Raw genomic sequence first — 72,089 nt, forward strand, 5'->3', positions numbered from 1 at the left:
TACTGAAGATGTGTCAGATGGTTATTCTCTCAGTATTGTTCTTATTACGTTCAGTGGCAGCAGGAATAAACCTGATAAATTAGATATCTTTTTTTAGTACCAACTAAAACATTAGGTGGTGCCTGTGGTTGGAAACAGCACTATAGGAAACCATCCCTCTGTCAGGCAAGGTACAGTGCTGGCTCAGAAGGCCGGTTTTATTGGCACCTCACAGTGGTGGTTTGGTGACTACATGAAAGAAACCCTTGGGTTCATTTCAGCTTGTTAAAAGGAAAAAAAATCCAGCACCACCACAGAACCTTCGTGAACAGCCTTATTATACATGTCAAGGTCTGACTGAATATGGTACCTGAAGTGACCTCTTAACAATTTTTTCATAGTTGCTTTGTGGGTACAAGTGACTGGACAATGTTCCCTTCCAGGGACTGGCAAACAGAAAGTGTTAATATTACTTGCTACACAAGTTTTTCTTGAAGTCCCTTGTGTTTTGGAAAGTGAGGGATGAAGTTCATGGTCTTGATTAACAGAAAGAATGAATAATGTATTAAATAACTATGCCTGACTACTGCAAAGGTATGTACTGTCACAAGCTGCCAGACCAGCAATGAGGGACACAGCTGTCATTGATGGCAAACCATTATGCAGATCTCTATAAAATTAAATTATTCCAGACTATCAGCCTATTACTAATATTAAATAGATATTTAAAATCAATTCGGCAAGTCAAAGGTCAGCAGCGAAGATCAATTTGATAGTTTTATCTTTTTTTGCCATGCTGCCTTCAGCAAAAAACAGTACTTCAAGTGAGACTTCCCAGCCATGTGAGAGTCAGTTGGAAGCTCATTAGGTTCAGTTTGGTCAGACTTATTTGTAATTTGTAATGTCTGCTTAAGCATCTTGGAGAATAGGAACAAGATAGGAGGGACATGACAGCACTAAGGAACACCTACAGAGAAAGGAAAATGTAGATTTTCTTGTCTTTAGTTTATTCTATTAAACCAAAAGTATTCTGGCTGTAAAATTCAGTAAAATAAAGTCACTATCTAATACATCAATATGGTTTATTTAAGGTATTCCACCCAATAGATAATTTTCATTTTTTTATGTGTGTTCCATTGTGGTGGTCAGAAGTCCCAGTAGCTATGTTGAGAAGTGGGTTCGGTAGCTGCATTCTTCATAGATGTTAAGAAATGGACATGTTCATTTTAGGAAATGGGGAAGGCTGCATAAGCTCTAACAACAAAGATTCAGGCAAATACTTCCTTTGCCTTCTGTTGTGTGATGCTACTCAGGATCTTACCTTCTTCAGTACTCAGAGACATGAGATGTTGTTTCAGCTCTTGTTTTGCATTATTCACATGTCCTAGTCATTAGAATTTCAGTTCCAGCAAGTATGACATGTATACGCAATCCCTTTATAAGGAAGAATGTTGAAACTGTAAGTTTTCCATGCTTAACTTAGCATTTACATAGCTTATTCATCATTAAAATCAATGCAAAATCATAACTGGATATATGAACAACCTGTCAGGCACAGTGACAAATCCAAGAAGGCAAGTAATTTACCTGAGTCTACATTTGGCTAAGGACTAACGGGTTATGGTGATTATCTTTCCAACTGATCATTTTCAGTTCATTTTTCAAGTGCAGATTTAAACAGAGGAAAATATCTTTGTACATCCAGTACAAGGACAAAATATAAAAATATATAACTAATCTTATCTCAGAGTGCTTAGAGGTTGATAGATACCTGATAATGTAGCTGCTTGTACCTGTAGTTTTCTTAGCTGTATTAATGTATTTGAATGTCCATACTAACATGGGATTCAGAAGTCTTTTAGCCAGCTGGGAATAAAACAGATGAATCAGTAGTCTGTCCATGGCAATAAGAAGTCTGGGTTGCAGTATGTTAGATTTATAGAACAAACACAGATCCATTTCTTAGTCTTTATCCAAGGTTTGACCTATATCCTACAGAAGTTAATCATGGCCTAATCCTGTTGCTCTCGCAGTCTCTGGTAAACTCTCAAATTCTGACCCTCTAGTGAGATTCTTTTCACAAGGTGAAAGCAAAAAGCTTCCAGGTAAGAACAGAAGCAGGATATGAATGACTGCAGTGCTACAGAAACGAGATTTCAGATGTTTCCCACAGATTTGTATGAGTAAGGCACTTAGCACCTGCTTTGCAGGTTCTTAAAAGAGCAAGTGTCTATAGAAAATTTACTTTGAGGTGAATACTCCCTTGATTTACCTATACATAAATCTCAGACACTGGAGGCCAAGTTTATTTTAGTTCTTGCTGGACATCAGCTTTCAGCTTGGAAGATTTTTGGCACAGCTAGGAAGGCACCGTAATTGGGTCAGATCAAACAGTGGGTGCCTTGCAGACTTTGTGACTTTGGTGTTATGTAATAAGCCACACACAACATGAAACTTTTTGCTTTAGATCATGCAAACCTTATTTAACTAGATCTTTGAACAGCTGTACCATGCTATCTCTGAATGACTTATTGTGGTAGGTTGACACCGGCCACCAGCTAAGCACCCCCACAGCTGCTCACTCACTCCCCCTCCTTTCAGAGGTACGGGGAAGAGAATAGGAAGACTAAAAGCAAGAAGACTCATGGGTAAAGATAAAGACAGTTTAATAAATTAATAAATGAAGGAAAGAAAGAGAAAAAAAACCAACCACAATAAACCACACGATGCAAAGGCAATTACTTGCTACCTCCCACAAGCAGACGCCCATCCATCCAAGGAACTACTACCTTGCAAAAGAACGTCCCACATACATCCCACCTCCTACTCCCATGTCTCATTTCTCGTTTTTATCACCAAGTGTGATGTTATTTGGTAGGGAATATTCCCTCGGCTGATTTGTGTCGGGGTCCTAGTAGTGTCCCCTCCCAGCTTCATACCCAACCCTTGCTACTTGCTGGCGCGCAGTGTGGGAGAAAGCCTTGGCTGCTGCGCGAGCACTGTTCTGCCATAACCAAAGCACTGGTGTCTTGTGGACACTGTTCTAGCCACAAATCCAAAGCAACCCCATATAGGCTGCTGTGAAGAAAGTTCAAAACTCCATTTGACCCAGACCCAATACACGTATTTCCTTAGCAGATACGTCACTGACCCTGACAATGGCAAAGATGAACTATTTGAAACAGGATAGCTATGATAACATAGCAACGGGGACTGAGACTGACAAGTAGACATGTGTGCTAAAAACATAGCAACAGAAAGCATTTTGCAAAAATTATGTATCTATGGAAGGACTCTGTCTGCAACCCATCTAATTTGGAGCCTAAAAGCACTTGATAAAAGGAAATAACCCATCTTTCTTAGTAATGTTTGTAAAACCAAGTGGTCAAATGGTAAATATACCTCAAAGTTTCTGCGTTTGATTGGATTTTATTGTAAAATAAGAGTTTAAATGGAGTTTACTAGACACCAAAGTGCTTATTTGAAGCTAGTTTAACCAGTCACAGGAAATGCTGGAGGCAGAGATACTAGGCAGGCCAATTTGTTGCATATTCTTTACTCCTGCCATAAGCTGTGCAATTATTGAAAACAACTATTTAGTGTTCCTACATCAAGTCTAAGCCTTTGAATTCAAACACCATAGAACTATACGTGTATTATAATTATATGTGCATAGTGGGGAAAGAGGGTGAATTACTGTTTCTGAATGATGTTAGGAAATTGATAACTATACTTGATCTGCTGGCTAAGGGGAACATCTGGAAGAGATGGAAACTAATGACATTTATACATAAAGATTACTTAATGAGTCAGTGCTTCAAGGCACGCTATCTCCTCAAGGGTATTGAATGTCCTCTTCTCTAATTTAATGAGGTTTTCAAAAGCATGGTGAAAGCAACGTAGAAGCACTTGCCTCTGTTCCCTAGCAGGAGACGAAGGGTCTCAATGCTTGTGACACCATTAAGAAGATCTTCAGCATGATTATGAAACAAATTGTGCCCAATGGTACATTGAGTGGCAAAAGCTACAGTGATGTGATCCTTCAGAAAGTCACTTTGCAGCCATGTGAATAGTTGAATTTCCTCTCTCCTTCATGTATTGTGGCTCAGGGCAGAAATAGTAAAGAGCTCTCCTTAGATTTCATAAGATTCCTAGATGTCTCTTGGAGTCAGCAGTGAGTGCCTTTATATTATGTAAATAGGTTTATTTTCAACTGGCTTTATTACAAGTCATATTTTATGGTTAATTATGTACATGAACAGCCCAGGAAGCAATTTAAAAATAAAAGTAAAATTTATTTACAAATGCCTGTCCATTAGAAGATCTGTGTGAGCATCACTGGATTCTCACTGAAGAATCTCCACACACTGGAAAATTGCATGTTGGGGTTTGGACAGTATATAAAGATGAACTGATATTATTAGCTGGTATTCTTTTCAGAAGTGGTGCTGAGCTTCATTACGTTCAGAGGAGTGAAGAGACAGTTATGACTTAGCAATCACACTTTTCCCTAGAGATTTTTGTTGCACGCAGAAAATGCACTCTTAGTATAAGATTGTACACATCTCACCAGAACTCAAACATTTCCTACTTAAAGTGTTGGTGAGACACAAGGTGAAACACTCCCTGGAATTGTCTTTATCTCTTGATTATAAGGGGAGCCCAGGTACTGCTTTTGTTTAGATTTCTTTGTTTTTCCAGTTGAATGAAGCTGGGAAAAACAAATCCAATCTCTAGCACCTTCTAGCATAGACTGAATGTGATCTTTCTTACGCTAGCTTTTTGCTTTCCAGGTGGCAGATCCTGTAGGAGGTCATTGTTCTTGAATAAAGGCATACTGAGAGGGTAGAAGTTTCTTATGTGCTCTTATAAAAACACTTACTCTGAATTTGCAAGCTCCGTGCAGTGAAGAGCTACCTGTTTCCCCCCCCCCCCCCCCACACACACACACTTTTCTTCATAAACAACTAAACTGTCTAAATGAGTTTTTTAAAGAAGTCCTAGCAAGATTAGAGAAAGACAAATTCAGATTGTGGCAGAGCCAAAGTAGTACGTAAAGATGTATCATTTGGCAGAGTGAGACATCCTGGGGGCTGAGAACTGGTTAGTGATGTAGATGGTTAAGGTTCTGCTTGATGCTGTGCTGGTCTATAACAATTAAATAAGGGTCTGAAACTGATCCTCTGTTAGCTCAGCCAAGTTTCCCAGCCAGCCAGTTGCGTACAGATACAGACCTGCTTTTCTGCATCTGGAAAGAAAATCATGTCTCAGTCTGAGAACAGATTTGCTGATACATCTATTTTTTTTGCCTCAGAACCCTTAAATGAGTGCATTTCAAAAACAAACGCTGATTCCACAACAGAACAATCATCTTAAGGAGGGTCCTTTAGATAGGTCAGAGCCTGCCTGTGTTTTCACATTACTAAGGAGTATAAGAAGGCAATTTCTCCTCTTTCCTTGAATAACTGGAGATCCTGAGAAAGTTCATAGTTCAATTTCCTCTCCTAAATCAAATAATAATGTTTTTAAATGCTGGGATTTCTTGTGGAACAGCAATTCTGTAGATGAGCAGGCTGCCAGAAATGCTGTGTTAAGAAGATTTTGCAAGACTGGGTGCAGCAATACCCAGCAGCTGCTCCAGTATGTCAGAAGGGAAGGGTGTTCACACTGTACAGATTCTTGGATCTTGCAGTAACTGCAGTAAAAATGACATGTATCAAAAATGTTTCTGAAAGAAGGAAATGGAATATATTGCATTACCCCTTTGGGAAGTAATACGCAGTTTCAGGGTAAAGCTAAGTATCAACTGTTGCACTTGAAAACCACAGTGACAGATTCAAACAAAAATAAAACCTTAAACCTATCACTATAAAGTATAATTTTAGCTATTAAATGAAATATTTTTGCTGTTCATAATTCCTATTTAAAATTTCCTCAGAAAACGGTTTACAAGGATTCAAATGTCTACTAAAATCCACATGTTCTTACTTTTGCAGCACTTGGTGGCTTCTTTGCCCTGCGGACCATATCTCGAGACATTGGCTTTGTTCTCTTTCCTCCTCTATCAAGCCACCTCTTCTCAGCTGTTTAATCCTGGATGAGCACATTTCTTCCGTGCTAGCTTTCTCTTCTGCTTCTCTTTCAGAAACATTTCTGTAGCCAATAGATGCATCATCATTTGGCATATTATGTACCAAAACCATTTTATCTGTGCACTGGGTTGTAAAGTCCTTGATACAGAGGCAAATTTTACTTACATGCAGCTGATGCATACAAAACGCAGCAGGTCTTTAAAAATGACTACTAAATTTTAAGCATTCAAACACACAATAATAGACTTAAGAAACAGAGAATGCTGAGCATCACCATTAAAATGTATTAGTCTCAAAACTACTGGTGCTAAAGTTAATGACAACAATAACTTGCTGAAGTTCTGACCATTGCTGTGCTGATTCTGCACTAAGACAGGAGGTATTTTTGTCATAAGGAAACAAATCTCCAAGGACTTGGGTTTCTGAAGGCTCAGAACCAAATCTCAGATCTCAGCAGAGCCCAGAGCTCAAACAACCTCTTTTATCCCCATTGGTGAGCCAAATATCTTTTCAGTATATTACTAGGTTTACACTTGTCTAAAAATAGGATTGACGCCATGTTCTCAGGCTTCTTACCTGTAGGTGGTTTATCTTACATTGCAGTGGCTTTGCTCTAATCTAAAGCCCAAAAAATTAAAGAGGCAAAAGTGTTCACTTTTTATGCCGGGAGTGGGCTCTGCTAACTTTTGCTTTAAGAGTCTGTGAAGAATAAGCAAAAGCAGAAGAATGTATTCCTGCAGAATGTATCAATCTTCTGGTAGTCTTTGATCTCTTTAAGGGTATTCATGGTCTAAATGACTAACACGCTTTTATAGAAATAACTGAAACCTGGATTTGAAATAATTGACACCAAAGGGAAAACATATTAAATGTAGTAATCTCTATCCACTGCTTATTTTTTTTTTCCCAATGCCAACATTAAAGGTGAGCTAATCCTTGTGTTGTTGGTTTTTTTCTTGAAAACTAGTGATTTAGCCAAAGTAAAGACATTACATTATGAAAGCAGACAGGTATACACTATTCACAAGGAAGACACCTAACAAAGGTTTAAGAAAAAATATTTTTGTCAATAAACAATGTTGTCTTAAACACTTTTTTTTACCAGTTACTTAGAAAATTTTCCTTCTTAGTTCAAAAGTCATAAGTGAAAATGAAAAAAGAAACCCACAAAACAAAACCCTGTAACACACATTTTGCTCAGTAAGGCTTCAGAAAGTCTACAATTAATATGTATTAACCTCTTACGAATCTACTTTTTGCAAAACTTGCTGAGACTTTGTAATAGCATCATTTTTTCTTTACCGACCTGGGATGAACATTTGATTAACACAGCCAGTAAGGGGAAAAAAAAAATTAAATAAAAGTGCAGAGGACAAGCCTCTACTGGTTTGTGAGAGTAGATTTTGTAACAGAAGAGGGTATGCTGGGATTTATTCTTGCAAGCTCTGCTAGATTTCATGGGCCAGATCACATCCTCCTATTAAAAAAAAAAAAAAAAAGGAAAAAAAAAAAAAAAAAGCAGTGTGATGGCCAAAGTTAATTAGAATACTATGGCATGCAGTTCTTTGCAAGACATGTAGATACTAAAGGAGGAAGATCTCCATAATTTCCCTGCCTAAGAACAATTTCTCAACAAGCTGGGGACCACAAGGCATTTCAGAGCCCCTGTGGATTAGTGGGACTGACAGAGGCACCCACACTGGGACTGAAGGTTTCCTGGCTGCTCTGTCAACCCTGGTGGTGGAACTTCTCCCTCACAGGCTCATCCTTTTCATAACAAGATCATAAAAACACTGTCTAAAAAGGAATGACACGACAAAGCATTGAGACACATCAATGGTATGTCAGAATTCCTTTCAAAATGAATATTGGTATCATCAGTGTTCATCTCCAAAGAGAATTACTTCATAGGTATGTCAGAGGGCACTGAGGTGCTGGGAAATTTTCAGCTTTTCCCCTTTTTGTGCTCATCCACACTTACTTGAAATCATGATTATTTAGGTGGCAGAGAGCTGCCATGTAAGAACAGAAATTAAAAACCTCTTACCTAAAACTAATGACAGAGAACAGAAAATGGGATAGAATGTAATTAAATCACATCCAATTTAGTAAGTAATGTGCATGCCTTTATTCACAGTCAATGCCTAAATTTCACTCCTCTAAAATAAAAGTAGTAGCCCATAACACAGTAGCTTGTAACTCAGTTGGGATCTTGTTTCCATTTTTATAGGATAGTCTTTATCCTCATTATGCCTTGGCCACTGCAGCCAAGAGCAAGAACAGTCTGTTAAAGATGCCACAAAAGAGGTTGTTGGCTCAGTCTTCTTGGAAAAGTGTTCTGGGTTAAGCCAGGTTCATATGATCAGCCATTTTACTGTTTTTTTTAATTAATATATGTCTCATTCATTGATTTAAAAATAATAATAATTTCAATAAAAAGGAGTATCAGAGGTAAAAAATGTGTATTTAGGTAACAGTTGTTGGAATGGGGGGCACCAGAAACCATTCGCTTCTGATTTCCATCGCCATATTACAAACCATTTGTTGTTCAGGAACATCCTTAGATTCACACATTGAGATTTTTTTCACTGATGTAAACAATGCTAAATCTCTCTTAGTAGTCAGACGTGGTATTTGGCTTATTGCCACTCCACTGAGAGGCTAACAGCAAAGAAGAAAAAGGAATAAAGTTCAAGTAAGTTTTGAGAGATTTCCAAAGAAAAATGTGATTATAACTTCTCCTTTTTCAAGGGGTCAGTTGTTCATTGAGGCAGTCTCTGAGGGTGACATTACATTATTATACCAATTTGTCACCTAAATTAAAGCCATTTAGCCTGTTATTTAGTGTGCAGCTGTAGAACTGATGTGTTTTATTTTATTTTTAATGTGTTTTTTTTACAGATGGGAAAAAGAAAACTCTATATGGAGGTAAAAATTGCGTCAGAACTCTCTAGACATTGCTTATGATAGAAACTGTCTGTGGCAAGAGGAACAATAATCTGAACAGATCAAAGTGCTCTCCTTTGTTATATATATCTTACTTGTTGGTTAAAAACACAGCAGTACAGAGATACATCTTTTTACAGCATCTTATTTTCTTTACCTCTGTTCTGTTTTTCTGATAATATGCTTTCCCTAAAACAGATAGCACTCCGTTTGGACATTCACAGGAGCTAGTTTATCTGTTGTGACCATGGATAGTGTCTTCTTAATTATGAAACAACTTTATTCCAGTTTTTTGTTAATATAAAATACTGGTTTATATGTTCATACATTTTGCTTCTGATGGAGAAAATCTTTGACCTATCTACCAGGAATAAGAAACAATATCAACAAGACAGATCATATGGAAAACAGCCACTGGAGAAAGGCAAGAGTTTTGTAAAATGCTGTAAGATGCAATCTGAACAGCTCTACTTGCCATTTGAACCTAACTAGAAGGTTGTTCAGAATTTCTTGAAATCCTGGTCTGATTCTTATCCCTTTCTTCCTTTATAATACAGAGTGCTTATCACCATACTGTGTTAGCCCGAGGCAGTATTTCTATCAGGATAATAAAATGGTGTTCTAGCTGATAAGCTCTCCAAAACTATAAATAGTTTTTATACATACCATATCATAGAATCATAGAATCATTTAGGTTGGAAAAGATCTCTGAGATCATCAAGTCCAACCATTAACCCAGGACTGCCAAGTCCACCACTAAACCATGTCCCTAAGCCCCACACCTATGCATTTTTTAAACACCTCCAGGGATGGTGATTCCACCACCTCCCTGGGCAGCCTGTTCCAATGCTTCAACACTGTTTTGGTGAAGAATTTTTTCCTAATATCCAATCTAAACCTCCCCTGGTGCAACTTGAGGCCATTTCTTCTTGTCCTGTTGCTTGTTACCTGGGAGAAGAGACCGACCCCCACCTGCCTACAACCCCCTTTCAGGTAGTGGTAGAGAGAAATAAGATCCCCCCCCCCGAGTGTCCTCTTCTCCAGACAAAACAACCCCAGCTCCCCTCAGCTGGTCCTCATATCCTCATCAGACTTGTGCTCCAGACCCTTCCCCAGCTCCGCTGCCCTGCTCTGGACACGCTCCAGCACCTCAGTGTCTGTCTGGTAGTGAGGGGCCCAAACCTGCACCCAGGGTTCGAGGGGCGGCCTCACCAGTGCCCAGTACAGGGGGACAGTCACTGCCCTGGTCCCGCTGGCCACACTGTGTCTGACACAAGCCAGGATGCTGTCGGCCCCCTCGGCCACCCAGGCACACTGCTGGCTCATGTTCAGCTGGCCATCAACAGGTGCTCCCAGGACCTTTCCCCCAGGCAGTTCCCAGTCACTCTGCCCCAGGCCAGCAGTGCTGTGTGGGGCTGGTGTGACCCAAGCGCATACAGCTGGCCTTGGCCCATCGATCCAGCCTGCCCAGACCCCCCTGCAGAGCCCTCCTGCCCTCCAGCAGATCAGCACTTTTACTTAACTTGGTGTTCTCTGTAAACTTACTGAGGGTGCACTCAACCCCCTCATTCAGGTCATTGATAAAGACATGAAACAGGACTGCCCCAGTGCTGAGCCCTGGGGAACGCCACTTGTGACCATTTGCTAGCTGGATGTAATTCCATTTATACCACTTCGGCCTTGGCCATCCAGCCAGCTTTTTATCCAGCATAAAGTACACACGTCCAAGCCACGAGCAGCCAGTTTCCCCAGGAGAATGCTGTGGGAAACGGTGTCAAAGGCTTTGCTAAGGTCCAGGTAGAGAAAACATCCACAGCCTTTCCCTCATCCATGAAACAGGCCACGTTGTCACAGAAGGAGATAATGTTAGTCAAGCAGGACCTGCCTTTCATAACCCCCTGCTGGCTGGGCCTGATCCCCTGGTTGTCCTGTACACGCTGCATGATGGCACTCAGGGTGACCTGCTCCGTAACATTCCCCAGCACCATAATCAGACTGACAGACCTGTAGTTCCCTGGATCGTCCTTCTGGCTCTTGGAGATGGTTGGCACACTGGCTAACCTCCAGTCTTCTGGGACCTCCCTAGTTAGCCAGGACTGTTGAAAAATTATTGAGAGTGGCTTGGTGAGCTCTCGCGCCAGCTCCCTTAGTACCCTTAGGTGGATCCCCTCCGGCTCCATGGACTTGTGTGTGTCTAAGTGGAACAGCAGGTCACTGACCGTTTCCTCCTGGCTTGTGGGGACTTCATTTTGCTCCTCCTTATCCCTGTCTTCCCTGAGTACGCCAAGGATAACTGGTCTTACTACTACAGACTGAGGCGAAGAAGGAATTAAGTACCTCAGCCTTTCCCATATCCTTTGTAGCAATGTTCCCCGCTGCATCCAATTACGATGCAGATTATCCTTTTGTTGATAATGAATTTATAAAAATATTTTTGTTACCTTTTACAGCAGTGGCCATCCTGAGTTTTAGCTGGGTTTTCACCTCTCTGTGTTCACTCAGCATAACCTTGCAACATCCTTGTAGTCCTCCTGAGTTGCCTGCCCCTTCTTTCAAAGATCAAAAGCTCTCCTTTATTTCCCTAAGCTCCAGCCAAAGCTCTCTGTTCAGCCAGGCTGGTCTTCTCCCCTGTCAGCTCATCTTTTGGTACATGGGGATGGCCTGCTCCTGCACCTTTGAGATTTTCTTCTTGAAGAACACCCAGCCTTCCTGGACTCCTTTGTCCTTCAGGGCTGCCTCCCAAGGGGTTCTTGTCAACCAGGCTCCGAAACAGGCCAAAGTCTGCCCTCTGCAAGCCCAAGGCAGCGAGAGGTTCTGCTGACTCCCCTCCTTACTTCTCCAAGTAACAAAAACTCTGTCATTTTGTGTTTGAGATATACTACAACAAATTGACTTGCCTGAAAGGGTATCTGCTCCTGAATTTTCTCCCTATTTCTATATCTAGCTTTTATTTTGAGAGTTGCTGACCTTCTAACAAGCACACTCCTTTCCTAGTTTTTTCTCCCTTTTTAGCTTTGTTTCATACCAAACTATCATTTTTCATTCCTTCTCCTTTATTTTCCTTCAGTGTCTTTGCTTTTGATTGCTTTTCTAAATTGCACTTCACTTCTTGACTGTCTCATTAAAACTATCATATTTTTTTTTTTTTATTTCCAAGAAGCATATTTATATGTCAAAGAATAATAATACTGGCTTTTTCGTACAACAATGTTCATGTCTGCTTTTATTTAACTCAAAGCAATTGCCATGTGGGTATAGCCGTATATCTGAAGGCTCTGAACAAGTCATTTGCTTCCAGTTGGACTCTGCTATCTTATTCCCAGCGTGTCAGCTCCACTTGGCATCTTCAAACCGGCACAAGAGTGAATGCCCACAAATACACAAACAGGCACATGATGGAGTCTTCTCTTCCGTGGGCAGCAGAAGTGGGATTAAATCTCAGGGTGCCAGACCGTAGGGGGCCGTCATAAGCAATAGTGTCAAGCCAAACTTTTAGTGACAGGATCATATGGAGAAAGTTTGTAGCTGGCAGTTGTCGGAGCAAGGTTGGATTAGTTATGAAGGCTCCGTTTGACATGACGGTGGGGAAATCCTGAACTGCTACACTGTGATTATGATTTGCTACACTGTGATCATGACTGAGTGTAATCTCATCTTTCTGCTGCTGAAACTGACACTGAGGAGTATGGGGAGACCTTAGACTGAAATTCAGCTCTAACTGTTCTTTGTTTAGATCTTTTCAAATACTGTTTTGGAGATGTTCTCTGAAACGATTCATGAACAATCAGCATTTCACTGGGGTGTTGTCCCCAGTCTGTTTAAGAAGTCTTTCTAGTACAGAATGATAGGAAGTAATGTAAACTTTAACAGAAGAACTCAGCAGGGAAAATCTTAGCACCCTGTCAAGGCATCTCGGCACCTTTTTATCACAGCACAAAAGGAAAATGCAGCTTTGTAATAACTCACTGATTTTGTGCAGTTCAAGTAAAAAGGGCAGCAAAAACAGTACTCACAGCAACTAGTTTCCCCATAATCCCTTGGAGTTCTTAATCTATACACAGCCTTAATTTCTTTCTTTCTCTCTCTCCCTCTTTCTCTCTCTCCCCTCTTTCTTTCTCTCTTTCTTTCTCTCTCTCTCTTTCTTTCTTTCTCTCTCTCTTTCTCTCTTTCTTTCTCTCTTTCTCTCTTTCTCTCTTTCATTTAATATAAATTTCTATTAACTTCTTAAATGCTTCTTTGACCAGATCTGGAAAGTATTGGTATATTAAAAAGTAGGCACAGAAGTCAAGTCATGCATTGGTCAAAATTAGCTGTTTTACCAAAGCTGAGCTATTTTATGAAGAGATAGCTGGATACATGGCATTTTCAGGGGAAGGTAAAACCAAGGACAACTAAGGTGCTAGAGATGCAGCTTCAGACCTTTACTGTGCCTTATTTGGAGTATTCTAGGGGAAACGGTTTTATTCTAAATGTGGAATGCCCTCTTACCATTATTTATGTCTGTACCTTAACAAATGGACTAAGAACTCTCAAAGGACACATTTCTTTAAAGTTAAATAAATAAAAAAAGCTTCTATATTTACACAATCAGAAGAACAAAATTTTATAAACTAGATGCTTGTTATAGTAATGAATTATTATTTTCTTTGCAGGTGTCTTCCAAAGGCATCTTTCTATATTGTGTACAGATATAACATTTCATATACAAGCTCCTGCTCACGATTCATTTGCTCACACATCTCCACCTGTGTTATGTCATCTGCATTGCAGCTGCTTCATTTGAAGAGCACAGATGCCCCCTAATTCCTATGCAAAACCTCCAGGTGCACATATGTGTTTTGAACATTGCAGGACCTCAAAGGAGACTTGACACCTATATTTAAGCATCCCTCAAACAGTTTAATTCTACAGCTGAATACATCTATCACATCCACTTTTAATATTCTACTGGTTTAAAGGGAAATATTCAGGTTAGCTAGTCTTTGTAGATAAAAATAGGGATTAAGGGTGCATTTCTGTGGTGGCTCCCTAGGACTGCTCAGTGTACAAATGGAGAAATCGGGATCCACCTGACCTGGAAAAGCAGATAATTTGTTTTAGTTAAGTTAGCTTAGGTATATACTAACCATGGTATTATCTAGTGAATACACATTTTTAACTAAATAAATAAACAAACACTGGTTAGTGAAGAATGATCAAACTTTTGGATGTATAAGGCTGCTCAAGATTGTTCTGTTGAAAAAGTCATTCCCCATTCTTCCCTCAGATACACTACTGAGAAGGAGACCAGAATGAATACCTGCATCCTTTCAAAGAAACATTTGTGTATATTCTGCTCATTCCTCTCCCTCCATCGTCCCCACTTTCTGTGGATTTGGGATTTAGTTTGAAGACAGGTAACTAGTTTGGGTTGCAAATATATGTAGAGTTTATTTGAATACTGCTGGAGTTGATAAGTCAAGCTTCCAATTAAGGGATGTTCCTTAAACTTGAAGCTTTCTGATTATCATTCATTCCTCTTGTTACTGTCATGAGAAGGTACACAGGGAAGAAAGATGAAAAGCAAGTGGGGACTATATATTATTTCATCCAGAGTCCCTGGAGCACACTGAAGATGGTAGGAAAGACAAATCAAATAACTTGACTGATATTAAGTCAGTAACTTTCTCCATTTTACTCCTCTTCCTTTTCTTCTACTCCCTCAGTTGGGATATGCTGACCTAGTATGCACATGGATAACAGATCTTAAACTCATGGAACATTCAGTTTGATTACACTTTATTATAGAAGTTAGATGAGAACAAAAGACAAGAATGCCAATCAGTGAAATGGAGACTCATTTTAGCTGAGATAACACAAAAAATGTTTATGAACCAACGCTCAGAGAGAAACTTTTTTCCAAATTGCAAATTTTATATGTAAAATATTTGAGGAATAATATACTGTCCTGGAATACCTACTGAGAAAAGCTTATGGAGAAAGAGTACTACTAAGTTTGCCAAAGCAAACTCTTCAACATTAAGGAAAGCTGGTTGCCTCTGCAACTTTAAATAAGATCTGTTAATTTCCTGTCACTGTAAGTAAAGTGATCATACGCTACTTTTTTTTATGGGACTCCTTCTTTATCTGATGCTCAGAGTACCCTGCATTAGTCAGTGGCCTTTGCTCAGATTTTATCTGTGGAGAGATGTGGACTTGCTATTAAGTTAATCATCAATATGCTATCTTAGGACTTCCCAGACAGCTGCAAATCCACTTTCATATGTCCTTGCAAGACTGTAGAATAGTATTATGTATGTTTCAAAATAAAAAATAATGCATTCACTGAAAAGTTTTTTTTTAAAAAAATCATTAGTCATGTATGAGATGATGGAGTAAGTGATAGTAGTGATAGGGGGACAGGCCGTCATTCTTTAGTTGCTCACATTTGGTGAAATTTGTCATATGTTGTGAACCAAAGATCTACCATGGCAAATTTCAGCGTAATGGCTTTAATTTTGGCAAAGTTATAAGAAATTGAACCCCAGAGCCTATGTTGGAAAAATACTACCCAGCTATATTTTGTTAACTGTTAATATGCCAAAGAACAACCAAGAATAATAAAGTTTTTTTGTCAGATATTGTACCATGCAAACAAGTCTAATTTTTTGAATTAGGCCTTTGGAATGTATTGTACAAAGTATGCTAATACCTTTTAGATGATAACAGGCTTAGCCAGATGAAATATACATCTAATATTTAAGGAATCTGTTATATACAGTGAGAAAAGTTTTTGAAAGCTCACATAAATGATGTTGTGCTAAAATTAATCAAGGTTTCTTAAGTTGTGTTGAACAGAAATATGGCAAAATGGGGCATAATTAAAATTTACAAATTAAATTATTCTGATTTCCAAGGGTGTAAAAAAGTAACTATGATATTTAATGTAATTTTTCTTCCTTTGCCTCCAGGACTGTTAAAAGAGCAGCAGAAAGTAAAGGCCATGACACTGAATTAGGAGTCTTGAAAATGAGTTTTGTTCGCAGCTCTACAAGTGATTTGCTTTCTGACCTCTTCACTCTTGCTTCTTTTAGAATGTGACAGTTTAGGGATTTTGGTTTGTATTTATTTATTTATTTTTTTTTTTTGGGGGGGGGGGGGGAAGGATTACACCTTGACAAATCTCTGGTCCATACCTAGGCAAAATAGGAAACTGTACAGAAAACCAGACAACAATAAGAAAATAAAAGGCAGATTTAAACCTCATCTTTTTAATAATCCATGTGACAGGAACAGGAAAGATTTGATTTAATGCATTTTTAATATTCCATTTCTAATTTCTGAAATCTCTAAGTTCTTATTTAAACTATGACTAATAGTGATAGAAACCTGTCTACCGGACTTGCAATCATTAAATGCTAGCCTTAACAAATTAAGATACTTTGGTATAAATTTCCCATGGTATTAAAAATGTGGCAGACTTCATCAAATCACACCCTAGATGGCTTTATACACCATACAGAAATTCCTTCTAGCCTCGGTCCTCAAAGCAGAAGCTGTTGCTATGGGTCATGCTAACCCTGGCTCATCATGTTCTCTCTGACCTAGACTTACAGGTAACTCATTTAGCTCTTCTGGTGTCTGCCCACAGTAGCAAATAAATCTCATCCAAAGCCTCTGAAAAGCCGAGCTCAAAACCTGGACTAGTATCATGCTGAGTGTTGAATTTAACTAAGCAGTGCCAGCAGACCTATCTCATCAGTCTCCACCAGCTAATTTTTATTTTCCTAAACCAGCTGGGGACAAACCAGCATCCTCTTCTAGGCTGAGCCCAAAGCTTAATCACAGATCCAAAATTATAGGAACATAGGACCGAATCTTAGGATCCAAATCCTGATCATAGGACACAAACTTTTTGTGAAGCTTTTTTGTGGTGGCATAGTTTAGTGGTGGACTTGGCAGTGGTATGTTAATGGTTGGTCTTAAAGATCTTTTACAACCTAAATTATTCTACGACAAATTTAAGTTTTAAACTTAGCCTGCAACCCCAGTAGGTCCTCTATGTCTAAATGATATTCCTAGTTACGGTGACATTAAATCTAATTCCTGGATGGGATGTCCTTCCAGGTGCTATCTCTTTTCAATTTTGTTAGCAAGCTCTGAAAATCATGCACCTCAGTACTAGTATTAGTTTAGTGGCTTTTCCTGGCCTGAACTTTAAACTCCAGCTGAACTCTAAACCCTGCCTGAACTCAGCAAGGTTGACTCTGCCAAGCCAAGCCTAGCCTAATGGGATCTAAACCAATAAAAAAAACCAATAACCAGTTTTCAGTCCTTGCTATATTTAGCCATTGTCCCCAAATCCCTAACTGCTCTACTTTAATCATCTGCTTTGCTCTGTCCTACCCCTAACTCTAGCTCAGACTCTTAGGAGCTTGGAGTTTACCTAGTCTATTGAGCCTTGTTAGCTAATATCCTGACATCACCTTTGAACTCAAGGTTGACCCTTAACATCTCTAGAAGTACTTTTTTCCTTGCAGTCTCCAAAGACCTTTACTATTATAGTAAAAAAGAAAACTGAATAGAATGATTATTTTTTTTCCCCCTGGAATCTGCTGCTTTTACGGAAAGATTTTTAAAATATAGACATCCATATAGATCTTCCACAAGAGAGAGGTGCTGTAAGAGAGCTTATGCGTTACAGTGTTCAGTACTGCAGCATTCAACTTTTAGACATGTATTATTCAATTCAGTTTATTGGGAGGTGAGCTATACTTGTGTGAAGCATGGCTATCAGATGGGGTACCTTAGCCAAATAAATGTTACCTACTCTGTAAATCCTGACAGACTCCAGAATTATTCAGTACATGCAGTACAATGCTAAGTTGGTACTTTAAACCTCTTTCACTGAAGTGAAGGTACCTAAGGTTACACATGCCTAAGGACATGTGTGTTAGGCAGCAACCATTGGTAGTTAAACATTGGTGATAAAGGTGTAGCTGGTTTCTTGTCACCTCTGTGATTCTGGAAAGCACTTTTTAACTGTTACAGAGGTCAAAGACCAAAGTCATGGGCTTATGGATGTCATTCTGAGCTAGGACCTCAGCACAATGCTATGTTTCTAAGCGAAGAACTGTTTTGTGACATTGAAGGACTGCTTAATTGTTTCCTTGTATTATATTTTCAAGCATGGGAGCCATTCAGCCTTAGCTGACTGCTTAAACCGATTGTTCAGACATTTGAGAAGTATGACACTCCTAGAAATAATTTCTTTGTAATTGAGCTCCAGTCTGCATGGTTTGCCTTCCTTCTTTGTGTGTTTTTCAGTTCAAGGATCTTGTCTTGTCAGTATATATCATAAAAGAGGCTCAGGTAAAAGCCAACAATTCCATGTACGAAAATCTCTGAAACACTTGTTCCCTAACTTACAGAGACTGTTTTTCTCTGTTCTCAATGACTGTTGTGCAGCTAATCTCACTCAAATTGAAATGTAACGGTATGTATACATAAAGTATATATGCATACACATTCGTGTACATGCATGCGCATACTTAAACACATCTTTGTTTTACACAGCTACCGTGCTCTGACCTGATTAAAACAGTCAGTGTGTGGCAAGCTCTCTCTCAGCTGCTGTAATAAATGGATATTCCTTTTAAGACCTCGAATGACATAGCTTTGTGGCATAAGAGGATTTTTGAGTCTTGTACTGATGTAAAATGTTTTGATGCTATTGATAGGGGTGTGTGTGCATTGAATAGTATTGTCCTGAATAGGGTTAGCTCGTCGAAAATCAAGACACTGTAGTACAAAGCATCAAAGCATCAACTCTTTCTGATTGAGCATGTGGAAATGTACATGTGGATTTGCACCAAATCCGTCTGTGGCTGCATTATTCACAGGACATGATTACTGATGATTGTTCTGATGAAACTTGTCACAGGATTATTTTGAATCATCTGCTTTTATAGCAGCAAAGTTTATAACCCCCATGCAGTGGGAAGACAAATAGAAAGAAATGCTGTAAGGTTGATTTTTGGGGGTTTTATTCGGTAAAGTGTTCTCAGATTTCACTCTGATGTTGCAGTATATGGAATTTAAACAAAAGCTTTCTGAAATACTTTCTGGACATTAGGCCCATTTTATTATTTACATTTAGTTTGTTTTGATGATAAAATTAAAAATATTGCACTGGTTCTTATTTTAGCTTCTACCAGGCTTACCCTATTTAATTACATACATTCACTATTATGCCAGTGGTGGAGGTTCTGTATGTGGAGGTGAAGGTTATCAGAAGTTGTATCTTACTCTCTTTACACTCCCTGAAGTCCCCTGATTTTCTGCATACAGCTTACAGTCGCTGTCTCCTTTTTAGTGTAGTCAGTTAATTATTCGCTTTGTGATGAATGCTGGATGTTAGCTATATTAGGAACCTTTTGTTCAGCTTCAGTAAAAAACTTTTTTTTGTTTTGATTGTGGTATATTTTCCAAGAAATAATATATTGAGTTAACGTGAACAAAGCATACTAGAAAACAAAGGGGGAAAATACATTCTGATATTTTTAATAGTTGCAATGTAAATCATCTCAAGTAGCCTTGTGGGAAAATTCACAACTGTAGAGAGGAATATATATGTAAGTTGTTGCTGAATGAGGGCTTGATATGTTATAAAATATGGTCAGAACTCTATAGGTTAATTCATGTAGGTACAAACCTTGACAAAATAAAATAGCCATTGCTCATATCTCTGATGATGCTCTTAACCATTAAGACCACTGCTGATTCTTAATATTAATCTGATATCATGATTTTTAGTGCTCCCCTTTCAGATACTTAGGGTCACAGGATGTTAGAAGATTCAAAAGGATAGAAAGATGATTCTGTTGCAAGCTGAATTTAGAAAAAAGAAAAAAAAAAGGCTGTTACAGGAATATTTGTGGCCTTGGCAACAATTTGTCTGACCATGCAACATTAAAAATTATTTTTAAACATCTTGGTAGTGCCTTTGCAGACATTTCTGTTTGTTCTGAAATAGCATATGAAGTAGCCTTAACATAGCTTTCACTTTCACTATTAAAATGAACAAAAATCCTAAAATAAGCATCTTATGACACTCTAGGCATGTGTTCTTTGCTGGCATCTTCTCCAGTCAGTTCCATTTATTGTGGAGTGATCTAAGAGTGCATGAACTGGTTTTCTTTCATCTGAAGCTAAACTGGAAGTTGTGATGGAGGTATAGATCAAGTTAATACACTCCAGCCATAAATGGACATTCTCCCCATATGAGAGCTAGTCTGAAGTAATCCCTCTGCCATGGAAGATGTGTGGTATAGATGTCAGGCCTTTCTCAGCAACTCTCTCATTCAGCAGATTAGTACATAATATACTGGGCCATGCTATCTGCTAATGCAGATGCTGCCTAACGTGCAGCGTTTTTGGTCTAAGTGTTCTGAAATGTAATGACACCAGTAACAGTTCTCCTTTCAGGTCAGGCTCGAATACATTTGTAAAACTCCAAACAGGTAAATCAAGTGAAATTAGAAGGTTCCATAGATACATAAGCAACATCAGTGTAACGTGCTTGAGCAATGCAGCATGGGAAAGCGTTCATCAGTGATGGACTACATATTTAGAACACAGATTTATTCACAATAGTTGCAGAAAGAACAGAAGAGGAAAGAGCAGCCTTTCTGTGAAAATAACTTTTTGAAGCAGCCTATGTGAATTTTTTGGAAAAATACAGGTGGACTAGGAACTTAAAACTTGACATTAAAAAGGGAGCAAACTGACAACAGAAATTCACTATGCACTGTCTGATCAGAAGGAGCAGCATGACAGGACAATAAAAGAAATCAAAAGGGGAAATTGTCTAACCACAGCTATTTAAAGTGAGTGGTAAACATATACGACTTGGGATGATGGATGATTCTGTTTTCATGTTTCTAATAACACCCTTGAGTGGGCTAATCGTTGCTCTGAGAACATGCCAAATTGCATGTGCTGTCTCATTTTCATGGAAAGGGTATAATGGGCACAAGTTTTTGATGTTGTCACCATTATTATGATGATCAGTGTAACAGCATGACTGTGTGAATCCTGGCAGGAAAGACTCTTTGCAGTGCTTAAGTGCATACACATATATGCACATACATGCACATCCTTGTTCTACTGTACATACAATCTAAAAAGTATGATATTCTTCTGATTTTCTTTATAAGGCCAAGTATTTCCTTGGAGCCTTGATCAAATCTGAAGGTAGTGTAAAATACTGGAATAGAATTCACTGAGATGGTTAATAATCAGCCTGAGTAATGGGCCACAAAAGGAGGGTCTAAATAGTAACTTTCTCAACAAAGGTTTTATGGAACTCTTTAAGTAAATTAGTTTTATTTTTGTGGAACCTGTACACCTAGGTCACTGATCTAACTTCAGTTATCTAAAGTTTGGCATCTAGTTTCAGCATACTCATTTTGGCTACTCATCTAAGGCAAATGAAGGAAGAGAGAATGTCACCTCTAGAAACCGATTTATCCTATCACTCTGAACTACTGAGATGTTTAGATGAATCATCTTTGGGAGTCCCTATTCTGAGACTATAAAGTGGCTCAGAATATTCTACATATTTGATAATATTTTGTTTAAAAGGCTGAAGTTATTTGAACTGAAAATCAATAGAAAGAGCCCAGCATCTCCAGAATCAAACCATTTCACCCTCAGACTGACATAAAACAGGTGGATATTGGGTTGAGACACTATTTTAAGCTACACACCTACTTTTAAGAAATTGGTTGTGGAATCCACATGACCTCCTTTAGACAGCAAAGGTTGGCACTCGTTCGTCTCCTTAGACTAACTAATGAAGAGAAGGTGCTTCTGAGGTGCAGTTCATGTCATCCTAAAGGAGTTGTCTAAAATGTTTCAGATATATTATGCCCTAAACCACTTATTTCCCTTTATGAAAGGAGCCCAGGGAGCCCAGGGACAGTACTTCATGTGCAGGGGTCTGTGTTGTGAAAGTTTCAAGTTAAGTGATATAGGTCAGCTTCTGAAAATTCAATCCTTATCACCTAAATACAAACAAAGGACTTAATACAGCGTTACCAAGACTAATAAATATCTGTTTGTGCCTTCTTTGTGAACAAAGACTACATGTCTGTAGGCAAATAATTTCAATGGGCCACTTTTATAGTAAGAAGCTATTCACCAGTGATAAGAACAAGATGAATGGGAACAAATTTTACATTGCATTGCAACAGGGTAGTCTTGCAGGGATAAGAAAGAGGAGAAATACCAAAAATGATGGCACTCATGCTGTTATTAATGTTGCTTCACGGCCACTGCACTTTGGACCACATGATAGAAGAACAGCTGAATCACTGTGGTCCTCAGCAATCTAGGCAACAACAAAATCTGGTGCTTTACTGATGCTTACAACATTGTGTAAAACCAAATAATTAAATGCAGTTTGTAGATGGGGAAGCTGTTTCTTTGCCTTGCCTGTCAAGGCTTCTCAGGACTACCATTCTAAGTAGAATACAGGTAGTAGTGGAAGCCTAATTGAAATAATAGCTTTTAATGGATGAATTCTACTGGAATTTGGGAAAACACAATTTGAGAATTTCTTTCAAGGGAAAGAAATATGGCTATAAGCAAGGTAGAAGCAAATAAGTACAAGAAAATGAGGAAATTTTTCTTTATTCTTTAGGAGAGTTTGTTGATGATTCTTTGGTCTCTCTGAAAGCTCCTGTTTCTTTGTTTCATTAATCTGCCTGACCATTGCGGTGTTTGCTAGCAGAACATATGGTGACTACCTGACCCTGTATATGCAATCAGGCAGAATACAGGCAGAGAACTAGTCATCACTGCTCACTGAAATGTTTCTGAAAATGGTCATTTGATGTGACCATTTTTCTTCTGGGTCTCTGTTGCTGCTGTCAACAACCAACTCAGCAAAATGACGAAGGGTATATTTCTCTCTGGGGACATATGTCTGCCCTTTCGCTAGATATCTGCTTTACAATATGTTCTAGGGCATGAAAGGGTGTGAAATCTGCCAAGGACTACAATGTGTGCACACACTGTAGAAACACTGCCATTTCCTTAACCTTTCCATGGCCTGCTCAGGCATAGCAAGGACTGAGACTTTGTCCTTAACAGAGATAAAGATGTCATAATAACAAAAAAAATAAATAAAAAGTGTGGGAAAGATTTTTATACTCTGAAACCTCAAGTCTTGCTCTACCCAGATCAACAAAGTATGTTCACTGTTGGAGTCTTACTAAGAAAAAAGAAGTTCTGTTGAATATAACATTATATTCACAGAAATGGAATTGAAATGAAAGCAAAGTTCTGAATTTGAAAAGTTCACTGATTTTTCTTTTAAACACTGCTAAAGTATTCCTTCCACCTGTCCTTGTATAATAACACAATTAACATTTATAGCAAAAACCTGACATGGTTCTTAAGGAGACTTATTACAAAGATTAGACACAATAAGATGGTTATTGTTTTCTGCCATTAAAGACCTACTTCAGGTCAGAAAACTTGTTTCATGTTGTTCTTTTTCTGCAGTCCCTTGATGACCGCTGTACCCTGGATTTCAGTGGGGTTTAGCTGCCTAGACTCTTGACCTTAGTCTCTTAACGAAAGGATGTTTTCTAACTGAGAGAAATCATGTTGGCATCTTTACTTTGTCCTCACAGAATGGTCACATTTCCTTTTTCATACCATATTGAAGATGGGAGGAAAAATCTTATACACAGCTGACATAGAAACTACTCTGCATCTTTTATTGTAGTTCTGTTTTGATGAGAAAAGCCTTTTCTTAGGCGTTTGCTCAGAAAGGAAATCCGTGTCTGTGTTCTGGCTCACTGTTCAACTATCTAAAGCCAATCAAATGCCCTGTAGTTTACAAAGGCAGATAAAGGCTTGTGTATCTTGAAGCTGTTCATACCAATTCCTTTGCATCATGTGTTTAATCTAATCTAAGCAGGAGTTCTTCTCCCTCCAAGAAGTGCTACTGGCCTGTACAGGTGACAGCACAGCAGCGATCTCTGCTGGCATTAACTTTGAGGATTGGAAAGACTTAACTTTGCTGATGAGTAAAGTCAAAGAGAGACCTGGAAGTGGCTTCGAGTTTAGAGGCTTGATCCATTGCCTGCGGACAGCACAGGCAATGGACTGACCCCTACTGATGCCTCTGAGATTTTTTTTTTTTTTTGGTTTATACCATAAATTGCAGGAAGCACTTAAAAGTAAAGGTGATTTTTCTTATTTGTAGCATCAATGATACAGAAAGATATTTCAGCAGTTAGTTTACATCCTCTTCAATAATGTTCCACTAAGCCCATGATCCATTTTTAAGTAGAAATCTTAAAAAGTTATTGACATAAAAGTGGTGTAAAATTATTTGGTTATGAATAATCCTTTGGTATTTAGAACACTTCTTTCCTCCTTCCTTTATTCCTCCCCCATCAAGCCACCACAATGTAATTTTTTAAAATTAGGTCATCTACAGGTCATCTACTTACATGTTGACTGCAGCAATTTTTTATTGTAGATATGCACATGCCTTTGTTCTGCCCAAGCATTCAAGAGTTTCTTTGCTGGTTTTGCTTTTGTGTTTGTTTTGTTGCTGTTGTTTGTTGTCGTTTCTGGTTTTGTTTTTCCTTTGTTTTGCATAGTCTTAATTACATTACTTTTGCTTTATTTTTTAACAAAAGCATGCAAGAAAAATAACATTCTTTTAAAGTAACTTTTCTCAATTAAGTCAAATGTATCAGATAAGACTAGGGAAAATGCTTGCAAAGCACTGGTCAAAGAGAATGAGCCCTTTCCTGTTAAATAAACTTTAAGAAAAACATTCTAAATGATCTAACTTGTATTATTTGTTGAATGCAATCACAGATTATATTTGAACAAGCAAATAACAACAGGATCCAAATTTCCTCCAAAATAAACAGAAAGGGGATATGTTGCATGTCTGTATCTATAAATAATAAATTCTTTAAAGTTTGTAAACAGTAAATAAATCAGTAGTTTAGGACAGAGCTTAGTTCTGCTCTCACATCATTTTTGCTGCTGCAATGACTTCAGTGAAATTTCAGTGGAACTGAGATTCACTGGTTGATGAGAATTAAGCTTCCTGGTCTGATGCAATGAGCCTGAATTACAGACATTTGACCTAGGCAATTTCATTAGTGATTAAAAAGCATACAGAAAGCAGATATATGGGGCATAAGGGACAATAACTGGAAGTTTCAGAATGGATTCAAGGAGGAAAATGCTGTTACTTCACAAATTTTAAAGGTATTTTAGTTCCTTCTCCCCCTTGCTGCCTGTGGCTCCTTATAGGCATTCCCATTTGTGATGGAGGAAATATTTATTACAGTCTTTGGTGGATACATAATGATCAGTTTAAACCATCCCAACTTTAAATGAAAAAGTTCATTTTAACTTGCACCATCCTATTAACCTGGTACCCCATGCACCTACATGAATGCAACATGGCTGAGAAAAGGGGTAGTGGTGCAGGAGCAGAAATGTGAAGAAGTGACGACTACAGGACCAAAACTCTTTGTAAAATTACAGAGCACTTCTGGCTTAATGAGAATGAGCTCTGCTTAGGCACCTTCTGCTGGCAGTAGATAGGGACTCCTCCCCACGCAGAGCTTAATTTTCCCACCCTGAGCTGCCTTCCCCGGGCTTGTACTGAGCAGGAAAAAAACCTGAAAGATTTAGCTTGCCCTCAAAAGAAAATGTATGGCTGTGGTCTGCAGCTGCAAAGGGACATGTGTGGTGGTGCATCTCACCTTGTCCGCTGGGACACTCTACGATGTCAGGAATCCTGTTAGGACTTCAGTGTCTGTGTAATGAGTTGGGCGGTTAAGCATCCCTTGACCATACCGGCAACTCTTGCACGGCTGAGGTGGAAAACTGCACTAGCTGTACCAGAAACATTCCTTATCAGAAATACAACACCTGACAGCCTTGAAAATCCCTTAACAAGACTGGGAGCACTTTATTATGACTCTGAGTCATAATATCAGTGTCAATGGAATTAAAATAAATAAATAAATAAATCCATTAATTAACAATTTAATTGTGGCCAGGACAGAAAATTACTGATGACTAAAGCCGATCACCTCCAAGTCTATAAACAGAGGTCCTAAGTGAGGCCCTTTGAGCATTCCTGGACCGCAGGATGCTGTGAAGAGCATCTCCCTCTGAGCTGGAAGCCTCTTAGAGCTCACAGACTCCCAAGTCTGTGATATTATGGGGACCATCATTGAAAGCTGACAGGGCCTGGACTGATTCCCCTGCTTCCTGAGGCTCAACCCTTCACCCATTAAGAACTGCAAAGGCACTCGATATGAGTATTTCACTGAACTCGAGGGGAACTTTTAACAGCTATATACCTTTGTACATGTCTCTGTACTTCTTTTGTGTCTGTGTACATGTTTGTGTAAACTAATTTAGTAACATCATAATCAGTATAAGTGTTATCATTTTGAATCCATAGTTAAGTGACTTCTATAATTTAAGTAAATCCTATTTGATTTACTTTTATCACTAATGATAAATTAGTTGATGATTAAGTGCTGCTAAAATCCTGTGATCAACCTTAAACTGTGAATATACCTTATATCCTTTAGACATAAACTGTTGACCAAGTCTGAGACTAGGATTGGGTCTAGCTGCACGTAAACTCTAATAAGAGTTTAGAAAGCAAGGGGGTCCACTCTGAACTTTGTCACTTAACCAGAGGGTCTTCCTTACCCTTCTACATTTTTAGTATTTATATAAATCATTCCAGTTAATTTTGATTTAATTCTTCTTTGTGTGATTTGTCTATGCAGCAGATAAATCATAGCCTCTTTTTGCTACTCATACCGACAGTGTTACTATGTCTGTCTGCAGTGTGGGTGTAGCGAAGAGCCAAATGTGCTTTTGCGTTTCATGCTGCTGTGGGACAACGCCTCTGCCCCTGCTGCATCACTCAGCACCAGCTGGCTCTTCTGGGGCGAACCAGGAAGTGGAGAGAGTCAGGAACCCACAGTGTTTTGCCAAATTAGAGAGCACCCCAGGAGGCGAACAGAGAAGGCATAGGTAATAGTGAACAACATATACTTTGCTCATATTCCTGACAACAATAGTTTCAGTTTAATTATTCATATGAATACTTTGCTGGAATACTGCAATTGTAAATGTGCTCTTGCATATTTTATAAAAGTGATGACTTATAGGACTAAAACCCGGAAACGGTATTCAGTCTGACTGGCAGGGCAGCAAGCTGGGCTGCTCTCCAAAAGACAGGGCAGAGAAGAGGAGAACCATCTTCCTTTGTCACCTCAGTGTGGCAGTACCGTGCCTTCCCAGACCCTCCCCAGACCAAGGACTTCAGTGTGTTGTAAAAAAGCATCCACACTACAAGAAGTGCATACCCATGGACATACTGTCATTGCTTAACCATTCCACATGTCAGAGAAAAATTGTTACATAGAGAGATATTGCCAGCGACCTGCACGGAGTCCATGCAGCTGGTCCTATTTTGTACAGTGGAACTACAATCTGTTTTTTGCTTAACACCATTGTGTTTGGGCAGGCTGTGACCTTAACAAAAGGCACTGTGTTATGATTTGACTTCCCTGCTAAAGATGTGTCTGTGCTATGATATTCCAGACAGATGTTTGTCTAACCTATTCTTAAAGACCTCCAGTAATGGAGAATCAGTGATGTCCCCAGACAATCTATTTCATTGCTTCATTATCATTACTGCTAGAAACTTTCCTAAATTGCATTTTTATCATAATTGCTTGTAGTTGCAAGCAACTGATTTCCAGAATGGCAGATATGTAAATACAAGGGACTGTTCCCTCTAAGTCCTCCATTATCACTTTTTTTGACAAATTTAAATAAAACAGTGTCTATATTTCAGAAAAGGGTCATTTATGAAATGTTTAATTCCTGGCACTAGCCGGGACAAATTATATCACAGTTTCCAGCAATGCAATACCCTATGCCACTGGAATAGTGCAAAAGAGCCAGAAATTGCCTGTGAACATCACAATAGAAATCTTGGAAGGAAATCTTCTAGTGGTAACTATGTGAAAAATCTTTCATATGGGTGTAAGTATTTGCAGACCCTCAGCCTTTCCTCTGTTTTGACATGATGCAGCAGAATTTCACATTGCAATAAACTGAGTGCATTGCTCAGTTTAAAGATGTTACTTTAAGAAAATCAGTCTTCTCACTTTATTCTTTTAACTGTACCAAGAAGAATTTGAATACTTATTACTTTGCATAGACAAAAATGTACCCAAGTCCATCCTGAGTATTGAATGCTATCATTCTGATTTAGTAATGTTTGTGCTTTTCATAAATGTAATTGCCTATAAGAGTAAGTAGGATATGAAGCCCACTAGAGATCTGTCTTTCTAGACGCAATTTCATTTGATGAAGTCCAACTATGAAATCTTGTGACTTGCCCCAGATCTTGAAAAAAACCCCACATTTGGACGCGTAAGGTCTTTAGATATCCTCTAATTGTAAAAACTAATGGAGTCAGAATTGAACGTGAGTTGGTTAATTAGGTTCATTTTTAATTTACAGGTTATCAAACCAGTGTGAATTGTTTATACACTAGAAAGGCACAGTACAGTACAAAAAGTAAAATAATTTAAACTACAAATGAAGAAAGTTAATGAAAAAGACTATATCCAGACCTCTTATGTCATATCTGCAACAATACTCACATACAAAAGATCATGCGGTGACTACAACCTGTATGTAAAAGCTGACTGTAGGATCAGTGGGGCTGCTGTGGACACTGTGAAGTACAAACAGATTCAGAAGCAAAGGAGTAGACTGTCCCATCCTAGTTTCTGGTCTGTCTAGTTGTTATGAAGCAGAATGTGCTTTGATGTCAAATACAGAATTAAACAGACAATCCGGAGTGGTGAATAAAATCTCAAATGATTGCAGAACTTTTCTCCTAGTAGTAATTTTGAAGAGTAGAACAGTTTAAGGGTCAAGTCATCCAATCAAATGAACTTAATAATATTGCTGTAGGAGTGTAATCTCAAGGAGGGAGATATAATAACTATTGCAACATGCTACTAAGAAAAAAAAGAGTGCATTTGTAGAGATGTATACTGGACAGGATGGCTAAATGGCCTGCCTCAGGGACAGCAGGGGATAGAATCATCACCAATGCAACTGACTTTTTTCTTTTGTGTTTCAAAAGTGTCAGTTTTGCAAAACAATGTAAAAAGAGAATAAAAGAGGCTTGAAAAAGAAAGTCTGAGCAATTGGAAATGAAAATAGAAACATAATGATACCTGAAATATGCTAAATCATACCACAATTCATGTATTACCTTTTCAGCACTACTTCAAATAAAAAAAAAAAATTGTGAAAATGGTGCAAGCCAATAATTAACCTTTCCTGCTTAATGACACAGTAAGTACTGTAGCCACAGCAATGTTAGATGACTATTTTCTGAAACATATTCAAGACTGTTGGACCACATCTTACAATCAAAGCTACAGAATCCACAAAATAAATTGATCAGCATGAAAGGAAAAGTCTGTGTGCAATTCCTATAATTTTTTCTCCCTTGGGAAAGGGAAGAGAAGCTGCAAAGGGAGTTAAAACTTCCTCTCTCTTTTTGGCTGGGAATTTCCCTTCTGCATGAGTCACTGGCTGTGTATGACCACTTCAGCTAGCCCTGTAGTACCCCTGCCTAACCATTCCTGACGCACTTTTGGACAAGCAAAACGCAGTTGCCACTGCCTGCCCTTTCCTATGTGTGTTGATGTTCTGTAGCATGAATATTTGAGGACAAACTTAGCATTTGCTGTTAGTTCACTACTTCTGGTTTAGTAATTGTCCCTTTTATCGTGTATAACCCTGGAAGTCTGATATTATGCTCAGACCTTTCTACTAAGTGTTTTTGAGATATTTAAAAGTGTTATGTCACCTAAGTGTACAAAATCAGGTAGACTTACTGCTTTTATAAAGGTAGTTGAAGAGATGTATACAGAGATTAAGGCTAGGAATATTAAGAGGATTCACTAGTGGTGTTTCAAGCTTGGCACGAAGAAATGCTTGGCTTAAATGGAAACATTGGTGAGTATTTCTGATAACCTTATCTTAGTGACTTCGTAAAGGCCAGACAGTGATTTAGCGGGAGATCTCAGAATGGACTTAGGAAACCTGAACCCTCCACTCCGTAGTCTAACCACATGGAAAATAACTATATCACATGGAACAAAGTCATATGCCAAATCAATATGACAGATTTGCAATCATTCAAAGGAACTTTTATATTTGATCTGGAGTTAAGCTTATCTATACATGTGGGGACACAAAGGAGAAGACTGACAAAACTCGGAGTTAGAAGTAATAGCTTCTGATGCTCTTGATCACTTCTGCATCAGAAACTCTTAATAAATGGTTGCACTACTGCAGCATATCGCCAAGGTGACCATCTGTCAGTTAGCTTCCAGGGTATCTAAGGAAATTCTTTTCTAAAGCAAGATTATTATTTTATTTTTAAATTGAGGAAGAGGGCTCTTTATAAACATCTTTAATTTACCTGATGACTTTATGGGCTAAATTGTTAATAGGATAAGAATTCTCAGCAATAAGTAAATAACATCAATTCTCATCAGATACAAAGCTCATGCAGAGATTGAATGATGAGGGTAAAAGCTATCACGGAAACTTGAATCAAATTTATTAGCAGATGTTCAGTCGTGCAGAAGAATTATACATGAATAATAAAGTGCAATGCTAGCTGAGAGCTCTCAATTTCTCGCTTTTCCCAGGAAGTACCTTTTAATGGAGGTCTTCTCCCAGAAGCTTAACATTGTGTGGAATTATAATTAAGCCATATTGAGAAAACATTAAAGTGACAATGATTTACAAATGATCAAATTATTTTGGGGCTTTACTGACTAGAATGATTTCTGTTATGACCACATATCTTTTAAGAAACTTGATTCAAATGTAAAAACTACTATGGGGATTCTTGAGACAATTAAATAAAAAAGAAACTGAAAGTGTTTCCTGCAGTTTCCTCTTCTTGTTTAATTAATTAACCTTTGTGTAATTGTGTTTCAGCCTGTGACAGCCTGAGACGGGGAGATTTGATGTTAGACCTGGAGTGATGAAAACGCAAACAAGGTCAAATGCTGCCAATCAGGAAAGTTTATTGGAATGGAGTGTTGATAAGAAAAGAGTGATAAGAAAAGGAAAGAAAAGAAGGAAATCCAGCAAGCAATTGGGGTAGAGTTGGAAGAGACTGTCACCACCATGGATCCAGTGGCGTCCTGTTGGTCGGTAGTTTCCTTGCTCCTTGGTGGGGGTCTCCAGATGGCACACTCACTGTCCGAGGCACCCTCACTCTTTGATGGCGCAGTCTGCCCATAGGGCATTCGGGGAGCCCATTTCCCTGACACAACAGCACGTGCTGCACATCTGCACATGCTCCCCGTCTTGGCACTCTGGTTCCAAGGGGTGCACACGGTGGCCGCGTGGTCCTTTGTCATGGTATCGCGTGTGCCTCAGCAGGTTGAGGTGGTTGGTCGTGTCTGGACATGTCCCCAAAACAATGTGGCCATTTCTTGACCCCGTCTGATGTCTGGGTTTGGGTGGCTTTCCTCCTTGTCTGGTCCACAACTGCTGAGTTCCCATCAGGCAGCTTTGCACCAAGCTCAGCAGGGATGTAAACAAGCTTCAAGACAGTCAGCTCACAATGTGGTCTCCCACACCACCCTCTATCTTAAAGATTGTCTCTTCTTCATCCATGGTGGTGGAAAGGTAGAGAAAAATAGTAAGGTGTGGAAAAGAGAATAGTTTTATATGTTTACAACTGTGGTTTCAGGCTTAGACTGAAATAAGACACAGATATGTCTGACATCAGAAGATGAGGCAGCTACAAATTGCATACTTGAAATAGTATGCTGGATCAACTGTACAAAACATGGAATTAAACATGGGAGGAATAATAACAATGCAACACCACATAACATACAGAAAAGGATGCATTTAACCCATGGGGTACCTGGAAGCCAAGAGAAAGGATCAACTTCCCAACTCTCCCAGGTCTGTACAGGCACATGGGGCAGTTTTCATATTCCTGAAGTAATATGCTTAACAATTTGACCATTATAATCAATTTTTAAACAACAATTAGAATTATTTAGTTTACCACAGACACTCTTTGACTAGCAGGTAATTGAGAACCATTCAGTGCTGGAATATCACTGTTTGCATCTGTGTGGCCTGGTCTGCCAATAGATTAAGGGGGGCTGTCTCATTGGTGATAATTTCTAGGACAACTTGCAACCATATGATGCGATTTAAATTATAGATAGGTTCTGGAGCACCACTAACCAGTTCATTAGGGTTCCTAGTGGCTGGTCCATAATACTCACAGTACATACTTCTCTGCAGTAGTATTACTTCACTAAGTAAAAATAGCCATATTAAACCCTTTATCCTTTGCCACAATACTGATACCTTTGTGATTATTACATGAACATTGTATCCAAGTGCCATTGGATAACTGAACATGGGTCTGATTCCACTTGTGCTTATACCTTGAACAAATATAAGGTTTAGACCATATAGTTATACAATCACAACTGGATGATAACGTCCATTCACAGGTGCTTTCTCCCAACCATACCACTACCAATTCTCCCACTTGAATGCTACTGTCCCCTTCAGTGATTATTTTCCGTTCAGTTTTTATCTTCAAGGCAACAGCTTGATATTTTTCCATATCTTACCCTCTTGTTTAGCAGAGGCATCTGTAACCCAAACATTCTGTAAGAGTTCTGAAAAGTAAGGGGCGACTTGCACCACAGGGGAAATTGGACCATTTTCAGTTTTCAAGGCAGCTTCTTCCTGCATAGCCAAGGTCTTGGCAGCACCCTCTGAAACCTTGAAAACATTACAGTAATGTTTGATCTGAGCATACCATTTCCGCACCAAGGTTTGTTGTGCCATCCTGTCAAGGGGATGGTGTCCCAGTCAACACAGGTTTTATCACCTTAAAAGGACCTCTGAGCACTATCAGTTATGTATGGTGCATTTGGCCTCTCACAGGGCTAAGCTGACCACAAACAAACCTTTTCCCAAGTGCAGTACCGTTTCTTGGCATTCTTAAAGCTGTCAAGAGTAGAACCCAATAGGTTGAGTGCGTCCTTCTGAAGTAAATGCAAAGCATTCTTGGTCCTCGAGTTGCAAGGGGACCATAAAAAACACATCTTAGACATCGATAGTTGCCATAACAGGATGAGCTTGTTCCTGGATAGATGCTGCAAGCTCAGCAATGTCTGGCACAGCAGCTAACAGGCCTGAGTTAGCATTAAGTCTTTGATAGCCTACAGTTAGTCTTCATTTTCTGTTTGGCTTATGAACAGGCCATACCGGGGACATAAAAGGAGAGTGGGCCAGCAATTCCCTATTCCTTTAACTCCTCCGGTAGGGGGGTTATCTCTTCCTGTGCCCCTAAGGGTAACAGATAGGATTTGACATTGGTCAGTTGTGAGGGAGGGAGCAAAGGCGCAGCAGGTAACAGCCGCATATTTATAGATGAGGTGCCAAATGTCCAGTTCCTCCCCTTGCCATCAATCCACATCTTACCTTTCAGAACATCGACTCCTAAAAGGTTAAGCAGGAACAGCCCCACAACCACCATTACCAGAGTGGCTGTATTCTCCCCAGGTAACTGCAAACCAACAGTAGCCAATGTTTGCGCTTGAACATTACCAAAGGCATCTGCAACAAACATATGCTGCTCAAAATTATGCTGCTTTGTGCCGCATCTTGACTTTTAACAGCTGAAATTTGAGCTCCAGTAATCTACCAGGAACATTATGAGTACCAACTGAGGTTCCACAAAAGAACTTACTAATAGATCACCTCGATCATTTTCAGTGAGCTGTCTAATATGTACCCACCCTTTGCTTCCCCACTCACTACAAGGGGGCGAGGGCATTAGTTTCCCGTTGGCCTAGTGGATGCGGTTGACTTTCGTCAGGGGGCACTAGGAATTGGGCTCTCATTCTTAACCAGTAGACTTTCAGGCCACCCTAACACCAGCTAGTCCAGTTTGCCAGTTGGTAACCTGTTCATAAGATCTTGGGGAATACCCTTCCACCACCCCATGGTCCACAGACCCTTATGTCTGTGTCCTCTCTCTCTCCTGCTCGCTGATGCTACAGGAGACATCCTTTTATTGTTAGTTGGGTGTGGGGACGGTTTCAGTTCTGTGTGCCTTAAATCTTTTGGTGGACGGAGTGGTGATAGGGATGCATTTTCATTCATAATTTATTAAATCTTGAGCAACTTCTCCCTAAGTCCACATTTTCTTTTCCTGGGGTTCCCAATTAGGGGTTACTATCCGTTCTAATGTGGCAATAGCTCTTTCACCCTGGGATATCACCTGTATTTTCCCCTGTAATTGAATACCAATCACTTTTAAGGAGTCGGGGAGGCCCCTTATGAGAGGAGTCATTTGTTCCAGGTCAGTCAGTATCATTGTTGGGGATTCCTGTTTAGGTCTAAGCTCATGGTCATACATCATTTGCAGACATGCTGCCTTGTGTACTTTTTCTACTAGTTGGTCGACCGTCCCCATAATAGCAAGGGGATCCCTCCTTCCCAAAGGGTTAAGACCCCAGCCCAACAGGCTGTTCTTTGGGTCAGGGACCAGGGTACACAGTAGTTCCCAGTGGTCAGGAACACTCCTGGCCCCCAGTAGCCCTCAGCTTCCTTTTTGCTCAACAATATCTGATCACAGACAATGACATTCTCCAAACATATTCTGTCTCTGACTCCGAACTTAGGAGTCTGGCCAAACTCTTTTTTCAATTTAGCCAATTCAGTAGCAGAATATGGAACTTCTTTAGTAGTAATTTGAGGAAATTTATTCTCATCATCCTTGTATTTAAACTCAGTCTTGACCAAGGGGTGCAGAGAACTGGTGGGGACATGCAGTTTATACAATTTTCATTTTGCTTCCTCTGATTCATAATTGGGATATTCAATATTTTTTTCAGGCAGTGGAGAACTGTCTTTGCCTGTGAGGAGTTGCTCTTTGAAAGCACCTCGTAAACAATTTGCCTGGGTTCTTTCCTCATTTAGTCGTCCCTTTGAGCTTTCTACTTGTCCTCACAAGGCCTGGACCAGATCTTGTAAAGATTCTATGGTTTGGGATTCTGCTGTGTACTGTCGATCTCTGGCTTCGACAGCAGCAGCCAGGCTGGCACCCCGTCCAGCACGGATGATTGCTTTTCCCTCTCCAGACCGAAAGCCTGCACGCCTTTGTCGAGCACAGGCTCGGTTGGTCACATTGCAAATTACTCCAGATTTTCTGTGCCCAGCCCGCGCGGGGCACGGAGGGGCGAGCCTTGCGTTTCTCCAGGAAGCCGCACAGCACCCCCTGCCCTGGGGGCCGCCGCTCGGTCACTCAGGCCGCCACCCACAGCACCCCCTGCCCTGGGGGCCGCCGCGGTGTCACTCAGACCGCCAGGCGGGGAGGCCGCCTCAGGGGCTCGCTCCTACCCGCCCCGCCCGGCACACGGGAGCCGCAGCGAGGGAAACTGCGCCCCCACTTCGGCCGGGCCGGCCGCCCCGGGGCGCCCGCTGGGCTGTTTCTGCAGCACCCACCCCTGCTCCCCTGAGGGGCGCACACCTACGGCAACACGGGCCGAAGCCCGCTCCCCCGCGGGGCGGCCGCCTCACAGCGCCCACTCGGCTGTCCCGCACTCCCGCCCGCCCGCGCGCGGCGCACACGTGACCCCCGCCGGTGGCGCGCGGCGCTCGCACTTCCGGGTGCCCGGCCCGCGCCGCCGGTTTAACCGTTCCCGCCCGGGACAGCCCGAGCCCGGGGTTCCATGTGACACCCGGAGCGGGGTGAAGATGCAAACGAGGCCAAATGCTGCCAGTCAGGAAAGTTTATCGGAACAGAGCGTCGATAAGAAAAGAGCGATAGGAAAGGGAAGGAAGGACAGAAAAGAAGGAAACCTGGCAAGCAGTCAGGGTAGAGTTGGAAGAGACAGTGGCCACCATGGATCCAGTGGCGTCCCGTCGGTCCGTAGTTTCCTTGCCCCTCAGTGGCACGCTCGGGATGGTGCCTCCACGGTTCCATGGCGCTCCCACCACGGAACACTCGGGGAGCGCGTGTCCCTCACAGCGGTGGCCGTGTGGGCCTGTGTCAGGGCCCGCGCGCCTGAGCGGGCTGGGGCGGTCGGTTGTGCCTGGACATGGCGCCCGGAACGGTGGGGCCGTGCCCTGGCTCCTGCCGGTGTCTGGGTTGGGGCGGCTGCTGGCTCCATGCCGGGCCCACAGCTGCCGAGTGCCCGCCAGGGAGCCGGCACCGAGCTCGGCAGGGTCGTGGGCGAGCCTTGAGGCCGGCGGCTCACGGTGCGGTCTCCCACAAGTTGTCAAATATCAAGAAACAAAGGTCGTAACAAATGTAAATGCATGAACCTGTGTTTTACCTTGCCTGCTCATCACAGACAAGGACAGTTTGTTTTACAACCTACTTAACCAACCCAGCAGTAATAACTACAGGCATGGATTGGAAGAGCCAAAAGCCACTTTCACCTTGCCTAAAGGTATTCCTGTTTTCATGGTCCCTATTTGTGAAATTGAACTGTGGTTTGTTTCTGTCTCGAGACAAACTACCCCTCATCATGATGATCTTGATTTTAAGCAGCAACATGAAACTATACCCCCCTGGTCAGGGAGCTTAATTCATCACCCAGAAAGGGCTCCTAAGAAGTGCTCAGATGAACAGTGACACCCTGAAGGCTAAAAGGCTGAGGATGACCAATGTGAATGAAGAATAATGGGTGGAAATGTAAATATATTGTTTATTTGTGTGAGCTTTTACAGTAGTTACCATAAGTATCTACAGGACAGATCCAAGGTGACTCACATATGAAGTATAGGGAAAGATCTGAAGCTATGGGCAACTATTTCAGTCACCTAACATAGACACACCAAGCTTAAAATGTGAGGTTTTGGCTAGTTAAATGCCGCCCCCATCCTGCAAGGCATTGAACTTGATACTTGGCAAAGAGAACATTTTGATAAATCAGAACATGAATTTCTATGCATGGCTGTGCTTCCTGATCCTCCAGCCATGCCCACGCTACTTCCCAGTGTCCTGGTGCAGGTTCACCAGCCATGAAAAACGGGTTTTATTCTTTTTTCCTTTCTAATGCATTGTAGTCATACTTAAGTCTGTTGCTGAGATCCAGCACAGGCTCTGCAGCTGGACTTAATTGGTTGTAAATTCACAAGTATGCTGAACATGCTAACAAAGTGTTTACAAAGTGGATCCTGATACATTTGGGGTCCTGCATTACCTGAGGCCTGTTGATGCTTGACAGAGGGAACATTTCTAAAGCACCTCAACTGGATTCTAAACCAGCCTTATTCCTCTTAAATTTGCTTTATTACGGAAGCATCTCATGGCAAAGTAGTCCACATAATAATCTTTAACATATCACTGATGATCTCTACCATTGCAAGTGAGTACTGGAATATCAGATAAATTATTCAGGCAAACTTATTACCAGAATGTTCATATTCCTTAAATTTGTCATCACAAGCCAAATCGGGGTACGTAATTGCACATTTTGTTAGCTTCCTTCTTATACGCAAAATTCACTATCTATAAGAGGCAATTTAAACTGAAGAAGCTTAGAATAAAAAAAAAAAAAAAAAGCTAAAGAAAACCTTGTCTTTAGTATCTCATTTCTATCTCATATAAACATGATGAGGATGCCTGAAATGCACACATGACAAGACTGTGACACACTCCTGGCTTCTAGCTTTATATAAGACTGAAGATATCTTTATGTTGCCACAACTCATCATATCTCTTGTACAAACCCACTATCTGTAGGAGAATGAATGTGTGCAGACTCTTGACTCTCCCTTAGAAAAAATTCTGCCTAACAGTAGATTCATATCAGAATATTGGAAATCACTATTTCCAGTTAATTGGCAAAAGCTAGTCTTTTTAATATCTGAATTCAGAGAACTGTAGAAAAACAGTTCTGATAAGGCCTCTGAATGCCCACCCTCCTGCCTTATGAAGACCAATTATGTCTATAGGATTTGTCTGTGATAATTCTCAAATATTAGGGCAGTATTGTTTAGTCTTGATAAAGGTGTGCTCCCAACTGGAGTTCGTGAGTCCTTAGATTAGGAAAGACTGAAGGATATGGCTGAGCATTAATCTCAGAAAATATTGACCTTTAAAAATGTGATTTCTATTACTGCAGTCATTTTTGATTTTACTTACTACTAGCTCTTTCTTAGCATCACACTAATATTTCACTATTATTTTTTATAGTTTTTATATGTTTATTACTTTATATTTTTCATTATGCTGCATATCTTTGGCAGGCTGTTTTCCTTCTACATTGCAAGCTTTAGGTATGCTATATACTGCAGTTTTATCCACTGGGCTTTTAAAAGTTACGTGGAATAAATATGCCTTAGTTTAAAAGAATATGTGACACATCTTATTAGTTGACTTTTTAGTGGGTAGGCAATGAAATTTACTGCTCAGAATTGATGGGCAACAAATCCAACAACAGGTGGATGGATTCATCAATTTCCTATTAAAAAAAATCATATGGCTAAAGGTCAGAGTAGTAGCACAGATAAAAGGCTGAGGTGATCACATTGAAGGAAAGCAGTTCCATATTCAGTATCACATTTGAGACTTGTAGAATTATTTCTGACTGGTTTTAGTTATCTCTAAATTGCCAGTTGAGGTTCAGTAGCAGATCTTATGTAGCAGAAGCTTTTCTAGTGCAATAGTTATTCTTAGAAAATAAATTGTTTTTTACTTCAAATAACTAAACAATGTCACCACAGAATGAACACTACTCTTCATATGAAGCATACATCTGGAAATGTTAGAAACACCATTATGTAAGCCAAAACCAGAAAGTCAATTCATCTAACTAACCTGAATTTCTGCACAGCTGTTTGCAGTGCTTGTGGTATTAGATTTGGACAGTGCATACTGCGTGGTAAATTAAGAGTACAGTCCCGCCTGCTTACTCCATGAATGGGATGCATTGAAGAGCAAGTCAGTTTACAGAACCAATGTGGGAGGTTGGAATGGTAAGACATCTTTGAACTTATATCTTTGAAGTAAATTTCATTAAACACTGTTCTTGGAAGTCAACACAGTTTTTGTTGAGACCTGCTGCCTTGCTGATTCTGCTGTAGCCAACTAAAGTTAGCTCATTGTTTGTATAGTCTTGGGAAACTGATTTAGATCTTTAGAGTAGGGTTTGGCTCATCTGTCTTTAGCTGTCTAGAAATTAGAAATGGGTCTAAGTAGCCTGGTTGGGCATCTAGTGTCAGGTGGAGTATCCTGCCTGACCTCCCCCTCTCTGCAATCTCTTTAATACTGTATAAGATGTTTCAGCTATGTGCAAGTTTCTGCAATACTTTAGGAGTCACAAGTGGCACTACAAGCTTTTGTTTAGGTCACTGAATCTCATCCCTGCATGGCCAGCCTATGCAAGGTGTTGAACTATGTAGTCAAAAGGAAGAGACAGGCACCTACAGAATCATTAAGCAGATTAATCATTCTTTGGAAATGCCAGACTCTCTGATTGACTACACAGAGTAGCCAATTTTTAGAAGGCTCAAGTTAAACAAGATGAATGTCTGTCTAGGAGACAAAGGCATTAATGAAGTAACACTTACAAATGGAGATACATGAGAAAGTCTTCGCCCACAAAACATATAGGTTTCTGCATTATCCTTTACATGAAGAGCCATTTTATTCCTTTTTGTAATTTAAGATTCTGTATGATGAAACTTGAGTATTTCATACTAAACTAAAATAGAAATTTCCAGGTCAGTCTCTGTGAAGTGCATTTCAGTTTTTCATGAGAAAGAGCTGTGCATCTGAACTTCTGAAGCTGGGGAAAGAATGTGATCCATGCCTTCAGCTCCCTGGACAAATGTGTTAAGTATTAAATATTATATAGTACTTAATATTGTTTTAAATTTAGTTACTGGCAGCTCAGTTTCTGTCTGATTTTTTTAATTAAAAAAAGCTACTCCTGCATTTGTGAGAGGCCCAATGTGTGACTAAGACATATCAGTATCCCAGTGGGTGGGACTAAGCTTGACCCTTATACCTGGCCTTATCGCTCCAGTAGCAACCTGGGGACCTCTCTGTGAATTGCATGGAGGTTGGATGACAGTGTCTTTATTTTCTAGGATTACTTGTTCTCAGACAATTTTCTTGAGAGGGCATCAGGGTCCAGTTCCCTTCTCCAGACTGAGAACAGTAGGTTTAACTCTGATTTTCCTCCTTCCCTCTGTGTACAACAGTGTAGCAGAGGAAGAGAGAAAAGCAGCCAATCTTGTGAAAATTAAATCAGTAGTTAGCTAACACCTGTTTCCAGTGACAGTATCTGATTATTTCTCTGAGGAAGCAGGAAAATGAAAATCAGGGCAACACAACAAATTGTTATCTGGAGAGAACAAGGAGAACCTGGGAGCCTGGCTGATCCCTGGAAGGATCTTTAATGTAGGTTTTACCAGACTGACAGAAATGTTTTCTCCTCCATTTTAATTCTGGAGAAAGCATCAAAGGGAAGGCATTGTGGGTGGTGGTGCCACAGAGCAGCTCCTAGGGACCTAGAGTCTAGCCTTGGGGGCAGCAGGGCAGAGCAGCATGAGCCCTGTGTGACCCTCAGCCGTGGCAGCACATCTTTCAGGGAGACAATAATCTCCACATGTATTTGCCCATAAGACCTTCTTATCATGTGTTGGTTGGAGGCAAACACAGACATCTTCTTCACTGAAACAGTGGTCAAGTATTGGAACTGGCTGCCCAGGGAGGTGGTGGAATCTCCATCCCTGGAAGTGCTTAAAGAATGCATAGGTGTGGTGCTTAGGGACATGGTTTAGTGGTGGACTTGGAAGTCCTGGACTAACAGTTGAACTTGATCTTAAAGGTCTTTTCCAATCTAAATGATTCTATGATTCTATCACAAAACATAACACCTATCTTTCCCCCTCTTCACAGTGTCCCCTCTCCAACTGCTGTTTATAAGGAAAAAAAAAGAGTTAAAAAAAAAAAAAAAGAAAAAAAAAAGAATGGGAGTCGATTGTCTTTGGGGTATTTCCCAAGAGCTACATGGGATGTTTGTCCCTTAGATGTATTTCACAAACCTTCCTTTGCTTCTTGTCTGAGAAGCAGCCTTTTTGAGAGACCCTTGGATTACTTTCTCTGCTGTAATTTGACTAGTTTTATGAAATATCCCTTCAAATCACCTACTAATGAAATAATAGATTTCGTTCAGTTTGCAAATACATGCATTATATGTCCTAATTTATTTTTCCCCCACACACATGTCAAAAAAGTTCAGTGAAGTCAAGTCTGACTTCTGTACTGGCATGATACCCCAGTTTGTGGGTTTTTAGTACTTCAGAAACTTCTCTCACTTGGCTGGAACGTCAGATTTAAATTGTCACCTCAAATATTGTACATTTTAAACTTTTGAAACTATAAGTACAGAAAGCACCCTCTCTTTAGGTATGTAGCAACACAAATATAATTTGCAGTTTGAACTCCGGACGGTGCATTTCCTCCTTCCTATCATAAGCTCTAAACAAAAAGAAAGAAAATTACAGAAAAAATACAATTTAACAGGTTTCAATTTCTTAAGTAAGTTGATCACCTCACAATGTTATTTAGGTAAGACTTGTCTAGTAAGCCTGTGAAAGAGGTGACATTTTCAGGAAGATAAAAAATCAACAGCTGTTCATGAGGACAGTAAAGCCTCCACTTGACTGAAGATTACACGGTGATCTCACAGTAGGGCAGCAAAGGAAACGAACTGAGCACTACTCTGTAGTGAGGCAGGAAGCACACAATCAGGAGTGCCTCCTTTCTGGGACCTCTCCAAAGGAACTGATTTTGTCTAATAGGAATGAATAGTAATGAAATCAGATCAACAGAATTTCTTTGTAGTGGAGAGACATTTGTTATAAATGGGAAAATGCTACTTAAACTCATGCAGACTTTAGGTTGTGACATAGGGTATGGACTAAACTTTGAAGGTTAGATAATGTGATCTTCAGTTTAAAAGTTTTTTCCAGTAAAGCCAGCCACTGGACTGCACCCAGAGCATCTGAGCTGAGGAGTCAGTGTGGAGGTGTGTACATGTGAGTGAGAGCTTGATTTGGTTGTCTGCATGTAGGCATCTACTGCCCATTTACACATTTGAGACTTTCTACCTGGCCTGAAAAGAGCATATCTTCCACAGGTCTTTGTCACATCTCCAGACTTTTACGTGTGTTTTAGATGCTCTAGGACTTCCCAAATTATACTGAATACCGTCATGATATTCAGCTAAAATAAGATCATGGCTCTAAAATTCCCATTATAACCTACAAAGATTTAATACGTACTATATATGAAATTTAAGGAGTGATTCAGATGACCAGACTTGAACCGTCTAAACACAAATGTCTAGTAGCATTTCAGATGTGCAGTTTTACGCAGTATGTCTGCACAGGCTGGTGGATGTTATCCAAGGACCAATGAATGTCCATTGTAACACAAGGGCTCACACTCAAAAAGCAGCACTTGGAAGCTGGGAGCTCAAAGCATCTAAAATGACACTAGAAACTTACGGTTAGGCAGCTAAGCCCCATCATAAAAGAGGTATTTAATTTCACTTCAGGGTGAGTTGAATTGCTCTCTCATCTTTGTTTTCTGCACTGACTTTATCTCCACTGCTTATGTTGTGAGCTAAGATACTTTGTACTATGGTTGGCAGTTGTCTTAATCTGTAGGCAGATTAAGTCAGAAGTCAGGTTCTAACTCTGACTTCTAGACTTGGCTTAAACCTGGAGAAGTGAAAAAATTAATACCAGCCCAAGTAAAGTTCACCACTATCTGATTGTGGTCTCCATTAAAATAGTCAAATGTGAGTCATACTCATAACCATCCAAAAGATAACATGAATGTATTGGTAGATTAGCTCATCTCTCTTCAACTAAGTGGAGTATGCTTCTCTCCTCAGCAGTGTGGCAGATGCAAAGATAAAAGATGGATCTGTTATTATTACCCTTCTTCCAGCCAGCCTCTTCTTAGGCGTCTCGCACACTCAAGAAGTCTCGGAGACAGAAGGAATTGGTGACAGCTCAGAACAGTGCTGAGGTCTGCATAAGGGAGCTATTCACATCCCTGTGCACCTGCAAACAAGCCTAGGCGTTGGCAGAAATCTATTTCATAATGTTTCCTTTCTCAGATAACCTTTGATAATCATCCTCCCAATTGCTTTTTCAAAATTAAATGCTGTAATTCCCTACTTGGCTTGAACACCCAAGCTGTACAGTCATCTAGACAAGGGAAGTGAGAAAGTGCTGGGTTTAGTGGAAAGAGGAGAGAATGTTACAGAGGAAATAAAAAGGACTTGTTGTGACGAAGCTTAGCACCTGCACTTACAATGATGTAGTACTGTGAGTTCAGCAGCTAGCGGATGTCTGCAAGATCCCACTAACACTTATTTTTACACCCTAGCCTCTTGCTGGACTTGACCGTTCTCCTAAAGTTAGGCAATACTGGGAAATTCAGGGGTTTGGAAGGGGACTTATTTTTTGTTTATTTTAATATTTCCATGTGTATGTTCCTATTACTGTGGAAGTATAATATATTGAAATACTATTTCATGTTACAGTTATTTTCATTTCCCACTCTTTCATTCTTTTCGCTAAAAGACTGCACGTGTATTTATCTACATTCGCTGAGTTTAAAACAACATATCCATCAAGTATGGATATGCTTTTAGTGTTCTGATTCTGATATTTTACCCATTACAATTCCTTTAATTTGAGCTGCACGTTCTGTTCTCTCAGTTCTACAGGGACTTGCTTGTAACACACAATATACAACTCCCACATGGAGGAAAGAAAAGGAGTCTGAATCTACTTACATTCCTGAGTAAACTACTGAGATCAAGCTATGCAAGATGAGATGCCCGAATACTTCCATAACATTCTTTCTCTGACATCTTAGACTCCGGAGCAGGAGATGTTCCCAAGGGAGGGCAGGGATTGAAAGGAGTCAGAGTCCTAGGGTGGTCTTACCTCTAAGCAAAACTGACATGATATAACAGAACATCAAATTGTGTAGTGTTTGAAAGCAAAGTGTTGCTGTGGCACAATGCAAATGGCATTTATGGGCTACTGTTGTATCCTATGGCTCTTCCTAGCATTTGGACCTGTTCTAATTCTCAAATCTGAAGAATATGTCAAAACACTGCTGCTCCTACACAGTGTTTAATTTTAAGACCTGTTTAAAAAGGCAAGTGTGAAGCTCTTTGAACACCTGCAAGTTACATGCCCTTTCTCAGCTTGTACTCTTCAAGTATTATTATTTTGGGGTTTTTTATTATGTGAAATGGAGGCACTCACACCATACAGAAACTGTTCAAAATCTCACTAAACTGTGACTTGGGTGAACAAGTCATTTATTTATATTGTCGGTGTGCAAAAGTATGATAAAAAAAGTGAGCCATTCCAAAAATATGGTGGAGTTTCTCGTCATGTTGCATCACTAATGAAATATACAGAGAAAGGTGGTTTGTTTTCAAAATCCAAACTGAAAAATATCAGTACAGGCATTACTGTACTGTAACTATTTACGAAAGAGTAATGATGAAGGTTGTCTCTTCCTCCTGGTTTGCACAGCTTAGGAGGAGAGAGAGATGAAGATGCACTGAGGGTAGCAGACCACTGAATTCTGCTGATTTGGTTTCACTTATGGACTTCAGATATTAAATGCAAATATTTGCTGAAGCCTGCAGATGTGTGCTTCTGATACATTACATTCAGAAAACAAAGAAGCTGAAAAAAGTCATATTACATACTTTCTAAAAAGTTGCTGTGCACAGTTACTTTTTTGCTTGCCAGAGTATGCTGTTTTATCCCCTGACCCCTCTTCCATTCACTAAATATCCCTTAGAGGGAGTTGGTAGTGAGCTGCTCACACCATTTTTCTTTCGATGGACTGAGTTGAAGGGCCCCATATCATCCCCGTGTGCAGCTGAGACACATGTAAGGCATGCACCGAGAAAAAGGAAGCATTTCCTCATTTCTTAGTTTGAGTTAAATTTCTTAATTTAAGAAACTTATAATCTGTCTAATGAAACAAAAATGATCAGAGGGTACAAGAAAGACTAGTATAAAAGTTTTTACATTATTTTAAACTTAAATTAATAATTGAAACTGTTCTTATTTCTGGATTATTTTTTTTTTCAGGATATAGACTCCCAATGAATAATTTTTTCTTTTAGCATTCCAAAAATGTAACCATACTGAAGGCATGAGGGAATGTCACAGTTGCCAAATTGCCGATTTTCTCACTACAAAGTTAGACCAAACAGCTTTAGGTGACATTACCACACATTTTAAGGAAATATGGTCAATTGTTAGGCTACAGATCTTCTCTCAAGCACTTTGATTTTCTTGCTGTAGAAAATCTGCAAAATGTCAGCTTCAGGAAATATGGTACACAGAACTTCATTCTGTTCTGTCCTATTTGCTCCAAAAGTATGATACCATTGTTATTTTTTTTTTATGTTCCTGTTGCTCAGCTAGTTCAATTTTAGCTCAATTTTATCCATCGTTCTTCCCTGTGATGCTGTTTATTCCTTATTGTTTTTATGTAGGATATATTTAGTTAAAGTAAGGTATTTTACAAGGCTGTTTAAATGATAACTTATAACAAGCCAGTTTGTCTATGTATTTCAAAGGCCAAGTACCGGTGATCCGGATCAAGCTTGCGTGGCTGTCCACCTCTGATTTTGACTGATCCTGTATATCTGTGAACTGAGTGAGACTATTAGATTTTTATACTTGTCATACGCAGATAATTGTCACTGCAGGTAAATAATAAAAGGTCAATACCTTGCTGAACTACAATTTGAAATGGCTAGAAAGAAGTATTTCATAAAGCAGACGGAGAGCTAGCTTTATATGAAAGTAGTGTCATACACCAAACTACTAGGCTTTTGGGTCCTCAGTTCAAATAAATACTTTTTCTGGGTTTAGCTGAGATAGCCTATAACACATCACAGGTTATGAGTCCATTTTTGCTGAACAATGGTCAGGTACACCTAGACTCTTAGTATCTGTAAAAGCAAATATGCAAGATTTTCTCTGCTGCCTTTAACCAAATCCAAAGAAATAATAGGTTAATATCATCAATAATGTTTTGGTTTATTAAAATGGTTCATAGCTCAGGATGGAAATAAGAAAGGGAAGAGGGGCTTCAAAAAAGGACACAAACAAGTGTCCTTTGTTACTAAATTAAGTTTAGATAATTCATGATTAGGTTTCTAAAACCCAAGTGTATACACTATATTTTCTTTTTACTGCCTCTTTTGCCTGTAGTGGCCTATATAGCAGCAGACATTTTTCTAGTTTAAGAAGAACATCAGAAGAAAGAAGTGTGTGTCTGTTCATATTCACATGCACACACCTCTTAATTTTTGAGTTTAGAAGAAATAGTTCTAGCACCAGATAAATATGGTTACTTTTAACCCGTTGAATATTTATTCCTCTGTTATTCAAGTATGGCATAAATTGAAGTTATGTGTTAAATTGATCCACAAAGTAATTTAGTTTAATTATTAAATTTGATTCAATATTTAATTTGGTTTAATAAAAGTGGGCTTCCATAAATGTATGCATTTAACTGATATATATTGGGACTGTATAATTTTGAATAGATTAAATATTTAATAGAGAACACTTCCTTGAATTATTCAGTATGCAGACTAGATAACTGATCTACTCTTTCAAAATAGTAGAAATACAAATGACACATTATAATAATAACATATTTGCAACCAAGAGCATGTATAAAACACATTGAACCCATTGTTGGTTCATTTCCAGTCAAGCAAACCAATCTTTGCTTAATGGAACTGACTACTGAGAATTCATCAAGAAAGCTCCCAGAGCTGTTGTAACTCTAATAAAGCTCACAAAACCCAGACTATTAGAATATGCAGAATACTGTGATAACAAAATGGTTTTTAAAAGGACTGTAACAAGATAATTTTCCTCTGTCTTTTGTGAACAGCTAAATGTTAAAAAGATTTGTAGCTAATGGGGATTTAGTATTCTGGATCGGATTCAGAGTGGAATACTCAGAGTCACAGTTAAATTCTCTAATCAAAATATATATTTCATGTTGATGCTGCATCATGAGGAAACTTCAGAAAATGAGACATAATTTAAGTGAACTTTGACGTTCCTCTAATTTCAGGTGCATTTGTCATGTCAACTGAAATAAATGGGACAATACTTGGCCAATGCTTACATTTTTTTACTAAGAATGTGAACGTTTATAAGCATATGACTCTGCTGAAGGATTTTGTTGAATCAATGAATGTGTTCAAAAATCATATATCGTATAAGAATCCCTCTCCTTACGTGTCAGCAGGAAAGATCGGCATTTCTGTCAGAAAATATCTTATTTGACTGCCAATGAAGTCTTCCGTTGGGATCTTCACATTGCGATCACTGCACATGTGATCTTGTTTACAGTATGGCTGTACAAATGCTTGTGCCAGCAAAACTGATGGAGCAGCAGGGTGATACCCTGAAAAGAAGAAGGAGTTGGTAGCATTGTCAGATGTGGAGCCAATCTCTTTGACAATGAAACGGTGTCTTAATAAGGGGAGAGACAAGTTTTTAATCTGAATAAAAGAGAAGTAGGTAGATACTAAAGCTGGTACAGGATATTCTTATTGCTAAATACAAACTTAGGAATGCATTTCGTTATCTACTGTAAATTGGCTTCCTCTTTGAAATCTATGCTTTCAGGTAAACACTCTTTTATTCATTTTCAGTGGTGAAAACAATGCATTCCCTATCTGCAGTGAAGGAAGCTTTTGCAAGTGAGGTAAGAGGTACCAGGTTCTCAGCACTCCGCCGTGCAAAGCCCCGGGGGTGGTGAGGTCTGCCTCCTTATCCGCCGTATGCTCTCCTCTCTCTGGGCATCGTGGGGCTCAGGAAAGGAGGGTGTGCTGAAGGGACACTGGGAAAAGTGTGGCATTGAGTCAGCTAGCAGGGACCAAGCCTGAAAACCTTTGATTCTCAGGGAGGTGTTTCAGTTGTAAAAAGAAAAGGAGTATGAACATGACCAGATTAATCCTCTATTGGTTAAAAGTTACGGAAACAGAGTACGTGTTCTTTTTGTCTATAAAAGGGTACTTTCTAAAGCACAGTTGGTCTATTTCTACTATCAATAAAAATAGTAATAACAGTTTTCCAGCATACACAAAACCAATTAAAGCTGTGGAATTTCCCATGAAGAACAGGTGGCCACTGTGAATATCTTTGTAGGGATGTAACCTTGGTAACCAAATCAAAATAATAACTATAATATATATAAATAAAAAACATCTATTGATAAATCAATGTTCATTTTATATTACTGTTATTGAAACATATTTTTCCATACATTTTTGTAATAACAAAATAAGTTTAGGTAAAAAAATTGATGCTCTTAAGAGATTATTCTTGGTTTTAAAGTATTTGAGTTTGTAAATAGTCTGATAGAAAGTTATAAATGGAATAGTGGAAAAAGGAGATACTTTACTGCTACTGTTTAATAGCAACAACTTTTGCTACAAAAAAAAAAGCTAAGAAACTTTTTCAGGTTAAAAAAATATTTTACAAATGCATTGCTAAAGGGATGTGAAAAATTTGGTTTGTTCCTCTTATTTTTTTTACTGTGCAATCGGGAAAGAAATGTTACCCCTGTCCTACCCCAAATTTTCAAATGCTTCTCAAGAACCCTAAAGGAAAAGAAATGGATGTGAGAGAAAGGGGAAGAAAGCACAGTACACTGGATGATATGCAGGCTATGTTAATTTCATTTTGCGAGTCATTTGCAATTTCATGCTTTCACTGAATTTTAAATTGCATAAAATCACAAACTGCAGCTAAGACCAGCAGTTATGGGTTTCAGTTGGGATAATCTAAAACAGCTGAAAAATGATATTGACTAAGATAGTCTGTACAAAAGTTCCTCAAAAGTCAGATCTCTACACTTGCATTGACTCGAAGCTTCAGCCAGAGCCCCTTAGCGTGCACTATCCATTGAGGGTTAGTCATCAAGCGCAGAGTGCATGTCGTATGAAGATTGAGAGGGAGTTAGCATTTCTTATCTGCTAACATGACCTTTTCTATCTCAGCCACCACTAGGAAAAAATAAGGAAAATGAAGGGGGGACAGGGGGGAATAAAAAATAATGACAAAAAAAACCCACAAGAAAACCTTGAAAACCGATAAAACTGATCTACCTTTTTAACACAACTCTTCTGTTGAAGTTTTTTTAAGCCTCTATGCCAGATTTCATAGGATCCAAACTCCTGAGTGTTGCATGCATGCACACATGGATGGACACACACAAATTAAAACCATAAAGTATAAAGAAAGAGGAAGAATTCCATGGAGAAAAATATATCCATAATTTTGGATGAACCTCATGTCAGTGCATGAGAGTGTGCCAGCAGCATGCTGAAACTGTCATTAATGAAAAGATTATTTAGCTTTTGTATTAATTTCACAAACCTTCTTTACACAAAGTCTGAAAAGGCCAGTGTATCAGGAATGTGTAATGTTCCATTAGTTTAATTCTTTGCTAATGGATTAATTCCATTTATGACAAAAGAAGCACTTAACTGTCCAGTTTTGTTTGCCTTAAATCTATATAAACTTGAAATACAGTCTCCTTGACAAATGAGGTTACTAGAAACTAAATGGAAAATCTTATTTGCCACCACAGTGGTGACATGAAGAATTGCAGCCTTTAGCTCAGGGCTACTAAGCTCTTAATAATGAGAGAAAGGTACTCCATCTTCACCTATAGCCACAATTACAATGAACAAAAATAGCTGCCAAGGCTTCTAAAAAAATATTCATGACAGTGTGAGAAATATTGATTTTAAAAGCCAAGAAATGAAATATCTTCTAAAGTTCTCCATTCATTCTAGTTATTATTTTGCAAGAGAAACTGAGGAGACCAGAAAGCATTTTGCAGAGATCCTACATTAAAAATAAGTACTCCCAGAAACACCATAAACAAGCAATCCCAAATTCTCCATAAATTAATGCAACTTGAGTGATCAGGTCACATACAAAATGTGCACCCTGACCTGGAATTATGTTTGAACATTGAACCCTGTTCCATTCCTCTTTTGTCCTCACCTCTTTTTTTTTTTTTTTTTTTTTTTTTTTTCCCTACTGTAAATAAAAATTGAGAGAAACATCTATATATAATGTGTGAACCCCTGGAATGCGATGGCACAGCCTATTGCTCTGAGCTGCTTGATGTGTCATGCAGTGGCACTGCACGCTGATTCTGAGCCATTATAGTCATTGCATGTTGGATTTGCAATGTCCTGAGCCATCATACATGTCAGCTGAGATGGCAAAGCCTGCTACTCTGAGTCTCCATGCGTTTCTCCTGATTAGAACATTTCTTTCTGTCCTTCCTACCTTAGTGCAGTATGTCTGTTTGATAAACAAACACAGGAAAGAAAGAACAGCTTAATTTTGAATGGAATACTGCTTTTATTGCAAACCGGGAAAAATAATGGTTAGGGAAGCATGCTATATATATATAGTGTGTGTGTGTATATATATATATATATATATATATATACACACACACACATTTTTATATATATATATATATATATATATGTATATATACTATATATAGTCGCAGATGTTACAAATCCTTTTTGTTACCTAACCACACTTTTCAAGTTTAACTTTGATAGGAGTTAGAATTTTGAAAGGCGTCTAGGAACCTTATTTCCACTGGAAGATCTTTAACAAACTAAGTCTATGTAGTTTCAGAGCCTAAGCCTTCATTTTGAAAAGGGACTTAGCAGCCAAATGTTAAAAGCATTTAAGTTGGGAGTGTAAAGATGTAGACAGGTACCCTAATGAGATTTTCAAAGTGACTAACTCCCACTGAAATCAATCTAGTCTAAGTCCTTTTGGCTTTCAGTAGGATTAATGATCCTCTGTAAGTAAAGTTCTTTTGGAAATGTGACTTCTATAGTTTTAAAAATCTTAACTAGTGCTCCCTAAACTACAGTGCTATTCTTTTAGTGTACAGTTTTAAGCTTGTTTGATTTAGCTTGCTTTTAGCTTGTTCTTATCCATGTTAGCCGGATACAGTTTCAATAATCTCCAAATTGTTAATCTCTTTGAACCAAATTAACTCAGGGCTCAGTTCTCAAGAAACCAATAGTTCTGTGTGTACCTTAGCTCATAGCTCACAGGTTAGAAAAATGATCAGTCATGTTCACATCCTTCCCCTACTGAGAGCATATGAATACACGGGCCCCAATTTCATAACATGTCCTAGCAAACTAGAGGATCACTAACATGCTGTTTTGTTACCAGGTACTTGTACATGGCAGAACAAGAGGAACTGACAGAATAAATGTGTTGGAAGTCATTATACTGTGGCAATTAAAATTAGCTGTTATGATGGACAGATTCCAGTTGAAGTCCACACCATTTTCTTTATTCTTCCAGACCGGAGTAGATTTACCAGGAAGTATATAAACTGGCGCTGTCTAAGTGATATCTCTTAAATATACTGATGACTGTCCCGTTAATCTTCCTGAATGGCACCTTCATCTCACACATTCCAAACCTTGCCAGTGGCTGCCTTGAGGGCATGAGGGCATGATTCATCCCACATGACCTGAGTTTCATCCCACCTGACTTGATGATGTTTGTATTTACATACATACACATGTGCATACATATATATGTATACATACACATGTCCAGAACAGCTGAAATAAATCATGGTTTAATTACTTCTTCATTGTGCACTAGCTAGGTAATGGAAGCTAAATCTCAAAGCTAGTGTCCCCCTGTGTCTCTTCATATTGTAACCTCCTAGGATCTGAAAAACAGTGTTTCCATGCAGGGAAATGCAGGTCCATGCCAGATGTGCCTCTCTGGATATGCTGAAACAGGGTCCTCCCCAAACCATCTTTAGTGTGGCAACTACTTAACGCTAAATATTTAAATAGCCATCAAAGGACAGACAGACAGTGACTGGTTAATAAATTTAATTCAGAAATGGACTTCTTGGTTCCCATGGCAGTTTAATTGTTTATACAAAATGATACAACTTCATCAGAGGTGATTGTGAAAAGCTATGCCACAGTACTTAAGAAGTCAGATGCTCCCTCTTGATTATTTTTTTTTTTTAAATGGAAGCCCAAGTTAAGTTTTATTGTGTTAATTGAGAGGGATGTGGGGGTTTGATCCTTCTAAGTGAAGAAAGAAAAGTGAGGAACAGATTGATATAGATCTGTTTTCACCTTTTGTTTGCCACACTTCAATACCTCAATGTCTGTCTGGTAGTGAGGGGCCCAAACCTGAACCCAGGGTTCGAGGGGCGGCCTCACCAGTGCCCAGTACAGGGGGACAGTCACTGCCCTGGTCCCGCTGGCCACACTGTGTCTGACACAAGCCAGGATGCTGTCGGCCCCCTCGGCCACCCGGGCACACTGCTGGCTGATGTTCAGCCGGCTGTCGACCAGCACCCCCAGGTCCTTTCCCCCAGGCAGTTCCCAGCCACCCTTCCCCAGGCCTGTGGCGCTGTGCGGGGCTGGTGTGACCCAAGGGCAGCACCTGGCGCTGAGCCCTGTTGGACCTCATACAGCTGGCTTTGGCCCATCGGTCCAGCCTGTCCAGTCCCCCCCCCCCGTCCCCCCCCCCCAACTTGTTGCCATCTGCAAATTCATGCAAATAGAACCAGGCACATATTTTTTTTTTGTCCAATATTAGATTATTGTATCTGAATAAAAAACTGTTGAGTGATGAAGAATTACATTAAGCACACTGTTATTAAAGCAGTGCTTTTTGTTGCATTCATTCCAGGTAACATTAGGAAAATGCTTTAGGCCTGGGGTTTTTTTTTGGCTGCTTGATTGTTTGTTTTTCTTCTCAGACAAATATTCCATACAAGTTCAGTTCTGTCCCAAAGAAGTCTTACACAAAGCTGGTACAGAAGAAATATCTAAGACATGAATGACATGTAGGCTGTGCACAGCACTTCTGCCACAGAGTGAATTTTATTCTTGTTTAATATTGCTAGACAACTTTTCAAATATTTCTATTGCAGTCTAATGGCTTTTGTATGAAGTCCATTACCATATGAATATGTATCAGGGGAAAGCTATGGGCAGATGCTTTCTGACAATAGGAAGAGACAATAGGAAGTTAAAGGACTGTATCTTTAGTTGATGTCAGATACCTTAGCTCCACCAAAACCAATAGTTATACTGCCAGCTGTGGGTCTGGTGCAAGGACTCAGCCTTGAGGAACGTCATGTGTGATGCAGTGTCACAAAATGCACTGCTGGAAGCAATAAGCCTCACCCTGCATTTTTTTATTCGGGATGCAAGATACAGTTTTCACTCTGTGTCATCTTTTGAACTCAGCAGGCTATATGACATGAAATTAGTAAGGGTTACAGAACTAGCTTTTAAGATAATATGCCTTTCTTTGTGGTGGACCCAAATCCTGTTCCTGCTGAAGCCAATGAACATTTATAGCAAAGCAGTTTCACCATTTTAGCTTCAGTTTTACAAGTCTTGGTGTTTTAGCAGCTTTTTTTTTGAAGCTCCAGATCCTCTGATTACTTGTCAGTCTCAACATCTTTTTAAAACCAGCATGTTTTAATTTGTCACTTAGTCCCTAAAGACTTGAGTCTATAAAAGCAAGTATAAATAATTCCTTTAAAAAAAAAATATATATATATATAAAAATCATGATTTTAAACGGAGCTCAGGAGCCAGGAAGCTTGAATTGTGATTTTCTAATTATCTGGGATGGCCATTTCCTTTCAGACTGATCCACTGATATGACAAACAGCACATTGAATACAGCTGCATTAGGAGGACCCAGAAGGTATTGCCTTTCAACTGCACAGGCATAATTCACCAGGCTTCCTGATGAGCCCGAGAGTGTGTGTGGGTTTTGTTTTTTGGTTTTTTTTACTTTTAGAGAGAATTGGAGGGTTTATTCACACCTCTCACCTAGCTGTTGTGTGCTGTCCCAGTGATGTGGAGGAAAATAAGAATATCACTCTGATGAATATTCATGCCTGATGAATAGTTTTAACATTTCCACAGCTGGACTCTGGCTGAGCAATCACAGCAGCAGTCAGAAAGTAATATATGTGAAATGAAGCTATTTTCAGGCTATATTTTCTAAATCAAATTGCCAGCTGAATGCTGATAGCTATGGATCAAATACTGTAGTCTGCAATAAGTAGGCTTATACTGCATGAGCAAGCACATGTAGATATGAGACTATTTTGCACAGAGTGATTCTGCTTATATAAATAACACTATTCTTGTCGATAACATTATGCAACGCCTGTAAACAATGTCTTCAGACTGTTGTAAACAAGAGTTTCCATGTCAATGCAACATCAGTGTCTACAAGCAGGAAAATGGATATGTTTTATGTTGGTACATTTGATTTTTTAACAGATCAATTTTATTAACTGCTCAAATGTTTTCCAGTTGAATTAGGCAGACAAAGCTGATTTTCTCCCCCTCTGTTTTTGTTAGAAAGGAACAGCTACCCTTTTTAGATCTACAATCATGTTAGAAATGAATATAGTAACTAGTAAACAGAAAAGGGCTTGTCTGAAATTACTCATATTGATAGCAAAGTTTATGAGCAATAATGAGAAATAAAAATTTAAAATTTAAAAATAAAAAGGGAGAAGAGAGATGGACAAGAATACAGGAAAGATTTACTTGACATAATCTAATAGAGTGTTCATTCATAATTAAGACAGAGTCTCTTTCATACTCTGTACTTCCTCGTCTACTTCTTCAGATGAGAAAGGCCATGCTACCATAAACACAAGGACAGAGTTTGTCACAAGGAGTTGGTGTCATGAGGTCATTAATTAAAGATCAAGTCTTAAGCACATTAAATTGATTGAAATCAACTTTCAGACATGTAGTAAAAAGCTTTTTGTTGGTACCAATCTTTGTTTTCTTAATGAAGAATACCCTTCTCATACTTTCCAAGAGATTTAAATACAGATGATATTCTATTGTTAATGACGTGTTGCTCTCCTCATCGTGGGATTTGTGCTTCTCTAGACTATTCTGTTTTCAATAACCTATTATTTCAATGAACTCTAAGAGCTGGAGTAATAGCTTTCCCGGTGAGCTGTACTTGTGGGTCAGCATTCTTCAAAACATTTTAACAAAAAATTTGGACCAGATGTTTCCTGGGACATAAGAGAGGAAGGGAAAAAAGTTTGACATGAAAAAATCTGGAGACTTTTATTGACAGTCCAGAGCAGGGATTTGGAACTAGGCATGGGTATGGTCTCCATGAAAATCAGCCTGTGTTTTTTCACTAGGTAAACCTTTGAGGAACACCATTTCCCATGTACACAGGATAGCTTTGGCAGAACTTCATTTCCTCATTCTTATTTTATATTGTGTGAGCACCTGTCAGTGCTGAAAAAGTAGGGGTGCAGACATATATAGGAAATGGCATACAGATGATGACTAGGCAGAAGTTCCATTTAAAATGGAGGTCACGAAGGTACAGTCCTTTCAGTGGCAGAGAAACAAAATCCTTAGTTAGCACTTTAAAATCAAAACTTATTATTACTAGAATAAATGAATAAGTAGATGATGACCATGTTAGGTGGGGACAGACAGTTCTTTTGAAAAAAGGAGTGATTTGAGGACGAGCAAGGAAACTCCCCCTGCGCCTCCCCCCCCCCCCCCCCCCCGATTTAAATGCAGTCACAATTAGCTCTTTTACTAATCTGAATAAATAATTAGATTTTTTCATCCTTAGCAATCTTGACCATTTTAACTAGATGAAAATTAACATATTTTAATTTATTTACATTTCAGTTTAGAAATTCTAACTTCAGAAAGGAAACACAGGTTTATTTTTCACACTGAAAAAAAGAAAAAACAAAACAGAACAAAGATGATTATATCCAGCAGTTGCATGAAGAAAGAAAAGCTCTTGCTCCTGACTTAAGCAAAAAACAAAACCAAAATCAAACCAAACCAAACAAAATAAAATAAAATAAAGCAATAAAAGCAGTAAAAAGCTATTATTCAATTTCAAGCCATTACTGCTTTCATATATAAAGCCAAAATTGCACAAGTGAAAAACAGTGGGCAGAGATGTAGAACAATGATACAGGTTTGAATGATGCTCAGATATCCCAATAGCCTTACCTAATTTACTCAAATGATGAACAGTTTTAAGCTTTTAGAGTAAAACAGTAAAAGAGATTTTTTTATTATTATTTTTTGTCCATGCCTGTTAGAAGATGTTCTACTCTAAGGCAGGCTTGCAGCTTGTCTTGGCTGTGTACATTGTTCAGGATGCAAGTATTCACATGAAGTCCCTCCTGTGTAATTTTCATATTGAGTTTTGCTTTAGAAGGAAATAATAATAATAGTAATCATCATCATCATCATCATCATCATCATCATGACAATAAAATACCCCAACTTCAGAATGTTACTGAGAGAAATTAGACACAATGAAATCTATATTATCTGAAACAGAGGCACAGTCCTATATTGTTTTCTATGCAGATTCCCATGTTTCCTCTTTGTTCTTGTTTTTCTCCTAATGAAACATTTAATTCAGTTTAAGCACTCAACTATTCATTTCTGAATCTGCATTTGATGTCTGTTACAAAACACAGGACAGGAGCAAGCTATGGATTGGGATAGCCAATAGATACAGGTTATATCTCCTTGTGGTCCTATTTAGGTCACATTGTTTCTAATATGCTTTTAACTACTTAATGAACTGGTTTCATGAGCTGGTACATGCTGAAAGCTTTTGAAAATAAATCAAACAAACCACATTTTCCTTTTGAAAAAAATGCTGTTATCCTAAATTTAACTCTGAGACCTGTTCTATAGGTTGCCTTAAAAATAATCTCTTTCAGTTTTCTTTTTGTTGTTGATATTGTTACCTTTTAAGCCAGAAGGATTTAATTGTAGAATAAGCTATATAGTTGTAAGGAGGTGAAGAATGAAGGTCACAGCCTTTCTATTTTACCTCTATATTAACTGTAAGCCTCAAACTAGCTCCTGGGATAATGCCTGTTTCTGCAAAAACATCTTTCCACTGATCTTTTGTTTGCTGCCCTTATAATGAGAAGTGTTCAAGAGCATGGGAGCATCTCATGCACAGAAACTACATCATGTGAGAAGAAGACAGCTTACTGTCGTCTTTGGTCTTGCTGCAGACACAAGAAGCCTTGGAGTACAGATATTCAAATAAATAATTTGCTACATTTTTTTGACTGAAGTCCTAAGAGATTATTAAATGTTTACTGTATATCTTGGTTAATTATAAAAGTGACCAGCTTATGGCAGTTGCTTGGGCTCTCAATCTCTGTCATTTTAATGAAAAAAAAAAAAAAAAAATTACTATCACAGTTATCCCGTGGTGGCTGGGCTCCATGCTGGTCCAGAACTCTGAAGTTTAGCATATTGCCTCATGCAGGCTTGCTGAAAGTTCTTGTTGCACTACATTTCCTTAATGTGAAAAGCATCTATGACAGTCTGAAACTGGTAGATTTTACAGATTCTGTGGAATTCATTTCCATGCTAGTACTACATAAACCCATTACAACTGTCATTCCTGTACTAAGACTTCAATCCTTTATTTGCTAGGGATAGCCAAGCAGTGTAGCACTTTCAGGCTTTCTACCACAATTTCTCTGCCTCTGCAGTTCTTGGGTTTCCACTTTCAGCTTTAATTCTTGCCAGCATAGGAATCTCCTCCCCATTTTCTTCCTAGGGTAAGACTACCAGAAAATTCCATTAAAAGTATATGGTCTTACAGCTTTTCTCCAATGTTCTCGTCTAGTTTTATTTGATTATTTCTACCTATAATCAGTGGATTCTTCATGGAATCGGTTCAGAATAATAGCAGATTCAGAAAATCCTAATTCCTGAATTAAAACCCCAAGACATTCCAACGTACAATTGCATTGCCAAAGCTTATTAAATTACTCCCCAGATGCAGGTGGATTCATAGCAGCATTTAGACTCTTGAAAGCGTTGAGGGTTTTTTGGTATTGCTGTTCTTTAAACCCTACAGTATATTTCACAAGTCGAACATATAAAATATCCTTTTTTTCCTCACAGAAATAAAGATCGAAATTGTTAGTGGGTTAGTAAATTCAGTTTCCTGAAAAAGACTCAAAGCAGCACTTACAAGTATTTCATCAAGTTCAGGTTCCTATTAGCTACAATTTCTGAACCTTTCTAACAAGCAGTTTCTGGTTTCTACTATAAACTGTTATGAAAATTTGCAACTAAATTAATGGAACATTGTAAAACTAGATACTATCTGTAAGACATTTTTGAAGTTTGAACAGCCTCAGGACATTTTTTTTAAATCAAGCCTGACTGTAAAGATATCTAAATTTTGTACAAACAGCCACCTAGTGCCTGACGAAGGTTCTTGGGCTTTGAAAAGGGGGAAAAAACCCAACCCAACCCAGATTTTGCATGTCTACATTTTTGTGTGAATCCTTCTGTTGATGACTTGAGAGTCTGACCTGTTTGGAAGTATTGATCATATACGTCTTAATTAGCAGGATTAAAAGCTGCAAAAGGTGAGTGGCCTTATTCATACTTTGATAGCATTTCAGGCCACAAAAGACCATTTAGTCTGATTTCCTGAAGATCCCAGGTCATATTTTTTTTCTCAGAATATTCCTACAAAAACCCTAAAGATATTACTTTGACTGGAATGCGTCACTCCCCAAATAGACAACAGATGAGAAAGAAGTTCTGTAATTAAACAGTACTTCTAGTACAAACAGATTTGGGCAAGTAGGAAATACCTAAGTGACTCCACCCACCCAACCATCGGTGATTTTTCACAAAATTTGATAGAGTTTTTCAGTAGTCACATTAAATAGTCCAGTTTCCTTGCCCAAGTGGGGCTTTTTCTTTAACTGATTGCAATCTTGTTTGTATATTGAGTATGTGTTGTAGAAACAATTCATCCTATTCTTGAATGAGATTATGCAGATGGTAAAAGGTGCCAGCTAATATCCAGTCCTTAAATTTACTCCCTTAGAAGTCCTAGGTCCAGTGGCATTGATTCATATTTACATTACAATTTATATTAGTGATAAAGAGTGTGGAAAAATATTTGGCAACCACAAGTTGAAAGCTCAGTCCTACTCATTTCTGAGAAAGCTTGTACTGAACAGTAAGTTAAGTGTTTAGAAAAATGTTCCCATAATGAGTTAAGAGTGTGGCAGCAGAATTTGAGCCTAACACTTCAGGTAAAAGATTAACATACTACACAGGATTGATTTAATTAAGGAAAAGGATGGCTGCTGAAGTCTGTCATGTTCTTTCCCCACCAAATCAAACTTACATATGCTAAACATGCATACATGCTTTTCTCGTAACACTGGTGTAATTATTAATTGTATTATAGTCGTGCCCAGAAGCCTCAACAAAATCAAAGTTTCCTCATCTTACTTGCTGCACAAAACTGCTGGAGAGTCTCTGGCCTGCAAGCCTCTGATGTAAATAGACAAGGCAAAAGAGAAACAACATGATTTGCACAATTTCGGAAGGGCTGAATGGGCAGTGGACAAGAGCCTTCAGCAAGACATCCACACCTAGTCTTGGGAAAATTGCTGTCCTGGGCCTTCATGATGGCTATATATCACGTCTTGTACTTGGGTCAGGCTTTTCAAGCAGCCGTAATGTGTATTCACACACCAGCCAATTTTACATATAGTAGGAAAAAAAAAAAAAAAAAAAAGGTGCAAAATAAATACAGGAGCATACCATTTGTCATGCTTTGTTTTCCAGTGTCACGCTAGCAAATGTGCTGTATCCATTAACCTTTCTGCAAAGAGCAGAAGGTAAGCTAGTTAACATTTGACAGGTTTACAGAGTCTATTGACTTCTAATGAAAAATTCACCACTACAAGATATTTTCTTTATATCTACTTCATACAGTTTGTCTTTGAGACAGCCCTTAAAATCCTCATGCTTCACTCTCCCAGCTTCCCATATTCCTTTAGTAAACACAAGAAGATGTTATTGTGATGATTTATTTAGTACATGAGCTTTAATTTGTTCTCTCTAAGTTCACTACATGCGGAAGATGACTTTCAAGTTGTTAACTGATAGCTTATGCTGTACAAAACACATGCATTTGGTTGCTTGGTCCTATCCAGTAGCTGACTGGGCCTCTGTCAGACTGCTGGATGCAATGAACACGCTTTGTGCGGAAAGGTTAATGGGTACAACATGTCCTTCTTGCACCTTGGAGAGCACACAGCACGTTCCCAAAATTACAGAAGATTAAAAACAGTGATGGTATCATTGAATGCCTGTGTGAGGGTGCAGGTGCTCTAATGATAAGTTTGTGGCAGAATCTCAAAGGGGAGAGGGTTAAGAGCAATTCCCACTCCACAGGATAATCAATCATTGGACTGGCATATAATTAATACACCAGGTATATCACATAGCAATTTCCCTTTTCAGAAAGCTTGAAGTATTTTCAAAGTAGTTCAGCAATCCTAGTGCCTATCTGATATATCTGTGATAAAGTAAGAAAGAAAAATATTAAGTGCCCCCTAAGAATAAAAGAATGTAAAATTTAGGGTAACAGTAACTTCATTTTGCTCTTAATTTCAGGCATATATGCGGATCTACTTGTCCTGTACTGCATTCTTAATTATTATAGGTCCAAAAGATAAAAGTGTTGAGAAGTAGATAAATTTTACTCTATGACAGGATAAATTTTACTCTACTCTGGCTCTGCAGAGCAAAACCTAACAGGCTCAAAAGTATCCAAGATGAGCACAAAAGTTGTGTATATGCAGAAGACAATGTGAAAGACGGGGAAAGAGTGGATTCTGCACATTCTACGAAGTTGTTTCTAAAGCTCCCTAAAAAAATTTGATTATGACTAATCTGCTTGGAAACACATATCTAGAGTCTTTTTAACACTGATCTAGTCGCAGTATGCAAAAAAGCAAAAGGTTGTAAATGCACATATTAAGACAGGCTTCATGATATCTTTGATTGCAGGTCAGAGGCAGGTGATGTATTACGTACCGTGACCATTTGATTAAGGGTACAAAAATCCTCTGTGAATGAGATTTGAAAAGAGTGTATACCTATATAGCTTCAGGAAAAAAGTTCTGAAAAACCTCACCTCTTTTTTTTTTCTTTTTTTTCTTTTTTTTTTTTTTTTTGGTGGGGGGGTTGTGGGGGGGTAGGAAGTTTGCTTTCTCACATCCGTCAGTCTTTTTCACAGACATAAAACGTCAGAGTCAAAAAATAAAAGTTGACAGTCAGTAGTGCTATTGCTTTCCACCTGTTACTCCACACTGATTATGTTGTTCATCATGTATGATCAATTACATGAATTGTAATTGATGCATTCAATCTCTGTTTTACTGTACTTTGAAACCTGCTAATCTATATGTGAAAAGCTAAAATGCTTTTCTGGATATTGAGGTTTTTTTCCCAGTCATTAAAAAAAAAGTGTAGGAAGATATTTGATGCTCAGATAAATCAAGAAATAACAAGTTTTTTGCTTAAGTACAAAAAGTACGAAGTGTAACTAGACCACGTACATGAAGGGAGCAAGGATTTCTTCAGCTCTTCTGCTCTTCTGCAGTTTTCAGAACTGGTAACAGCTTACGTAGCAGTATTATGCCCTCTGTCCTGTGCTGCTAATAGTGGTATGACTCACTGAGAGTGGGATCTGTATGTTGATGCATTCAATGAACTGTAGATTCTTACTCTGAGTGTCAGTAGGCCTTCTACTAATGTCAAACGTAATACCAAGACAGGCTCTCGAGATTATTTGCCTTGTTGGAAGTAGTCAGATGTTGAGTATGTTTAACATAGACTGCTGGAGAGCTAAACATTTGCTGTGGCTTGCATTTGCATGCAGCTTGAAAATGGCACATAACCCAGCTGCAGTTCATACAACTGCACATGTACCAGGATGACAGTCCCAAGCGTGGTAAGATCACACCATGAAGGACACTGTGGAGTGTCATTAGACATTGAAAGGCTTGTTTGCAATTAATATGGATTTCTAATATCTTACTTGTGGCAAACCTGCCTTCTTTCTGTTTTCTGAACCTTCTTACCTGGTCTATCTTCCTACCTTTCTGCATGTGGTTACAATAACATATACTTTCTGTTACTCATATATACTAAATTGCCTATTATTCTATGTCTAATGTTTATTCACATGCTATTTTCTGTATTATCTTATACCAGACTTTAAGTTTAGATCTCCTTAAATGAGTTAAGTCCAAACACCAGATGAGCAGCAGCGGCTGCTGCTAACAGCAGCTCACCTCTCTGGTTCCTTGGGAAACCTGTCCCCTCCTAACAGACTCAGAAGAAAAGCTCGTTTTTTATTCTTCCCTTGGCTACCTCTGAGCTGGGCAGCCACTAGTAAAGGATACTACAGCTTGTCTCTTCAGCTGCGTGATAGATGACAGATATATCTTTGCTTTCTATTGAGCTCCCTAACCCACATTGCAGTCTAGGATTTAAAATACCTACAGCTCCAACTGGAACACAAAAAGAAAGGTCATGATGTACAAATCTGCTTTATTGAGGCAGCAGCTAGGGCAAAGGGAATAGCTCTTTGGCAAACAAAACTTTCCTATATGCTGTCTTTTTGTAGGACTGTATGCTCCCTAAATAACCAAGGGGCTGTTGCAGATCTCATCATTTGTTGCACATGCAGGGCATGTTTCTTTGACTGTTTATTTTTCTGGTGTTATATCCTAGACATGTGTTTATGTGAACTGGGGGGACAGGAAGGAATTAAAAAAAAATGAAAAACAATCCAAGCATCTAAATCTCAACTGAAAGGGGAAACTACTGCAGAGGAAGAAACAAACAGATAATGACTATTGTTTGATGAGCTATCAGGGAATTCTAATGATACTTATAACTGTAATATAAAAAAAATTTAATGAAGCAGTGTACGGTAGAATATTGTTTTGGAGGTCATTCTTTGAGATCTGTAGATCCTAGAGAAATAAAAGCATCATACTCCATAGGATGGTTTTCTACTCTTCTTTTCTTGACATTACTTGTCTTCTCACATATTATTGTGTATTATATAAACTTATAATATTTATATAATTCTATTGCATATTTTTATATAATTATATATAGTTATTGTGTATACCATATACCCAATATCACATATTAATTGTGTATTACTTTTCTCACATATTTGTGTTGACTGGGCCAATTCCTTTTCCACATGGATACTTCATGGTATTTTACTTACACAAACCCATAAGTTAAAATTATTCACAAAATTGCACTGAAACAATCAAACGTATAAGCATCAAATATAGTAAAGATTAATGCTTCTTGATCTTGACTGCTCATTTGACATAAAACCTTCCATGTCAGGTTCGCAAACATTTAACAATAGCACTGAAAACCTTCAATTCTAAAGCTGCATTTGTTTCTTTGATCTCATATATTTTCCTTCACAGACTCACAGAAAAACAGAATGGTTGAGGCTGGAAGGGACTTCTGGAGTTCACCTGGTCTGACCCCCTTGCTCAAGCAGGGCCGCCTAGGCCCAGTTGCCCAGGACTGTGTCTACACATTGTCTTTAATATCTCTAAAGATGGAGACTATACCATCTGGGCAACCATACCCAGTGCTCCATCACTGTCACAGTAAAAATTTTTTCTGATGTTCAAAGGGAACCTGTTTTTCCTTTTGTGCCCACTGCTTCTTGTCACTGGCCACCACTGAAAAGAGCCTGGCTCCATCCTCTTAGCACCTTCCCTTCAGCTATTTCTATACATGAATAAAATTCTCCTCAGCCCTTTCTTCAGGCCGAACAGTCCCAGCTCTCTCAGCTTTTCCTCATGCATGAGGTGCTACAGTCACTTTACATAATTCTGTTGTTTTGCTACCAACAGCAACAGCGTTAAAATACCTTGGCCTTATTCCAATCAGCTCAATAAATGCACAAAAATGATGATAAGAGTAAACAGAGACTGGTTGTCACGTTAAGAACGGGGGTTTCCTCAAGCCCTTTATATTTGATCAGCCTGTCAGTTTCCCAAGAAAGAGGAGACCCTTCTGTCCGACTAGCCTGCCCGCTACCCGCATTTCGACAGCCCACTGTATCGGAGAGTGGTTTGATGAACCTGTTCAGGGACGCCTGCTGACAGCATCGTTGAGTCAAGTCCCTTATAAGAACTACTCAGACCTCCAGAGATTTACACCAAGTGAACTTCAGCTGAAGATTTTTATTACACAACATACAAGTTTGTGACAGAGTAAGGTTGGAAGATTGCTGGTGATTGCAGAGTAAGGTTGGAAGACTGACTGTGAAGCAAACTTAAAACATCACACCTGATAACAGCTAGCGTCAGTTAGTCATAGAATAAAGCTCTTACCCAACAGGCATCCCTGTGGGGGAGAAGACAGGCTCAGTTTCTCAACTGATCCCAGAAGTTGTGATGGAGTCTTCCCTAACTTGTCCCCTCATTTGTTCACTTTTTGTACTTCATAGTATATTGTGTGCTCATTTATCATACACAGGATTGGTTACAAGTTTCTTGCTTCTAATATAAGTTAGCACATGTCCTCAGATAGCACTGCTGAAGTTCTTCACTAACTACGCATGCTCTCCAAGCGGGGTTGTGCCCTCTTTTGAGAGGGCTTTTTGAGTTGGAGGCTGCAATCTCCAACTACCACAATTACCTTTGTCCTACTTTCAACTAAGTTTCTGATGTGTGGAGGTACTGACACCTTATCAGCTTGTCAGCCAGAACTTACAACTTCAGAGGGTGTGTCAGGTTGACATAGTTTTGTCACACTAAATCAAAGTGTGTTATTTCAGGAGGTTAGGCAACAATTCCCTCCCTTTAGATTTATTTCAGTCCAGGACCAGTCCGTTTTCTTTACATTTAAGTGGAGCTTGAATGACTCCAGTCATACATATTGTTGTTACTGATTGGTATCACATATCCAGTGAGGTGTAGTAGTACCTTGGAGGCAGGTAGCTTTGGGATGGAGGTGTGCTTTAGTATTACAATGAGATTATTTCATCTGAGGAAAGTAATTCCACCACAGTGGTCAGCTCAGCAGCAGACATCGTCTCATGTATTCTTCATGTGACAGCTGCTATTCAGTTTATCAGACTGTCAAGTTCCCATTCCTGCAGGGAGTACCACAGAGCCTGGCCGTGGGGTCTCTACCCTGCTCCACTCTCTGTTACTCCTATCAGCAGGTGCTGAGTTGGCAGGGTGTGTTGCTTAGAGAGCTGGGGTAAAGTTGATTCTGTGTATGCCAGCCATCCTGAAAGTGATAGCTGTATTTTACCCTAAAAAGCCTTCTGTAATACTACACTTCTATTAGGTCCCAGTTTTCTCTAATTGCCTCACCAAAGTAATTTTCCCCCACTGGTTAATGAAACATAGAAAACCCCTTGTAAAACTGTTGTGTCAGTTGATCTTCTGCCCTGTTTTATATCATTGCAATACACTGCCACTGCAACTGGAAGTGCACATATGAAGACACAGAGTTTATGTTTTATCCTGTGTCCTGAATATCTCCATCCACTCCTTTGTGAGACTATAGCACTCAGAGCTGTTCATTCTGTGTATGTGGTACACTGGCCCGCCAGGTACCCATGAACTTGAAAGTACATGACTACAAGATGTAAAAAATGGAACTATGTTCTGCATCTTTCTGATTTTAGCAGATATACGTGTATTTTGAATCTTTCTCAGACATTTCTTAGAATCATATAGCTCAAATCTGAAATTCATAAGCCTTTGTTACCGAGAAAAATGGCCCAAGAGGAGGGCATTTCTCTCCTTTCTGAGGAGAAAATTCATCAGTGTGTGAATAAGAACACAGCAGATATCTCTACCTTGCAAAGTGTAAGGGAATAGCTCTCCATTAGTAGTATTTATTAGTAATTAAGTGCTACATTATATTATTGCTGTCAGAGTCCTGACAGAGGACAGACATTACAGTCTGGTGGTTTAGAGAGCTGATGGAAACACTCCTGACGAAACTTTTATATCTGGTGGAAGAAGATTTTAATATGTTTTGCAGAAATTACTCTAAAAGTCTTTCAAGGAACAATTTCCAAAATAGAAAGGTAACCTCTTTCTCTCCCTGTCTTAAATGGTTATACCCACTCATTCTCACAGGTTCACATGCTCTCTGTTCTTCATTTTGAAAAATATAAAAATCCCTAGACTTAATCCAAAAAGTGTCTCATTTTGCAAGCAAAACAGCAGATCTTTCTTCTTGCCTTCATGTGTAACAAAAGCTACTCTTTAGCTTTCAAAAGTTGATACAAATAAGTGCTCTGGTATTCAGCATGTTGCCTGCATCAGGTAGTTTGGATTTAGTGAGCTTTTAATTATTCTATTAACTATTGTATTAACTATAATGGCCAAGGAAATTTGGCATGAAATCATTCACCCACTTTCGTCTTCTCCTGCTCTTTCTTTTGCAAATGTGCAGGCTGTTGATGCAGAGGCTTTAAAATGTAATGTAAGAATGAAGAGCAAACACAAAACCTTTGGAACAGAAAGGCAGAATTCTACCCTAATTATTTTTCAAATTTTGATATTTTTTATTTTGTTTTCTTCTATGTTCAGCTTGGGCAACTGCACACGACTAATGAGGGAGTATTATTTATCTCTAATACTTAATTTCAGGACATGTATTCACTTCTGCTATCTGCAGATCTTTAAAAGGCACCCTGATACAGGTTTTAAAAGGCCATTTGACCCAAAATCCCTCTTGTCCTTGCACACTTAAATGTATAATCTCAAGTGTGAAAATGAACTGATTGATAGACACACACACTAGGAGTATATGTTTTAGAAACTTCCATGTGCAAGTGGTTTTAGAGCTGTGATGGTGGCTAGATTTTTGTTCAACCCCTCTTTTTGTTGGGCAAGATATTTATGCTAGCTGGAGTGAACTCTGTTGGAAACCCTAAATAACAGAACAAGACGTATATAAATTTAATAAATAAGACAAGCTTTCATCTTTAACTCGGGATTGATTTAGTCATGTTATAGATACTGCTTCCTTATCAGTCCTTTCCTTTCTGTTGCAGGCATCCTTGCTCAAATTTGAAAAGGATGCAAGGATAGCTCTGCTGAGCATCATCACATCCAAGTTTTTTTATGCTCACCTGCCAGGGCTCAGGTAGACACCCCAGATCCATAAGTGGTGGATGAAGACAGCAGAGTCGAAGCCTAGAAGTTGCAATCTATTTACACAAGCAAGCATGTAAATCCATCAAAGGAAACTACCAAGTGAACATGACCCTCAGTACCCATCCCATCAGGTTCAGAGTTTTGTCACTGGAAAAAAATTCACAACCCAAAATATTTCATTAAGAAGAAGTATCTGACAGAGCCAAGATAGGTTTAAAGTTTTCCTCAGGCTGGAGTAGTACAGTTCCTGAAGTCAGGCACTGAAGCATGTTCTGCCTGACAGACAAAGAATCAGGAGGAAACAAAACTTCTCCACTGATGTCTGAAGCTGAGTATGTCAAATTAATTGTAAAAATCATGATGCCAAAGAAAGAGTAGGCAAGACAGAAAATTACGTAAGAAAGAGAGCTCCAAGATGTAGGACTTCATATGTGTTTTCATTCAAGGGTCACTCAAGGACAAGCTGTTTCTTGTTGCTGACCTTAAAACTTTGCATTGAATTGAAAACACGATGCCAGGAGCATCATAAGTTGAGGAGACAATATCCCAGGAGACTGAGTGTCATCTGTCATTCCGCCCGCTTGCATTGCTTGGTTTTGGTATTTTTTTCTAATCAAGGCTTGAACGAAGTGTTGCCTGTCAAACTGAACCCTAGGGAAGTTTCATCCATCTATTAGTATGCACTTATTTAACAGAAGTAGCATGAGGCGATAGTTACCTATTTTCATCCTGAATTTTCACAAGTCTTGACAGTTTAACCTTGCATGAATATTTTAAAATGCATGTTGAACTTCTCCTTAGAAATTATACTGGCCATGGCATAGGCTTCAGTATTACAACTACTCTGCTGTAATTAGGAAACAGATATCAAAATCTTAAGACAAGAACACCTGAGGTAGCATATTAAATATTTATTCAGAGTAACACATTAAGCACAAAAATTTAGACGGTGAGTTATTCTAATTAGATGTCCACAATAACCAACTGTTTAAATCTAAACATTAAACAGTTCATATGACACAAAAAATGTATTTATAAGGAAAATAAGGAGGCTTTTTTTCAGAGAAAGATTGAGAAAATTAATTTTCCCCTATTTCCATTGGTAAACAATCCAATTTAGCTGAGATCAAGGCACAGCAGCTTGCCAATTTGGGGTAGTAAACCTTGTTCATGTGCCACAGCATGTTACTTTTTTTCGGATTAAGTACTATGCAAGTGATAAGTTATCAGTCATCAGAGTTTCTATTACCTTCTTGTAACAAGTTACTTTATTTTCTAGGTACACAGAAGTTAGTTCTATCTCAGATAATATTACTCATGAAAGCAAACACGTTGTAATTATTTTTATTTTTTCGTATTTAGTTACTTAAGGTTCTTATTACCTACTTTAGATTTACAAGGTCTCTCTGTACCCTCTGAAGATAAAAGGGAAGTTTTAAGCAGAACTCAAATCCACTGATGAAAAGTCTGACAGTTCATTTTCAGGGCGTCTCCACATACCTGCTGCTCTGTGCAGTTCCTTCCTCAAGCCTTTTGCTGTCTGTGCCTTTTTGTATTGTAAGTCTTAATCGTCAAGGGAAAATTGGCTGTTTTTTCAGGTCTGTTTTTGGGGACGAGTCCTGAAAGTCCCTTACGCAGTTTGCATCTTGTTCTGAATAAATTCAATCTAAATGATAAATTTACCCTTGTCAGTACTCACGTTATGTTACCATACTTTTCTGGTCAGCCACCATAGATACCTTCAAAAATGTTGAAAAGAAAGACACAATCTATGGAAGTTCTCATTACAATATAGGTGTGTTAGAAGGAGAACAAAGACCCTGGCCCCTCACCTTCCCCAGCAAACACACAAACTAGACCTCAGTTGTGGATTGTGTTCTGACAAGAAATTGTATTTCAACATGGTTTTGTAACGATACATGCATAGCGCCAGGCGTGGCAGAAGTGGGCACTTGCTACATGCACTTTACTGAAGATTGAAATGGCCTCAGGCCTTCAAGCTGCTGCTTTTGCTGCCAAGGAACTGAGACTAGCCTGATCATGGTATGTGGGGTTATTATGGTGCAACATGACTGGAGAGTTCACTCTTACATGTGGAAATGCCTGCCTTCTTTCTACAGCTAAAATTTTAATTCTTACACACACATCCATGAAGCATTCTTACAGTAATTCCATTTCTTATTAAAAAAAAAAAACAACCAAACAACCCCCCCCCCACCAAAAATAGGAAAATGTTAAGCTATGGTTTTTTCCCCATTGTTTTCCTCATTACTGCACAGACTGGAAGTTACTTTATCATCACATGTTAGTTTATGCATTCTTGTATGTTCCATGAGTTGTATTGTGCATGTATATTTATCAAAATAAATAATCACAATGGTGATATTTACTTTTAAATGGGGAAAGGAAACAATATGCAACATTAAAGTATTTTTATTGCATTTTAATCAGAAAAACATTTTTTGTCTGTTCCACTTTAAGATCCCAACCTCCTTTCCCAGAAACATGAGCCCTTGTGCCAGCATCCAAAGGAGGAAAAGTAATAACCAACTGGGACAGACACATTCTGTCATTCAGCACTATGTATCTGCATTAATCTGGTTTTAATTTGCTTATTGTTCAGTCTGAACACTGGGGACTAAAAGTCTCAATTTTTCCTTTAAGGAATTCCAAATATGGTCAAAAGTCAAATGGAAAAAGTAACAAGGAATGTAAGTCATAGAAATTCTTAACTGGCAAATTCCTGTCATCTGTGAAAGCAAAATATGTCATGGAACCACTGTATAAATACATTGATTATTTTGTGCTTCATTTGCTTCCTCTGTCCTCCTTCATGCTTAAATTAGAAGCTAGATGCTAAAAATTTCACTGGAAACTTAAGGACCAGACTTTGCTGTGTGAGGAAGTTTCTGAATAAGACATCAAGTTTCTAGCCATCAGAGGATAATTTATTGATACTTGTCAAAAGAAAGTATCAATCTAACAGAAATCAAGACAAAAGGAATGCCTGATGAATTTCCTTTGAAGTGCCTTTTATAAAAGTCCTTGGTAATACATATTGATGAACTCCAAATTGTCTTGCCTGAAGGGAAAAGAAAGTAGACTGCTTTACACTGTCTTATAAATATTCATCAAAGGAACAAGACTTATGTTTCCAGGCGTGAGGTGAATGATTACGGTTGTATGATTGCCTTGGAATCTGGATAATTAGTAAAACAGCCTATGACAGTGGGAGAATTTTAAACTTGGTATCTTGCCATCAGTCCTTTTGGATTTAAAGACAGTGTCTGCTATTCTGAAAGGAAGCAAATTTAGGGCTTGATGGATAGATATAATTAAGCTCTACATTAGTTTCATCTACTGTTTGTTTGCTTGTTTGTTTAGCCAAAAATTAAAGACAAGGTTGTGTAGCATGTCCATTTGGACTGGAACGAAACCACAGCATCTGCACTGTGAATGTCTTGCTGGAACGAGCTAGTGGAAAGGGCTTTTCAATTAAGACAGGGAAACACACAAAAAAAGCCCCCCAAAACAACAAAAACCAAAAGGCTGCTGGTGGTTGATCTCAGTAAGTCTTCTGCAGAAATCTGCAGACTAGTACCCTTCCCACTCAGCTCAGCTCAATCTCGATTGTTTCGTAACAGAAAGTCAACAATTTACCTTTCATGCTTACTTAGTGCGTGTGATAAGGATATGGGTTGCATGGGAAAGATTCACTGTGAGTCATTTGGGAATAAAAATCTGCCTGTGCTCAGTGATCTGTGAATTTTCATCTGTTACTCAAACTGTCTGTAGCTTTCTATTGACCCCTGTAACAGGCAGCTAGCCTTCTACTAGCAAAGACTCAGAAAAATGCCATTCCCAGGAAACATTATCCTTTACAGTATTTAGCACTTAAATGCAATTAGGCAAATATAATATCCTCTTTGAAGGGAAAGAGTTGCTCAGTTTAAGTAACTGAAACTAATGATCTCTGTTGAATGAAGGACACATTCTATGAGTATTTGAATGGTGCGCTGTTTCTCAGAAGCTGAAGAGGGCAAATAGATTGTATGACTGGGTGGAGAGATATAGGAGAATCTTACAGGAGATTTATAGCATTTTATAGTCATATTTAAGTGCAGAGTTCTATGAAGCAAGCCAAAATGAGGTGGCAGTCAGCCCAGAGCAAAGAAACTCAGATTGTAAATAGCATTTTCCAAGAAACAATTTATTATGGAATAAATGGTGTAACTGCTTACAGTACTGGCATTCCAAAGAGATTTTATTACCATGAAAATTGACTTGACCAGAAACATTTAGAAGGACTTAAGGAAACCATGTAGGACTGAGTTGGGTTGAATACCTAGGTGATGGTGATGATGGTAGCAGTACATTTGCACAGAGAGCAGGATGATTTGGTAGGTATGTTTTCTTTGTGGGACAGACTATGAACTATCTTCTTTTATTTTGTCCTGTTCTATTTAACGTGTTGTGTGATTCATGCTACTTATGTCATGAAATATAGAGAGCCTACTAAAAAATTGGAGTTGAGAACATCTACAATCTGCTATACAGAGGCTCAAGAGTTCAGCTGGCAATGAAACAAACTATAGCAACCTTGCAAATGTGCAGAAACTGAGGAAACGGATTTTTTCCCCTTTTCTCCACAGAGTGTTGCTGGAGATTTCCATAAATGTTAAAAT

General features: G+C 38.9%; 1 pseudogene; it reads right to left on the reverse strand.

Annotated features, from left to right (window-relative positions):
• Positions 1 to 34,329: 34,329 nt before the first annotated feature.
• LOC119150438 lies at positions 34,330 to 36,349 on the reverse strand (annotated as a pseudogene).
• Between the last annotated feature and the right edge of the window lie 35,740 nt (positions 36,350 to 72,089).

This window comes from Falco rusticolus, chromosome 6 (assembly GCF_015220075.1).
Source record: "Falco rusticolus isolate bFalRus1 chromosome 6, bFalRus1.pri, whole genome shotgun sequence".
Taxonomy (NCBI): Eukaryota; Metazoa; Chordata; class Aves; order Falconiformes; family Falconidae; genus Falco; species Falco rusticolus.